This window comes from Ceratotherium simum, chromosome 12 (assembly GCF_057802395.1).
Source record: "Ceratotherium simum simum isolate JZ-2026a chromosome 12, ASM5780239v1, whole genome shotgun sequence".
NCBI classification, from domain to species: domain Eukaryota; kingdom Metazoa; phylum Chordata; class Mammalia; order Perissodactyla; family Rhinocerotidae; genus Ceratotherium; species Ceratotherium simum.
Window position 1 is genome coordinate 60,488,121 of NC_141911.1, and position 72,089 is coordinate 60,560,209.

The window sequence follows — 72,089 nt, forward strand, 5'->3', positions numbered from 1 at the left end:
ACATAAATGTGGAAGCTAAAACTATAATATTCCCAGAAGAAAACAAAAAATCTTCATGACCGTGGTGTAGGCAAATTTTTTAATGCTTTAACACAGTACATAAAGCTCTAATCATAAAAGAAAAAAATGAAGATTTGACTATCAAAATTTAAAACTTTTGCTCATCAAAGTTTCTATTAAGTAAAAAAAAAGCAAGCCACAGATTTGGAGAATAGACTTGCAAGACATATATCTGACAAAGGACTCACATTCAGAATATATAAAGAACTCTTAAAAATCAGTAACATGGCCCAGAAGCTGCTGCATGACCCAATACACAGATTTTGTCTCCAGATGTGGTGGACAGAATTCTAAGATGGTCTTCACATCCCCATTCCCTAGTGTATATGCCCTGTATAATCCTTGGGACTGGGAAAAGGATGGACTTCATTGTCTTACTAGGTTATGTTATATAGCATAGTTGACTTTAAGAAAGGGAGACTATCCTGGGTGGACCTGACTTAATTAGATGAGTCCTTCAAAGGGGCAGAGATTTCCCTGGACATAGGGATTTGAAGCATGAAAGGAATTTAGTGGGAGAGAGGTTCTCCACTGCTGACTTTGAAGATGGAGTGTGCCACATGGCAAGGAATGTGGGCGGCTGCTTAGGAGCTAAGAGACAACCAGCAAAGAAATGGGGATTTCAGTTCTACAACCTCAAGGAATTGAATTCTTTCAATCATCTGAATGAATTTGCAAGAAGATCCCTAGATTCAGATGACAATGCAGCCAGCGACATCTTTCTTTCCACCTTGTGAGAGCCTTAGCAGAGAACCCAGCTATGCAGTACCCAGACCTCTGACCTACAGAACTGTCAGCAAAGAAATTTGTGTTGTTTTATATTCTGTTTGTATGTTTCAATAAAATATTGTAAAATAAAAAGAAGAAGCTCTAATACAAGTTTGGGAAGCATTTGTAATGCAGATTAAGAATGAGATTATGAGACAAGAATATGACTTTTAGATAAATTGCTTGAATTGAGTCTTGCACAGAAGAAATGAATCCTTCTAGTTACCTACATTGTTGCTTCTCTAGTTGATTCAGTCAGCGTCAATGTTAAATTGCAAACTGTGCAGTCCCATAGCCCAGTTGTCTGATCCATGCATTTGCCTCTCTGCTTGGAAGGAAGTCCCAGAAATGAGGAATCAAGACTGGGAAATGTGGATGCTCGTTCTTCTGATGACTGCGTAGGGGTACAATGAATCTACGCAGTCTGCTTCTTGGCTGTGTCTCCCTCCCTTGCTGTCACCACAGAGGGCTGGCCCACCACAGAGCAGGGCGTAGAACAGGGAGTCCACGTTATTAGTACATAAAAGGCACCCAACAGACAAAGTGTCCAGACATTCCTCCTCCAGCCCTCCCCTCCTGTAACACATGGCATAGCCACTTTCTCCCACATCACGTCTTCCTCATAGACAACCGAACTTTTCCACAAACATGCTTTTATTCACAGTGTTTTGTTATGTTTTGTGATTCTCTGGCCCCAGGAACAACACGTGGAAACACACAGATTTGTTTGCAATACATGATGACATCTTAGATGTTTTATAATGTCAGCTAACAATTCAGTGACGGTTTTAGTGAGCCGGCTCTGACAGGTGAGCTTCCCCAGGTTAAGACTGGGAATCTCACGAACACCCTATGGCCTTGCTCACTTGCTTTGAAACACCGGTTTGTTGTAGCTCAAGCAATACTTGCAAGGGATCTAAATCTCTTACAGCCGTGAAACGCTCTCATCATCCACTAGGTCTGCAGGGCTCCCCAGGGCACGGTGAGGCTGTGGACAGCCAGCTGTGAGAGCAAACATACATCTCTTTGGAGACTTATATGCTGTCATATTTTGCTAGGGCTTAGAAGACTGAACGATTTTAATCATTTACCCCCATTTATCAAAATGCTCCAGCCCAACAAACCCCAAACCATTTTCAGCTGTAAACCTGCCTTGCTATAGCAGAAACTTACCATAGAGTATATTGATGTCTTTGTGATAAGCATGTGCATGCATAAAAGACTCTTCTGGCTATAGGAAAGATTTTATTAATTAATGTCCATTGAAACAAACAAATAATCAAAAGCTACTGTGTAGCTGACATTTTAGAGTATATGTGAATTCACTATACACACACACACGTATATGTATAATCTCATATATCACATGAACTGCTTGGCCAAGAAGTCACCAGCATTTCCATTGTAAACCTTATTTTTAGCTACTTACATGAGTGTGAAAATCTGAACCATGGAGGCATAGATGTGTTCCACTATGACTTCCTCCTTTTTTATACTATTTCTAAGTACAGGAAGAAAAACATATTCTAAATTTTTTAAACAATATTTAAAATGAAGTTAAATGATTTTCTATTGTATCTGTCTTAATCATTATAGGAACTCATGAAAATAGGTATTTAATTTTAAAAATGCAAACTTAAAGATAAATATGTCATCCAGATGTGGTTAGGGGTTATTTTGGACAGATTGTCTGTTTATTTGCCACTATAACTAAAGCAACAAGATTTCCACCCAATGAAGAATGCTATTATTCAGAGACAGAGTGGGAGGAGGAACATGGAGCTCCTTCCTTCTGTGTAATCCCCAGTCTGAAGTGGAGAGGAACGTGCTTGTTGATAAGCCTGCCTTGCTTCCTACACCACAGGCTCCAGGCTGGGCGACATGGAGAGACACCCCATCAACTAGGCCCAAGACACCTCCTTCTTCCTTTAAATGTGGCTGAGTCAGAGGTAAAGAGATTGCCATTAGCATGACTCATTTTGTGAGATATCTCATTGATCTTACTAGGAAGAACCACTCATGCATTTGTTTAAAACATAAGATATAAAAATGGTGCTCTGGTGGGTATCATTCATAGCTTTAAACAGGAATATTCTTGTTAAATGTAGCAAAACTGTAAAACTTGATGGGAAGGGCGGGTACATTGTATTGTGTTCTATGAGCAAACTCAAACATTTCATGCATTTGGAAGTAGATATAAGACAGGAAAGGACAGAATAGAAACATTTTTTATTTTTAAAATTTTTTATGGAAGTAAAAAAGTATAAAATAGAAAATGATTCCTTCTCAAAAGCATAGACATTCGCGGCTGATGAAGAATGGTTGTACTGTACAAAATGGACATGAAGAGATAAGAAAAGTTAGGAACAGATGTGCCTGGTGGAAGGATGCAGGCCTCTCTTTGCTAATCCCCATGATAAAGCAGATTAATAGAGTGCTTGTGGCTAGGTCACAGGAAGGCCATCGGATGACCAGAAACTTGCCTGTGAATGCTTTCATTGCCAATTACCTTGAAACCCCAAATCAGGATGGTGTTCCATGGTACACCTTGGAAAAGTTTGACTCAGTTAATAGCAGAACTCAGTGTGAGTTCTTTCCAAAGCACCTTGGAATAAAACCAGAGTTAGATTTTTTTAAAGAGTTAAATATTTGGGATCAGACAAGTATTTGATTATTACTAAATTTTCTAATATTGTGTTTAAATAAAATATGTGTTCAATTCAATTACAAACATTTTAGCAAAATAGCTAACACTGATATTTAAATGCCTGAACATATAGTTCCATTTTCTTTCCAAGAAAAAAGCCTACTTGAAGACCTGTTTTTCATACTTCTATAGTATACCATACATAGAGAAAATCTAATGGTTCTGTCTAGAAGATAAATCAAAGTAAAATGCCTAAAATTATAGGGTCTCTGCCCTTAGATCTGTCTGGGTAGAAGTTTATGATAGGAAATAAATGTACTCATTATTTCAGGTTTTTATAACCCAAACAAATATATTACCATTCACAACCTGGCAGAAAGGTCATGCCCTCTGGAGTCAGACATAGAAGTGACTCCCAGGGTTACCTGTTACTGTGTGAACTAGCACAACGTTCTTAAAATCTCTGGCTTCAATTTTCTCATTTGTAAAATGGGACCAATAGTAATTATTTTATAGAATGTTGTGAGGCTTAGTGATATTGTATTTTAAGTAATTCTTGATAGTGGTCAATAAAAATAATAGTCTACAACAACACTAATATGTTCATTTTTTAAAAACTCACTTCAATTTAGATATAACAAATCACAAACCGTTCATTCATTAACTCATATATTTAACACACATTGTTGAGTATCACTGGGCTTGGAGATAAATATTATGAATGGGACATGGACTCTGACTTCAAAGTTCTTGATAAAGCATGCACCGTTTTATAAGCAAATTTGTGAAATGGTTCTTTAACATGATAGAGCTACTTTTTTTGCACTTTGTTGCTCCAGAGTAGGTACTTGCTGAGGGGATGAAATACAGGGTCACTTCGGCCAAGGATGGAACTTTTCTTTAAATTATTGTTAATCCAACATAAGCAAATTCTGGACATATTTATTATTTAGAAATAAAATGAGGAATATATAAAGCTTCCCCCACACTAAACTCTCTGTGTTGAATTAGGAAGAACATAGATTAATTAACATAAAATGAGTAAGTGTCCACTGAGTTGACAAAAAAGAAAAAACAAATATGATAATATGCTTTGGAAGGTGTGACAGCACATAATACAATCCTATTTGGTAACTTCTGTGAACATCCAAGTTTGAGATTCACTAGGGTTGACCAAAGGAAAATAGATGAAACAAAACAAAAGGTTTCTGGGCATTAAACTATTCTGCCTTGAAGATAACTACTAAATCCCTAGATGATGGAAAATTCTAAAAATTTTCTGTGTTTTTTCTATTTTATTACTAAATGTCTAATCTTAATATTATCAGAGATCAAAAAGTAGTAGAGTCACAGTTTAAGGAAGTAAGACTATAAAGTCAGCTGTCATATATAAATGTGAAAAAAAGGTGTCCAAAGAAAAACACCAAATGACCCCTCCTTCTTTCTAAGGCCGATCCCAGTCTTCCCAGCTGGGCTCCTGACATTATTGATTTTCCTTTCTCTCCTTGACATTAATTTGTTCCTTTCCAACTGGATCTTTACCATAAATATTAAACTTATTCAAGCATCTTTATCTAAAGTCAATACATAAATAATCAAGACCCCGTACAACTCTCCAGATACTGTGTTTTCTTTCTTCTCTTCCCAACTAAATTTCTTCTACTAGTTGCCATTATGCATAATTTTTTTTCCCTCAATTCTCACTTCTTGGCAATACCAATGGGGCTTCTACCCTCATCACTCCTGAAGTGCTAGTCAACAAAGTCATCAGTGATATTCATGACAATAAATTCAATATTTGTTTTTCATCTCTCTATAGTATTTATTGCTCCCATTGGGAACACTTTTTTTCTGGAACACCTCTCTTTCTCCATCTTCTTCCCTGCTTATTCTCCTCTACTCAATCATTAAATGTTGGATGTCCTTAAGACTCAGTCCAAGATTCTCTTCATGCGTCCCTTTATATTAGATCCTTGGGCAATCTCATCAACTACCATAGTTGCAATCACCTTCTATACACTTAACACTCCCATACAAATATATTTCCAGTCCACTTCTCTCCCCTGGGCTTCAGACTCTTCTATATGGTTGCTTACTTAAAGGGAGACATCATCCTATATTCCATAACTGAGTCATTGGTTTAGTAGACATTTAATTCCATAAACCAAAATCTCAGTCATCATCCCTGATATCTCCCTCTTCCTCACCTCGCATATCCAATCTTTCACCATGTTTTGCCTATTCGTTTTCTAAATGTGGATCAGATACATTCACTATGAATTGGTGTCCACATATTCCATTCTAAACTCTCTCCAAAGCAGTCTGCATTGCAGCCAGAGTCAACTTTTTCATTCCTATTTCTTGCATGCCACAAACCTCAGCTTAAAACTCATAATGGACTTCCTATTACTCTTAGAATAAAGAGCAAAACCCTTAACATGGTCCAGAAGCCACTACACGATTTGGTTTCCACCCATCTCTCCAGACTCATATCAACACTCGCTATGCCTCTTTCTGAGCACCTCCCACTCCAGCCCTCTGTAGCTTCTCAAAGGGCATTGTCTCTTCAACCACAGGGCCTTGTCCATGCTGGAATAACATCCCCTATCCCCCATCCCTACCCCTCCCATCAGCCAGTTTTATCTATTTAATCCTGGATATCCTTCATTATTTGCTCTCACAGAACTGTTACTTTCCTTTAGAGTATTTATTTTTTTCGTAGTTACATATTCATTAGTGGGATTATTTGATTAATACCTCCCTCTGCGAATGATAAATTATAAAACTTCTTTAGATCAGGAAGAGTATCTGTTTCTTCTCACTCTTGTTTGCTCACAGGCTTGACCACAGCCTAGAGAGTAACTCACAAATATTGGTTGAACATGGATTTCATTTTCTACTTTATACACTACATTATTTTGTCTTTTACAGTGAATATTGATCACTTTTGTAATTAAAAGTGAATGGAAAAAGAAAACAGTATTAATAGGAAAGAATTAAACAAAGAAGAACATGAGCTTTGGACTTGGGAAGAACCTTCCTTAAAATAGTTACAGCTTCAAACTTATCATCTATAAATATAAGTTAATGATACCTACACAACAGGACTATTGAAAATGCTAAATGAAATCATGTGTAAACAGTTAGGTGCTTTACGTAATAAACTCTCAATAAATGTTAGTTCCTTTCCTTTTTGAGAAGTTGAAAGGCGAAATTGTTTCTGCACAAGAAAATAATGCTGGAATAACCTATTAGTTAATTGAGGGGGCAGATATTTTCAGGGCAGAGTATAGGCTTAGTGAGGTGATAAATGGAATGAAGTGTTAAAATGAGATCCTCTGCGATGAATACTAAGACTGGTCTTAAATTTTCAAAAAGTTATGAAAACGATCTTGTTGAGACTAAGAGAACATATGCTCCAAATTTTCAGTGCCTAAATGGCAAACTGAAAGAAATATACATAAAGTGGTGTGTGTGAGTGAGTCACAAGTTGGCTGGTGACTTTCAATTAGGCTGTATATATGGCAGAGTGTTTCACACCACGTGTAAAGGATGATAGGCTAGAACATTCAGCTAAGACCAAACAAAGACATCAGAACTTTACTGAGGACATCAGTGCAATACATGGACTTAAAAACAACTCAATGACAGAAAGGAAAAGGGCTGATATTCACAACAAAACAAAAACCATTCTGCTACCTGGCAGAGTACATACAGTTCTGTGTTGGCAAAAGTGAGCTTCAAAACACCCAGAATGTAAATCAGTTTAAGCTTCCATGAAGTAAACTTAACAAATATATATGAAAAGCACCCCCCAAAAAAGAAAAAAACAAACCTTTCATCCAGCTATTTCTGATAGTAGTTTATCCTAGTACATAACTAGGCATGTATGTCCTAGGAAATCATTAAGGATTTTTATTGAACTGTTGTTTAAAACATGTAAAAATTAGGGGAAATGTATTCTTCCAATGTACATTCTTTTTAAAATTTTATATATAACTTAAATTTAAAATATATTACCATTACACAAAAATGTGACTATACTCTGCAATTAATTTTGTAACCTGTTTTTAAATAACCTGTTTTAAATATAATGTGAAGACATTGTTATGTGATTAAATATTCTTCATATTATTTTAAATAGCCACCATGAATGACAAAATATGGATATGTCATAATTACTTAATGAAACATTTTCTTCTTCATTCAATAATTCTTTCAAAAAGAATTCACTGTGTACTCATGACAAACCAGTTGCTTAAGGAGTATTACATTTAAGCAAAGGATGATGGCACATAACAGAATATACTTCTCTGGGAGCCATATTTAGTGTTTAGACAGTGTTATTTAAACACTGTCAAATTCTTTCTCTCTCTGACGCTCTCTTTGCTATGCTCTCTGCTGACCTACTAGTCATGGTGTCTTCCTCTGGAAAAGTCCAATGTAAAGCACTGGTTATCAGTTTTCTTAAAAACACTCTTAAGGCATCCAATCTTCTTAATTTAATTTTTTGAGTATCCCCAACTCTCTTCAACCTTTTATTAACAATATTCTTTATTAATTAATAAATGAGAGTGCTGTTACATATCAATTTAATTAATTTGGTCTTCAAAGATAGTAATATTTCTTAGAATTTGGCATTAGAAAGAACTTTTTTTCTTAAATATCTAAAGTGCTACTGACAGGAAAATATTTTGAGACTAAATAGAAACTATGTCTTATGTGGTAGAGAGATTCTTTTTTTTTTTTTTGTGAGGAAGATCAGGCCTGAGCTAACATCCATGCGAATCCTCCTCTTTTTTGCTGAGGAAGACTGGCCCTGAGCTAACATCTATTGCCAATCCTCCTCCTTTTTTCCCCAAAGCCCCAGTAGATAGTTGTATGTCATAGTTGCACATCCTTCTAGTTGCTTTATGTGGGACTCTGCCTCAGCATGGCCCGACGAGTAGTGCATCGATGCGTGCCCAGGATCCGAACTGGGGCCACCAGTAGCGGAGCGTGTGCCCTTAACTGCTAAGCCACGGGGCCGGCCCCGGTGGAGAGATTCTTATGGCTCATAGACCTGGGTCTGGCTGTGGCAGGGAATTACGAATCACTAGGAGACATTTCTTTGCCATTGTATAAGCCTACTGGGGTTAAATCAGTGTCTACACTGGTGCAGAATAGTCAAGAGCATGACCTCTTCCTTATCTCCCTGTTCCCTTCTTCCTTCTCCTCTTTTCCCCCACAATTCCTTTATTAAATGGATTCTAGTTGCCTCTTCTTCTGAGATTTCTTCCTAAGTTTGTTGTAAAATTCCCTTAATCTGTGATATAATAAAATAAAGAGTTTAGCATCATCTAGATTTAAAAAGTGAAAGAAGAGACAAACTTCAAAATATGCTAGAGCAAATAACTAATATCTCTATCTATACACACACATCTTTATTTTTTTCTACAAAATATGTTAGTATATGTGAATAGATGATTCCTTTTAGTACTTCACACTAAAGGGAGTAAAAATGACATTATTGGTAGTAGTAGTATTACTATTTTATATGGAAGCATATTAAAACAAGTGATAGTAATTGAAGCAAAATTTCACGTATAAAAAACAAATACACAGACAAAAGATGATAATTCAATATTGAAGCATCCACCTTATCTAGTACTTGATATTTCTCTTAAGGTTTTCCTGGTTAGCAACCATCAGGTATAGAGACACAAGAAATAGAAAAACAGTGGGAAGAGCTAAGGACAAGACTATCCAGGTGAGAGAAGCAGCAGGGAATCATTAGGAATAGCAGAGAGGAGAGAGAGGAACTGAAATCTAGTTCAAATTTTTAAAACATAGATATATAAGGTATGACATCTAACACATTCCATGAAATTAGAGTGGGTTAAAAAAGAATTTAGATGGAGTTAAGGAATAAGGGATATAAAGAAGTATAAAGATCTGGAGAAATTCACATTTGACATCCTGAATCACCACTGCATTATGTATACATGTTATATTACAGCGTCTACTGTGTATATTATACTCCTCGCATACACAGAAGAATATAGCAGTGTCCTAGCTTCCCAAAGGAGCTTACAATTTTATTGGGAAATAATTCCATTTAATGAATGATCTGTGTGCTAGATACATAATCAAGTAATTGAAGAATAATGCAAATCAGAACATAATGAATGCTAAAAGGCACTGTATATCTGATTCAGTAGCTGTGAACTGGGGCCCCTGAAAAGGCACTTTTGACAAACACCTGAGTTAATGCTGACATGGCTGGTCCATGCACCAGAATCTGAGAAACATCAAACAAGTCAAAATTCCTATGAATGATCAAAAGAGGAGAGACCTATTTACATGAACACTTTTGAAGAAGAATTCATGGCAAAGGAAAAGTTGGAAGGTTTGAGAATGTATTTTTCCTACGTTGGAAATTTTATGTGTTTTAAAAACTCTAATTATAAATATGGTCATCTTTGAAGAATTCATAATCTTTTGAATATTGATCTTCAGAAATATCTACATTATCAAATTTAAGTGGGGTTTACAAATATACTCTGGAAAACCCTTGTTTTATCTATTCTTTTCTTAGTGAACCCTAAGGTAAACTATGGACTTTGGGTAATTATGATGAGTCAATGTAGAGTCATCTTTGGTAATAAATGTAAAAGTAGTTTAGTGGATGATGTAGCTAATGGGGGAGGCTATGCATGTGTGGAGGCCGAGATATATGGGAAATCTCTGTACTTCCCTCTCAATTTTATTGTGAACCTAAAACTGCTCTAAAAACAGAAATTCTTAAAAAACAAGAATGAGAAGATTCGGAAAACAGAAGACATGCTATCCAAAACGAGTGAATATGAAAGTAGCATGAATTTCATGAGATGAATGAATACTTAACAAACAAACACTGAAAGCCTACATGAAAGAGAGAAAATCTAAGGCTAATGGCATGTTTTGAGGATTATGGGTATATGTTGATCACCACCCTCACTATTACTGTATTTCTCAAACCTTTTCCAAGTTAGAGTGCTAAAATCTGTGTGAATGGATTCTGCATTGATATAGCACAAGTACTGTGTATGTTCTATATGGTATTGCAACAGAGTGAATTGTTACTGTATTCATACTTTTAAAAATGTTGCTAACCCACACATCTATGGTCAGCTAATCTTCGACAAAGGAGCCAAGAACATACAATGGAGAAAAGAAAGTCTCTTCAACAAATGGTGTTGGGAAAACTGGGTAGCCACATGCAAAAAAATGAAAGTAGACCCTTACCTTACACCATACACAAAAATTAACTCAAAATGGATTAAAGACTTGAATGTAAGACCTGAAACTATGAAACTTCTAGAAGAAAACATAGGCAGTACGCTCTTCGACATCAGTCTTAGCAACATATTTTCAAGCACCATGTCTGGGCAAGAGAAACAATAGAAAAAATAAACAAATGGGACTACATCAAACTAGAAAGCTTCTGCACAGCAAAGGAAACCATCAACAAAACGAAAAGACAACCTAACAATTGGGAGAAGATATTTGCAAACCATACTTCTGATAAGGGCTTAATCTCCAAAATGTATAAAGAACTGATGCATCTCAACAACAGAAAAACTACCAACCCAATTAAAAAATGGGCAAAAGATCTGAACAGACATGTCTCCAAAGAAGATATACAGATGGCCAACAGGCACATGAAAAGATGTTCAACATCATTAACTATCAGGGAAATGAAAATTAAAACTACAATGAGATATCACCTCACGCCTGCCAGAATGGCTATAATTAACAAGACAGGAAACAACATGTGTTAAAGAGGATGTGGAGAGAAGGGAAGTCTCATACACTGCCGGTGGGAGTGCAAACTGGTGCAGCCACTATGGAAAACAGTATGGAGATTCCTCAAAAAATTAAGGATAGAACTACCATATGATCCAGTTGTTCCACAGCTGGGTATTTCAAGTGAAAGAACTTGAAAACACCAATGTGTAAAGATACATGCACCCCTGTGTTCATTGCAGCATTATTCACAATAGCCAAGACTTGGAAGCAACATAAATGCCCCTCAAGAGATGAATGGGTAAAGAAGATGTGGTATATATACACAATGCAATACTACTCAGCTGTAAGAAATGATGAAATCCAGTCATTTGTGACAACATGGATGGACATTGAGGGTATCATGCAAAGTGAAATAAGTCAGAGGGAGAAGGCCAAATACCGTATGATCTCCCTCATTAAGTAGTAGATAATAACAACAACAAACAAACATAGAGACAGAGATTGGATTTGTGGTTACCAGAGGGGAAGGGGGAAGGGAGGAGGGTGAAAGGGATAATTTGGCACATGTGTGTGGTGATGGGTTGTAATTAGTATTTGGGTGGTGAACATGATGTAATCTATGTAGAAATAGAAGTAGAATGATGTACACCTGAAATTTATACAATGTTATAAACCAATGTTACTGCAATAAACAAACAAAATAATAATAAAAAAAATGTTGCTAATAAAAAATGATGACAAATTGATTAAATTCCTTAATCATTAATAGATTAATAATTACACTTAACATTTCAATGGAGATTTGAAGGTTCTTTTATGATAACACAAAGATTTTACAGTTGCTTTAATTTTTTAACTGGACTAAGGTTCTTAAAAATGTTTTAAAATTCCACTAGCAATTATTGATCCCATTTATCCGCCAGGTATTTTGTGCAGCAGAGTTTCTGTATACTTCTTATATGTGACTGCTTCAGAAACACAAAAGGTAGTTATTAAAAATTCAGACATGGGGGCCTGATACACAGACAACTAACTCAGCACCTCTGGGACTGGGGTCCAGCATCTGCTTCGTAAGAAACTGGTTAGGTTGGTCTTTGGACTCAGGGGTTTGAGAACCAATGATGTAATTTTTGTGTAGGCGCGTGCAGAAGATGCAAAGGTGAATGGCCTAACCCTGCTCGCTAGAGTCTTTTGAATAATTTGGTGTCTTGACAAAATTTGGCATAATAATTACTCTTAATAAAAGGGGCTGGCATTTCTTATGTGTTAATATCATGTCTTTAAATGGTGTTTAAATAATAATTTTTTTTTTTGTGAGCAAGATCAGCCCTGAGCTAACATTCATGCCAATCCTCCTCTTTTTGCTGAGGAAGACCGGCCCTGAGCTAACATCTATTGCCAATCTTCCTCTTTTTTTTCCCCCAAAGCCCCAGTAGATAGTTGTATGTCATAGTTGCACATCCTTCTAGTTGCTGTATGTGGGACGCGGCCTCAGCATGGCCGGACAAGCGGTGCGTCTGTGCGTGCCCGGGATCCGAACCCAGGCCACCAGTAGCGGAGAGTGTGAACTCAACCGCCAAGCCACAGGGCTGGCCCCTATATAATCATTTTTAAGTGGTTCTAGATTTCTCCTATGAACTACTGGCATAAAGAAGATTCAAAACCTGTTTCTCTCGGGATGCACCACAGTGCACAAATTTCTCTGGGTTATGAGACTTATAATTATGCCCGAGACATGTTAATGTCTTAAAATTTCCTCATCAGTTATACTGGTCATTTGTACCTATAATAGAGCAATCCAAATGACTATTTTTTGCTTCCTTCTATCTATGTGAAAATTGATATTAAAGAACACACATTATGTCATTTGATTGACAAATCAGTCAGGCAGCATTTTAGTTTAAAGCAACACTTAAGAGTAGACTGATGGGTAACATGGCTTTGCATTCCAGTTTCATGTTGATTTTCTTTTTCTTCACAGATTTTCAATGTTTTTAAACACTGTTTTTCTAAAGACAATGTCAATCCAATCTTTTATGCTCAGGTTAATATCAAATGCTTTAAAATATGCTAAATATTTCAACTTTATTTTCATTTCCCAAAGGAAAACCATCTTTCTTTCCAAGTCTGTAACTGTAAAGAGACAATACTCTGGGCAGGCCCCGTGGCTTAGCGGTTAAGTGCATGTGCTCCGCTGCTGGTGCCAGGGTTCGGATCTGGGTGCGCCCCAACGCACCACTTCTCCGGCCATGCTGAGGCCGCGTCCCACATACAGCAACTAGAAGGATGTGCAGCTATGACATACAACTATCTACTTGGGCTCTGGGGGAGAAAAAAAAGGAGGAGGATTGGCAATAGATGTTAGCTCAGAGCCAGTCTTCCTCAGCAAAAAGAGGAGGATCAGCATGGATGTTATCTCAGGGCTGATCTTCCTCACAAAAAAAAAAAAAAAGAGAGACAATACTCTAACATTTCAAAGACAGCAATAGTAACATTTAGTAATAGTTTAAGGGAAAGAAGATATGTTGCTAGGTGAGACCCTTAAGAGAGACTGGGTGGGAGTGCATCTTCTCTAAACAGCAGCTCCTTGCGTGAAGCTGTTGAGGATTGAGAAAAGACTAGAGTCAAATGAGGGAGAGAAATAAGCTTATGAATCCCGGGCCATCACGCAAGGTCAGAAAGACAACTGGAGTCCACACTGTGTTGTGCTTCAGAGGAATCGGCTAACAGTAAAGACACCTTCACGTGTCAGAGGATTGGCTAAAGGTGGGGTGAGGAGTTTATTTCGGAGAAGAGCAGTGCTTGACATAGAGTAGGCATGAAATAAATATCTGCTGAATGAAGGAACAGCCAAATGAAAGCCGAAGCCCTGCCCAGTTTCTGGATGGCAGCTGGCTTCCAATGTCACACTGATCAGGGCAATGCCGACTGCAAGTTCTCCCAAGTATTCTCTGGTGTATTTGGGGCCAGAAAAGGAAGCCGTGAAACTGTGAGAAGGGGAATGCCAAGATTTGGCAGAAATTTGTCCGAAATGGTCTTTGAACTTTGGATAAAGGAAGCTTAAAGAAACAGAGGCAAGTGGGGTGGAGAGCCTGGGTGAATACGTTTAGAGTTGAATCACTAGGGATTAGAACAAGGCTGGCACAGAGGAGTCACTCAGTAAATGTGTATTGATCATTCTCAAGGCCAGGGACATCTGTGGCATATGATTATATCCTATGCTAGGCGATGGAGAATCAGAAATGAATAAGACACAGTCCTTTGCCATAAGTGTAAGACACAGTCCTTGTCAGCATCAGAGCAGGAGTGGGGGACAAGCGCGAGCTTAGAGGGACCCATGACCTGCCACCACAACTCACTTCTTTCTCTAAGTTTGGATATGATTCCCCCCCATCCTCGATGTCCCCATGTAGAGTAAAGATAGGATCAATGCCACTGCCTGTGGGATTGTGCAGATTATCCAACCAGTGGAGCCTCCTAGCATGCGACTGCCCACAGGAAGCGCACGCTTTCCTAGTCCTTACGATAGGTCGTTCTACTTGCGGAGATTTTTCCCTAGGGGGTCGAATCACCAAGAGGAGCTGCCTTGTTGAAAAAGTTCACCCAGAGAAGATGGCTTTTTCTACTTCATATGAACGTGTTATTGTGCTAGAGGCAGTCCTGGGTGGTCTGGATTGGCAGAATCTTGAAGGAACATGAGCTCCCCTGGAATCGCAGGTGCAGAGGGTTCCTCCGTGTAAGAGATGGAAGATGTACTTGCTCTCATGGAGCTCACATTGTAATCGTGGAGACAAGATGACTTCAGGGAGTACTGACTACCATGAAGAAAACAAAAAGGAGTAATGGAATAGAACTGACTGGGGCAGAGGTGCTGCTTGAGATGTTCCAAGATAGTTTCTAAGCTGTGGATAATGAAAAGAAGTGAGCAAAGCAAAGATCCAAAGCAGCATTCAGTGCAGAAGAAAATCCTCAAATTACAAAATAAAAGTTTATTATTCTATTTATTGGGAAACAGTGATGAGTCACAAATTCATCAAGATAAATAGAAAAACAAAGGTAACCTAAGATTGCTGCATTTTGAAAGGACCTAACACTATCACCTCAAATCCTTTCAATCTCTCACTTTCCCCTAAAATCAGTACTCATGGGTACCTAGATAAAGTATTAAACCTAAGGAAGATTCCAGTGTATTTTGCGTTAAATCTCACATGTTGTGATATAATTACATTGCATTTACATGACAAAAAAAGTAGACAAGTTAAGGAGTTTTAGCCAGGAGACAATCAGGCGAGCACAGCAGACTGTGGAGTGGGTGGAGGGAGGGGATGGAGAACAGACATAGTCAAATCATTTTGCCTCTTTTTTTTTTTTTAACATAACTGACCACTCTATCCCACATGAAAAATATCTTGGGTAACAACAAAAAATGCTAACATCATCTTTTCTTGTTTTGGAAGCTATCTGATAGATGTAGCCTAAAAATATCTACAAAACTGAAATTTTATATTTATCTTTGACAGTTTTTTGCTGGCCTTAATGAGAGTGCTGATGACAGATAATAATTAGATATATTTCTCGTGAATGTCACATCATTTAAGAAAAGGGGGAAATGAATTCAAAGATATTCCTATATCTAGGTATGTTATAGAAATATTCAGGGGAGTGAGTTATCTAATGTGTGAGTTCAGCAAGCTATAGGAAGTGAGGAATATGATTCTGAGTGACACCATCATTGGGAATAATATTAGAAAGAAATTTGCTTAGCCAGAAGTCAATAGAAACTCTGATTTTCCAAAATCCATCCAACATACAAACTTATTTATTGCCCAACTTCTGTAGCACTCTTGGGAGACTGTTGCAAGCATGCACTGGTGATCACACACCAAGGCAAATAATATGGTTGTGAGTTGAGTAATGTAATACACACAAATACGTATTTGTCCTTGAGTTGAGTAATGTAATACACACAAATACATATTTGTCCTTGAGTTGAGTAATGTAATACACACAAATACATATTTGTCCTTGAGTTGAGTAATGTAATACACACAAATACATATTTGTCCTTCCTTGGTAAACAAATAGGCTGGATAGTAAACACATCATATTTCTTATTTATTTAGTATAATTCTGTATTTTCAATACACCCTGACATTTCATCTCTCTTTTGTTTGAAATTTTATATATTTCATTTATTGATCAACCACGGGAAAAGCAAATATGTGTCTACCTTTACTTTGAAAAATGGCAAAGGCAAATATACAACATAAGACAGCTTTGAAATTAATTCACCTTTTAATAAAGTAGCCATGTCTTGACTACATTCTAAACATAGAAATAATTATTGATATTTGAATTACTAGGATTTCCTCCATTATGTGCAAAGTGGTCCAGTTTTACAATTAGATATAATTATTGAGAATATCAACGCCATCATTAGGCTGGTATAAAAAAAAGAGCTTGTGGTATCCATTCAGGATATGCAAGACACAACTGGGTAACAAGTGTCAAAAAACACAATACACTGTGGACTAAGCAAATAGCGGAGTCATAGGCTCTCTTATCTCTTCTGTCTTATCTGGAAAGTCCCAGGGTAGGATGGTTTCAGCTTTGGTTAATCCAGAGGCTCAACAATAAAATACAGTGTTTTCCATTAATATAAATTACAGAATTTGAAATAAACAGTAAGCCATAGTTAAGGTTCAATAGACTTTTCCCCATAATATCAATCTTGTCTCCTTTCTTTTTACCTACTTAGGTTTTTATGATTTCATGGATACCCGGCTTCTGGCTTTGTGTTTGAACATACTAAAGGATCTTTTCTGACCTTTAAATTAATCAACCCAAAACAGTAGAAAAAATTTGAAATGGCAACTCAACAAATATTAAATGTCAATCATCTTTCCGGAACTTTTAATAAATATTTAAATATCATAGACTTTACTGAAATTAGAAGCACTTTAAAAATTTCTCTTATTTTTACTTTCTTTTGTTCCCTTTCAAGTATTTGTTTTCTCAATATATACCCCTCCAACCCGTTGCACCTGCAGGACTCATGCTCACATGGGGCAATAATGACATCACTCCATCTGCTTAGTCTGCAATGTTGCTGACAAACTTAGAGACAAACATAAACGCATACACCATTACACATGCACCAAAGTGATGGTAAGTCGCTCATGGAAATAAGCGTTAAAAAAGACTTTGGTAAAATGTACACAAAAGAATAGACTCATTTATTAATAAAAAATAAACTATGATGTAATTCTGATTCAATTAATACTAATACTAAGCTATTAAATTTTTACTGGTCTCACTCCATTCACACCCTATTTGAGTTCACCTAGCACACCATCACTGATTAGTGTTATTAAAACTATAATTGTTATCTGATGTAATGTGTAAGGGCTTCCAAGAAATATTCCCTCATTGGCTGGGATAAATTTCAAATTATTTAGCCCAATTAAAATCCCTGTATATTTAAATCATACAATGTAATACTTGGCACCAAGTAGATATTTAGGAAACATTTATTTCAATTATTCTTCGTTTCTTTCATAATATAGCTCTAATAAGTGTTCTTCTTCCCTTCCTTCATTTCATCCTCTTTTTCTCTCTCTCTCTTTTTCTAATTCCTTCCATAGCTAATGCCTTACAGCAGTGCCCTACACTTGATTCTCTTTAGTGGCAGTTTTCAACCTTGGCTGCACATAAGAATCACTAGCAAACCTTTTAAAACATTCCACCTCTGGAGACTCTGATTTCATTGGTGTGGAATGAAGACTGATCATTGGTATTTCTTAAAAATTTGCAGGAGATTATAATGGTTTCTAAATTAGAAGATAGACAAGTAAATAATTGTGACACAGTGATAGGCGATCTAGAACAGAAAAACTCAGTAGATGTTAAGGTGAATATGCCTACTCCCCCCTCAAGATGTGGAGTAAGGATAACTCTTCCCAGGAGAAATGATTCTCGAGCTGGACAGGAAGGAAGGACACACTGACAGTTGGAAGAGGCAAGGGAAAAGGAAGAAGAGCTTTTATATAAAGAAGAAAGGGTAAATGAAAACATGAAAAGTTTGGAATTGCCCTAGCTAGGTAAACACATCAGCAAATAATGAGATAAGAGGCCAAAAAAATAAGCAGGGGCTGAGCTTGGTGTGCCAAACAAAGTGGTGGATTCTATCCTAGAGACTTAATAGGAGATTAGTAAGATCAGATATAGCTTTTGGAAATACGACCCTGAGAAAATTATGATGGATGAATTGAAGGGCATCTAGAATGACATCAAGGAGGCCAGTCAGGATGTCTTGCAGTAATCCGGGGGAAAAATGAAGGAAGAGGGATGAGGGGAAGGATGAGACAAATGGTTAAAAAAAAGTGAAAGATTGAGAGGAGGCAAATACATCCTCAAGGTTTCCAGCTTGAGCAATTAGTAGAAAAGTACAGTCATTCTTCAGGATAGAAAATATGGCAAGAGAACAAACTTTAGAAAGAAGCTGTGATTTCCATTTGTACAAGTTGTATTTTAGATGTCTGAAGAATAACCAAGTAGAAAGATAGGTTTAGCAAGCAGATTTATAGATCTTGATCTCCAGAAAATTCTGAGCTAAAAATAAAACATAGAAGTCATCTAGGAGGGGAATGGATCTCTTTGTGGAGGAAATTCCTTAGGGAAGAGCATGTAGATTGAAATGAGAAGAGAAGCAGAGACAGAGAGCAACAGAACACCACCATTTTGTTGCTTGTACCCACTCACGTGCGCTTCTCTTTCTGTGTCACTGGAAAGTGGGTGTCTAGCCAGAGATTGCATTTCCCATGCACTTAGGAGTGGCTGAGTGACTGGTTTTCATCCAGGGAACATGAGCAGAAGTTACATGTGTCATGTCGATGTCAAGGCTTTCAAGAAGAGTGTATGCTTTTTTTGCAGGTGTTTTTTTCCTTCCTCTACCTTATTTCAAACAATGATAGGATCCTAAAGCATAGAGCCAGAAAATGAAAGGTCTCTTAGTCTCTGAATAACCACAGAGTGAAAAGCCACCAAGAACACCAGCTTTGCACCGTTACATGGACAAGAAATAAACCTCTCTTGTGCTAAGTCACTGAAATGACCACAACAAATACAATGCTTCTTTGTACCATATTGCTCATCAGATCTAGTCTCCCCTTTCTACCCTATACATATAAGTCCTATTTCTCCTTCAAAGCTCAGTTCAATTTCCTCCCTTTCATGAATTTTTTTAACCATGGCAACCCTCAGTGATGATTTTCTCTTCTGAAATCTTAGCATGATTTTTGGTCATTCATTTGGCAAATAATCATGCTTTTTGACATGTGTTATAATTTTAATTAACTTTTCACCTATTTTTGATTCATCTCTCTCTCTGGGATAGGCAAGCAGGCTTGCATTCAGTATATTTTTCATTAATTATTTTCAAAGGCTGCAAAATGTTTTTCTTTCTCCATCAAAAAAAAAAAAAAGACACGTTCTAAACTAAACTCCCAAATAAAGAAGAAAATGGGGGATTTTTGAATTTTATTGTTGATTGAACAATTATGTGAAAGCTATGTGCTTGGAAAGGGAACTAAGCTTGTCTGTGTTTGTGCTTTGAATAATAAGGATTATATTCTAGGAGAACTATTGTTCTATGGAACCAACTAGATTTCTGTGTTCCTTAATCAGCCATCTTGAGCCTTTACCTTACCTTTATTTTTGAAATAATCATAGAACTCATCAGATGTATTACAAGTATGGCATTCAGTTTTTGATTTTGTAAACATTAACTAAAATTGGTAGTAAATAATTTACATTGTTTTGTATTATGTATATTTTTCTTAGGCTTGCTGTCATTATACATTTAGACCAACTAGTTTTATTCTCTCATAAGATTATGATGAAATTTGATATTATATACAACATTAACTTTATCTTTCAAAACCTATCAAAAATATGCTTCGTGGTATAATGCAAAGTGTTAGATTTCTCCAGTTCTAGGTTAATGGTTGGAATTAGTGGTGGATGACAGAGCATTCTGTTCCCTTTGGATATAGAAGTGGACATTTCTATGCCAGGTCTCACACATCCTATAAGCCATCATCTCTGAAAGGACTTTGGCCTGTAGCCCAACAAAGTTTTATTCCCAAGTTTGCAGCTAAAATAAATGACTCTCCGTCTTTATTTCCCATCTATCAGCTGCATGGTAGACTATAGGGCTAATTTGTTACCCTACCCTTTTGGAAAAAGAAAAGGTGATAAATGGTTTAATTAGATTTCCTTTTTAGAAGAAATCATTTCTGCAAATGGGAGGCTGTGGAAATCATGCCTAAGGGACAGAATTAGGAAAGGAAAATATTTTTCTAGAAAAATCATCAAAGTGTCATGACCATAGCCCAAGAATGATGAGACAGAAAGAGTGTGTGTTGTTTATGACCACACTGCCGCAAAGGCCCTTATTCCATGACAACCATTTCAGTGAACAAGAATAACGGGCCAGAAGATACTTTTAGAATATTTCACTGCTTCTATTGCAATGTTAAATCTTTATTTGACTTTGTTATTTGTCACACAGAAGTCTGTACTTCAAAAGAAAAATGGCAGAACTTTCAAATGGATCTTCCAGCACATATATTCTCCCTAGCAGGGTGCCAATGTGTTTGTAATCAGGGTGCAGCATTGTTCGGCCTCCTTAGGTTAAGACCCCAGTGGGGGAAGGGAAAGTCGGATGTGAAGCAGAGTCGGCTACAGCATTTCCAGCTTTTCTATCCACAGCATCTGAAATCTAGTGTTACCTTGGCTAGAAGGGTAGCTAAGTATTTTAAAACTGACAAAAAAGCATTGACAGATAAACGTTTTTATTTATAGTTCCTGAATCATTATAACTTAAAATGATTTGAACACGCCAGTACCTAAAAGCACCATCTAGAGGATGGTGTTAATATTTTAACGTTCGTGAATTCTGAGCCACAATTGTCCCATTTGGTTTACGGGAAATTAGTAGCTTACCTTCCAAGTGTAAATAGAGAATAAGGTTTCCCTGATCACAAGCATATGGATCTTTCTTATAGGATGAGTTCCATGCTTAGATTTGAATAAAATTCATAGGTTTATAGTAATAGAAATTTTCATATTAATTTTTTCTAGTAGAAATGAAGAAGCATTGGAAATAATAAGTTGTCAAAATGAATTCTAAAGAAACCTCACGTCTGGTAATTGAATATCACATAAAACCACATTGTAAGTGACGGATTCATAATTCCAGCCCTTTTCCCTCTAGCCACCAGGAAAAATTAATACCCTTTAACCATCCAGTAGGAAAATATATTCTTAACTTCTATCAGTGTTTTTGAAACTTTCAGAATCTGTAGACCACTCTGTTGATGATGATGTATACACAGATGACAGATTTTAGATAAAAAATAACTCAACAGGTTCATCATAACTTTTAATATGAAAATTAAATATATTTCAAAAGTAAAATTAACAATAGCCTTTTAAAATCATGGATGGATAATGTTATAGGAACCTTTCACCGAGGTATTTGTTTCAGGCTCAGTAATGAGTACTTTGGACCAAAAATCAAGTTCTATATATTATGTAAGGATCATCAGAGTGTTTTTTCTTCCTATTTATTTCTGCTGAATTAGAAAATTCAAGGTCAAGATGACAGAGCAGGAATGGGAACCAGCATTGGGGGAGAGGGTGTGAGCATAAGGGTGTGAGCATAATGGTGTGAGCATAATGGTTTGCAGTGTGAGCAAACCGGAGACTGGTTTTGCCATTTATGAGCTGTGCGTCCTTGAGCCAGTTTTTTGATCTCTCTGTGCTTTTTTCTTTAGCTGTTCAGTGAAGATAATAATAGCGCCTACATCCTAGGGTTTTGGTGAAAAATTAAAGCAATTAATATAGATAAAGTTATCAGAAGAGTGCCTGGCGCATAGCAAGTGTTCAGGAAAAAATAGCTCTTGTTATTTGTTGATTCTGTTAGATCAGAACCAAAGTTAAGCCTGTGCATGACAGGGTGGCCACTCCAGTGGTTTGTAACCCATGTCCATTCTAATTGGTGAGGCATGTGTCATAATAGTTGTTGAATAGTATATTCACATGGAACATGTGTATATTCCCCTGTATATTCACATGGAACATGGATATAAGTATTACAGAGAGATTTCTCATTGAGCACTGCTCTCTAGCACTCCAGTGACAAGAGATGTATAAGCACTTAAAAGCTGGATGCTTGTCAGTTTCAAAATAGAAAAGTCCACTGGCTTTGCAGAGCAACAGTTAGAAAGCCATAGGATGAGAAAGGCCCAGCCACCGAAAGAAGCTCCAGAGGTGAGGCAGTGATGGGGCACAGCGGAAAGGACAGCTGCGGCCACTCCCACCTCACAGCAGGTGCAATAGATCGGAGGTGGTCAGAACGCTGTGGGCAGAACGTGATTGGCGGAGAACAGTGCAGGGGCCACAGTACTCCACAAAAGCACATCTTATTGGGGAACTATGGGTATCCCAGAGGCATAACTCACCCTTTGTCTGATGGAATCAGTATGTCAGCACCATTCTAGTGGCCCAGTCTCACACAATCCTATGACAGGAATATCATGCAGGTCAGTAGAAGCTCTCCTAGAACCGGCCTGATTACAAAAGATCATACTCAATTCTTTGTTTCTGAAATTGAAGAGCCTTGAAGAAGTAATGAACTTATTAATAATGATTTCTTCCTCTGCTAATTTAAGAGAATTCCACTACGTTATAATACAATGATGAACTTTGAACACCTTAACACGGACGTTTCTTGAATGCACGAGTAGCTATATTGATAGCTTTTCTCTTAGATTGACATAATAAGAGTAACAATGAGAGAAAACACTTGAAATGAGATGATATTAATCAAAACCACATCTTTCCAATGGCTTGGCATAATTGCCATGCTCTTTGAGACAGCCAGGAAATTACTAACAAGAAACAAAGACAAGATTTTGGCTGTGCCCAATCATCAACTCCTTGACCTTTCAAAAGCTGAAATCCTGGCTAAAGGATTTGAAAGTGGTCTTCTTTAGGTGACTGCCTATGGTTTCCAAGGCAGTATAAGAATAACTGTAATAATGAGGCAGGAAGATGCATACTGCATGTACACATTGCTCTTCCCTGATTGGCTCTAACGGGATGGCTTGGAGATTGGAAATCCAGTCTCTCCATTTAGAGTAAATTAACAAAAAAATTCACGTTTCAGTCAAGCAGATCATTGTATGAAACTAATTGGTAACAGATGCCATTAGCTGCAAAAAAAAAAAAAATAGTATAACAAATCAATGAGAAGCTAACCATGCAAATTATGGTCCAATTAGATTCAGACTCTAATAGGTGCATGTGGAAAATGTTTTTGTGCATCTGATGCACCTCCACCCAGCATCTTCTTCTGCCTCCTGACGCTGATACCCCAACCTCTGTGTCCTCAGGGTGAATACTGGGAACTGAGAATGCTCAGGTCAGAGTGATTACTGGGAACAGAGTTAACAAATTTCTTCTATCTTAACGAGAACTTTTGTGGAACTTACTCTACCTCAAAAAGGCTTTTAGTAAAAGGTCATTCACTTAGCGCACTCAATTTGGATTTACGGAGAATTTCAATAGTTTCCAGGTATATCAGAGACACTTAAATGTCATCATCCCAGGTTCCATAAAACATTTGAAGGAGATCAAGTCTTCTTAGCTAAGGATTTTATTCCATCAATGAAATTATGGGAAATAGGAAACCAGTACTTTCGGCCAGAAGGAAATAAACATGTAGTCCACGTCCTAGTTTAAGAAAGCAGTAAATGCCTAAAACAAGTTGTATTAGCTCCTAATGCCACCTTAAAGAGATGTCCAGAATACACAGGTAATGCCATTTTACTCTCCCACAAATTATGTATGAGAGTCCTAGTTGTTCTACACCCTTGCTAATATTTGATGTTGTCAGTTTTTAAAATTTTAGCCTTTCTAGTAGGCATGAGGTGGTATATCATTGTGCTTCTAATTTGCATACCCTTAACGTGTAATGATATAGGATACTGTTTTCATGTGCTATTTTCTTTCTGTAATTTTTAAATTCCGTGTTGCCCCTCCCTGCTACTACATTATGAGTTGCTAGAGGGAAGGAACTTAACGATTGCTGACTTATTTTGTGAAAAAAATATTTCATCTTCATATATAACCTTCTATCCTGTTCTCCTCATATGCCACACCTTTCTTAGCTATTCTTTTTACACCTCAGCCTTCTCCTTCCAGGAGTCTTTGGTAGGAGCCCAGAGAACTGTCTAGCTTGGGTGCTAAGTTACTATCTGCGACAGCCACAATATTCTCTCATCCACTTCTACTTCCAGATTTTATGTAACAAATAAAACGATTTAATTACCAGTTGGAGCAATAAAATGCATTTGTATGCCTTGTGTTGTTTAGGTTATTTATTTAAATAATATAAAAATATTTATGATTCATTTTTATAAATTTTAAGAAAATATTTTATCTAAAAGTCAGAATAATCTTTATGGTGCTCTTCTGCTTCTGTTTTCCCATTTTCCATTGTAGTAGATATTAATATTGTAATTTATTTCAATATGTTCATGTTTAATATAAAGACATCTGTAATATAATTATACCTTTAAAAGCCTCGATTTCTTTATGACATAACAGGCAAGAAATACAGATGATGTAATCTTATTTGCAAAAAAGCAAGTTATTTTAAAATGTTGCTTCTGGGCCGGCCCCATGGCTTAGCGGTTAAGCGCGCGTTCTCCGCTGCTGGCAGCCCAGGTTCGGATCCCAGGCGTGCACCGACGCACCGCTTCTCCGGCCATGCTGAGGCCGCGTCCCACATACAGCAACTAGAAGGATGTGCAGCTATGACATACAACTATCTACTGGGGCTTTGGGGGAAAAAAAATAAATAAATAAAATTATAAAAAAAAATGTTGCTTCTGCATTAGGACATTCAAATGAAAATATTTTCTAAATAATCTATATAAAATAACTGGTATTTTTATCCTAAAATATTATCAGTCATTTTTATGTTGGGCCTTTGTATACACCAAATGAACTGCCGGGCATTTAAAGAGGTGCTATTTGTCCTAAGTGTTGTGAGGGTTAGGGCTGGTGAAGAGCTTTGAGCTCCAAAAGCAAACACAGAAATGCTCACCAGTGCTGGTAAGTCACCCAGGCCAGGAAGCTGAACAGTCACATCCCAAATATCCTTTTAGAGTGTTGCCAATGCCACCTCACATTTCATCTGCTGCCCTTGAACTCCCTTGTTTTTGCTTAAAAATTCTGCGTTATTGCAATGCTTCCAAACATAAACCACAGTATCGTTTGTTTTTTTTTTTTAATTTTATTTGTTTATTTTTTCCCCCAAAGTCCCAGTTGATAGTTGTATGTCATAGCTCCACATCCTTCTAGTTGCTGTATGTGGGACGCAGCCTCAGCATGGCCGGAGAAGCGGTGCGAAGGTGCGTGCCTGGGATCCGAACCAGGGCCCGCCAGCAGCGGAGCGCGTGCACCTAACCGCTAAACCATGGGGCCGGCCCAGTATTGTATGTTAATACAGTCCTAATCTTTAGTCATTTATTTCCTAATTGTCCCTTCATTCCACAAAGCTGTAAAAATTCTATCATCTTTGATAGTAGGTGAAATTAGTATGATGGTTCAGCAGTAGTCTATCTGCCAGGGAGGCGAAAGCAGCAGCCAGCGCCTATGGCTCAGAACCACTGTTAAGGGTTTTACTTTTTACCACATTAATCCCTGCAGAAATCCGGAGGTCATGATTATCCTAGTTTTTGCTAAGAACTCACTACAGTTTAGAAAGATTTAAGAAATTGCTTGAGACTGGAGGCCTCAGTAAGTGTTGGAGCAAGGATTCAAAACCCAGTTATGCTGCCCCAGAACCACTGGACTTGTCGCTGTATAACATTATCTGCCAACGAGTAATCAACTTTTCCTCAGTTACCTCAACGGACTGATTTCATGGCGTTGAATTCTTTTCTCCCCATAATCCCACCAAAGGGAAGTTCAACTCCAAAACAGTTTAGAGCTATTTTTTATGCTATAACACACACCAAGGCAATAGGTTTACCAAAGAATTTACTCCATCGTGATTAAAAAAGCAATCTGTTCTGTAAGTTGTCTTTAGTCGTGTGGATCAGGTAATAAGTGGACAAACTAGATGAAAATTCAACAGTGCTCTGATCCTGGCAAAATTTATTTTTGTTTACTCTTCTTCCCTCTCCTAGACAATAAGTTTTCAAACAAATTGAAATCATAAAAATCTTTACTTACATGTTTTCCTTTCCTCTCACCCCACAAACAATAGTAGATATTGTTGACAAACCATGTTTTAAAAATACATCATCTCTTCAATGGATTTTTTTCAAATATTTATTTTGTGCAATATACAATACTAATATTAATCATAGAAAGTTGATAAAATTTCTGGTATTAAAAATACACATGAGGGGCTGGCCCGGTGGCGCAAACGGTTAAGTGCACGCGCTCCGCTGTGGCGGCTCAGGGTTCGCCGGTTCGGACCTGGGGCGCACACCAACACACTGCTTGGCAAGCCATGCTGTGGCGGCGTCCCACATAAAATAGAGGAAGATGAGCATGGATGTTAGCCCAGGGCCAGTCTTCCTCAGCAAAAAAAGAGGAGGATTGGCAGATGTTAGCTCAGGGCCAATCTTCCTCACCAAAAAATAAATAAATAACTAACTAAATAAATAAATAAATAAACACACACATGAAAAGATTAAAAGTTCAGAACAAAATAAGGAATATTATAAATTACAGATTCTTCATGCAATCACAAATCTTTAGATGATGTTTCATTTCATCAATGAAGAGACAAAATGACTAAGCCAACTTTAACCAGTTTTAGAAAAAAAATATATGACTTTTTAATAAACTTTGTTATAGACTGAATGTTTATGCTTCCCCAAAATTTATGTTGAAGCTATAACCCCAAATGTGACTGTATTTGGAGATAGGGCCTTTATGGAAATAATTAAGGTTAAATGAAGTCATAAGGGTGGGGCCCTGATCTGACAGCATTAGTGTCCTCATAAGAAGTGACACCAGAGAGCTTGCCCTCTCTCTGCCTCCGCATGCATGCACCAAGGAAGGGCCACATGAGGATGCAGAGGGAAAGTGGTTGATGCTGCTGCCCAAGGGGAGGTGTCTCACCAGATACCAGGCACCCTGCTGGCACCCTGATCTTGGATTTCCAGCCTCTAGAAATGTGAGAAAATAAATGTCTATTTTTTAAGCCACCCAGTCTATGGTATTTTGCTATGACAGCCCTAGCAGACTAATACAAACTACTTATAAAAGGTTTTTACAAACATCTTTCAGTCGTAATTAATTTTAAATCATAGAAAAATTGCAGAGCTGATGGAAATTTCATTGACCTAGGGGCAGACACTGAAAGGAGTCCCTCAGGATACATTTCCCCTTCTTCCTTTGCTAATAGAACTCCTCAACTTAAATGGCTGCCTGCCTATCCTGAAAAAAAATCTATAATTTCTAAATGTTTTTACAGCTACGTGAGGCCCTAATGTTCTGCCAGTGGGCTCTAAGTGGAGATGAAATGTCCAATTTCTGGATCCTGTCCTTAAGGAAAGGAGACATGCTCTCTACTGCTCCTTCCACCTCTGTGCTGGTGGGATGCAGAAGTGATGGCAGGAACTAGAGAAGCCATGTTGTACATAAAATGAAGAGGGTGTTGAAGAAGGCAGAAAGAACATGTTAGAAGGTCCTAGATGATTATGGGAGTTATCACCTATGCCCTGGACTATACATCCAAACCTTTGGAAGAGACAGAAATAGACTTTCACCTTGTTTAAGCAACTATTTCACTAGTGGTTCTATCCTGACTGATATGACCCTTACATTCCTCTCTTTATGTGGTGTCTTTCTTCACACCCTAAAATGACCCCCATGAAACACTGATTGAACACTAATCATTTTTTTTCTGAAAAAGATTGGTAAACTCTTCAGCTCCCCAAATAATTGGCAGATTATTTAACCTTGTTGACAAATAAGAGTCAAACATTCAGAAGTATATGTCAGAGGCTGGAAAAAAAAAAAAAAACAACCAACAGTAAAACCTTCTGGTCTTAGTCTCATAGTTTTTCTGGTTCTATTGAGCTTTCAAAATGAAAAATTAAAGGATGGTTATTAAAATATTTCAATATATTTCTAATGACAAGTGCTTTTACTTAACCAAACTTTAAGCTAATAAAATGTATTTTTATTCCCAATTCTGATATCCAAGTAATATAGCTAAATGTAGAAGAAAAAAATAAAAGGCAAGTTTTCTTTGTTCTTTATTAAAAGAACCGGCATGCATTTCATTTTTTATAAAATTAAATGCCTTTCAAAATCAATGTCTATTGGGAATACATTTTAAATCAATGCCAGGTTTGCCCTTTGCCTACCAAAAAGACTACAGCAACAATGACATCACTTCCCTGATGCTGAAAAACGGCTTCAAATTCAGTAGTAACTGTTGCAAACTCATTTGTTATCCTTTGTTCACAGAAGCAGAAGTGACAGAATTATCCTTGCCAATTGCTTTGATAAATATTATTCCTTTGGGATTAAACATTCCTGAACTCTTTTCTGCTTTACTGGTCTCTTTCAGGCTATCCTTTTGACAAAGCCTAGATTCACAACTGTGTGTTTGGTTTCTTTCCACTGTTTGGAGATTCTGGTTAAATTTTCTGGTTACTTTCTAAACATGCTCTACTGCTTAGAGCTTTTTCTCTCATTCTTTAAAGGATAATAACTATTACTATAGATGAATACACAGCATTATTGTAAAATGACATGGACAGCACGCAATGAATGTGTCTGAGAATTTTATTAGTGTTGTAATCCCGTCACTTGTATAAGTAATCTTTGCTTTTCAGATGGATTTCCTTTAAATAAGAAAAAATTGATCATTGCTATATTTTAAAAGGAGCTTAATAGTTTACCATTTTTAATTCTGGATTTGGGTTGAATTTGTTAATACATAATAAATTACATTCTTCCTTCTGGTTTCTGGTGAATTGGGCAAGACACAAACCAACATATTGAGACGATTCTGGATGTGATTCTGCAGTCCCCAGCATTAGTAGTGACTGTGTATTCCTCTGTGTCTTAGCCCTGTCTTTGCTCAACTAGTTCGTAACTTATTTTTTAATAAATGCTTCATTTTAAGCTATTAGACAAAAACCTCCAATATATTTCAATTTGAATTTAAAAATATTCTATTCATATTTCTGAGGTTCCTTGGAATAAGTTGACTGTTCGTAATAATCTTTAGCATTTTGATCATTTCAACTTATTGAAACTTTATTGATCAGGACTAATGTATAAATTTCACTGCCCTGACCAAGCAAGTTGGATGATTTGAGCAAAGCTTCAAAAAAAGACACCCATGGCAAATTGGTATAGTAGATGAGCTACAATGACACAATATTCTTTCAATTTAGTCTGTTCTCGCTGGTTCTCTGAATTAAGAAATAAAATCCACATAGACAAAATATACCAGAACTAAAGTAAAAAGGCAGGAGGAAGAAACACTATTTTTTCCAAATTACTGAATAGTAGAATTTGCATTATGTTTGGAGATCAATAAAACTGGACCTTATTTGTACATGGATTAAAGATGTTCCAGGAATATTTTGGAATAAAAATAAACATTGTGATTAGACCCCCCAGGCTTAAGATTAGACAAGCTCAAAGCAAATTAAAGACACAGATAGCACATCCCAGGTGGGTTGGAACAAACACTTATTTTTCTGAATGCTCATAATTCAAAGTTTTTCCACCTACTGTGTTCTCACAGTTTGAACTGCATGAAACCAACATTTATACTGATCCATCTCTTCCAACACTCACCCTCAAACCTCCCCATTTTCATCTACAATAAACAACCTACACCTAATTATGTGTAATTATTTTCAGAGGGCATTTGTAAACGTGTTTTGGTTAGACACGCCTGCTTCGTATTAGTGATGGGAAAAGTTTTTTCATATCTTTGTCATATTATAAAGTCCAGATGAATGTGTGTTCTTTGCCTCAAGGTATCATCCTTTGAAGGCCATTTTGAGGATTTTTACTAGTACCTTAAATGTAATGGATTGTGTACATTATGCTTTGATGTATAGGACTCATGGAAAATGGGTATAATGATGGATAGGCTCACACTTCCCCCAAATAATGGATAAAACAGTTTTTGAAGAGGGAAAAAGTATTTGTTTTTTATTCAATTAGTTCTTTAAGTCACATTTTAATATGTAAAAAGGTACTATTCATAATTTTATGTCTACATCACTAATATAGTCAGATGTTGGAGAAAATTTTATAGTTTTGCTGTGTGCATGTAATAAAGTACTATTAATTTATCGTACAACCCCCTTCCTCCCTCCTTTTTACCCTTCTTTCCTTTCTTCCTCCTGATATATAATTCTTGAATATCCACTGTATGCAAAGCATTGCTCTATATTGCTTAATTAAAAGGATATGATTTGTTAAAGAGATGTTTAACTTCAATCCAGGACTCTTTCGTCTTCTAGTTCCCACAGAGGGATTTTCTCAGAGATTCTCTTACCAGACATTTGGCCCCAGGGCCATGTGGTTTCATGTAGAACATGGGGCTCTCAAGCTCTGAAAAAATTGTTTATTAATGCCTGTGGAATGACTTTTTAACAATGTAACTGTCCTTCCCCCAACCCATCACTGTTACCTCTTCCTTTCCCTTTAGTCATTACTGTTTCTGTTCTCTTGATTCTTCCCAATAACTATGATGACTTTTCATCCTTGCAGGGGAAAGCAAAGGTATGTTTAGTCTGCACCCAAAATTTGCCTTGCCTTTTTCCACATTTGCAAATGGCTTTAATCCTTCCTAATCAAATCATCCTCCCTATCACTCTCCATATCACTAAACTTCAAAGTACTTGTGACAACTCTGAAGCAAAGAGACTGGAATTATCCTACCTGGATAGAACCCTTCTACTTTAATGTGTCTAACATTGAACATTTTAATTTTTGTACCACGAGCAATCCTCCCCTACTTCTAAACCTTGGTCAGTGCTCTCATCATTTCTCTAGTCTTCAAGGTTCAATTTCTTGGCATTTTCTTTGATTCTCCCTATCCTTATGTCTCCACCTGTCCAAATATTCACAGCTCTGGCCAATGATTCTTTCTTTCTTTGGCTTCAGGTCTTCAGCATTCAGATTTTATTCCTGCTTCTGTTCCTTGCGTCTAGAGTGGCATTGTCGGTATGGTAGCCACCAACCATATGTGACCATTGGTCACTTGAAATGAGGGTAGGAAAGCAATAAATAAAATTTAATTAAATTAATTAATTTACTTTAAATAGCCACTTGTAGTGAGTGGCTATTGTATTGGACAGCATAGTTTTACAGAATAAAATCCTAGGTTTAAAAAATAAAATTATTAAAATAAACGAGTTTTTTATGGAAACAAAGAAGACTTTTTAAAAATGGGGTGATAGAAAATTGAAAATCGTGGGGTCTTTGTCCTGGAATATGTTTGGGAAGAAAATGAACAACCCCCAGTCTTCAATGATTTAAAACTGTACTGTCCAATATAGTAGCCTCTATCATATGTGGTTATTTAAATGTAAATTAATTAAAGTTAAATAACATTATAAATACTGTTCCTCAATTATACTAGCTATGTGTGAAGCTCAATAGCCACAGGTGGCTACTGGCTACATATTGGAGAGTGTAGAATGTTTCCATCAGCCTGGAATGTTTGTTTGCTCATCACTTATCTAGAGTCTATTAGACCATCAGGTACAGATTGTTATCACAGCCTTCTTATTTATTGTCTTGCCTGCAAGATCTCTCCTTTAAATAAATTATAGAGTCAGATTAATTTTACCCAAGTATTGCTTGGTATATACCTGGACCAAAAAATCTTACAAAGTATTCCGCTGACTAGGAGTTAATGTCATAACTTTGGACACCCAAGCATTAAAGCTCCTTTTGTATCCATGGGCTCTCCAGGACCAGTTCAGTGACCCCATCATATCAACAGAGTAATTAAGAGTGGATTTTCATGAACTGAGACCCCTTGTCCAGTTGAGGCTGGTTGAGATCACCAGCCCATCAACTGGGCCTGCATGAATACCCAATAAGTGACCTTTTAGATATCAAAGGGCTGAAAACTCCACCCTCAGATCACACTAACCACCAGTTTGTGAACATGCATCCTATGAAGAGGCATGAAGCTTGACTACGCTTGTGCAGATCATCAATTACCTCACTTCTCCCTTCCTGCAATCATCTATTCCTACAGTTCAGACCACCCTGCCCTTGATCCACTCTCAGACAGATCTGAGAGCTGAGGCCTCTTGTCTCCTTGCAGGTCAATCTAGCAATAAAGTTTTCTTTTCCCAAAAGCTGATGCTGTAATAATTGACTTTTTTTATGCACAGCAGGCAAGAGAACCTCAAGTTTGTGCAATAACATTTTCAAAGAACCCTTGTAAACCTCTCTAAATTTACCACCCTGTGTTTCCCAAAATGAATATGCTAATCAAGAAAGAACTGATGCATCTGAGGTTACCTTGAGACCCCAGATTCCTTCTAAACTCCAGTCCTTTTCCCACATCATAGCAAGAATTATCCTCATCCTTCCTCACATGGTTTACCTAAATCCTGGGCCCTGTTTAAGCCCCACCTTTCCCTGAATTATCTGTGACTCTCCTGCCTTCAGCAATCCCCATCTTTTCTTCCACTCTGAACTCCTGCAACATGTCTGGGATAGAGAGAAGGCTTCCTAATTTTTGTCATGGCAAAAATTGTTGATAATGTCTGCGTGGAGTGCAGCGTTGAGAGAAATTGTGAGAGGGCATGTGGGAGAGAGTGATGAGATCAATTGTCAATCAAAGCAATCAGTAAGATAGGAGTATGGCAAACAAGCCATGTGTTTCTCAGCCTTCCTGAGTAGATGTTGGAATCCCCAGGTAGTCATTCAGATAGTTTATGGGTTATGCTCTCCTCTCTCCTTCTGGCATATCCAGATGTGACTCTCGTTTTTCAAGGCTCACCTCATATTCAGCCGAAACCCCAGAGAGATCTTGGACATCCTGTATTTTTTGAGTATGCTTAATCACCTTAAATAGATCATAAATTCCCTGAAAGCAATGAATTCATCTTTCTTCTCCTCATTGGACCTAGAACCTGGCAATATTCAGAGAAAATACTCATCAAACTTTTTGGTAAGTGAAAGAACACAATCGTTACAGTTGCCGTGATAAATTATTTTTGTTCAGATGACTTCGCTCTGAGGAGAAAAAAATTAAATTTGAAGTAATTTGAATTTTCTTTACCTTGAAGTTTTATTCGTATTTAATCCCCTTCTCTTTTATTTCATGAATATGTGTTTTAAAAACTGTGGGGAAATCTGGGTTGGAAATTTTCTCTTGCTGATCTAAAATGAGAAATTCTGAACTTAGAGGTTGATATCAAAGAGTATATCACCAAAATCCAGATAGCATTTGGATAAATATCTAGATTCCTGATGACTTAAAGTAAAAGAATCTATACTCAGCAATCAAGTTCAGTTTATCCACACACTAATTTATAGAAATGGTATTTGGCTGACATCAAAAACCAACCAATTGCTCCCATTTGTGATTAATTCCTAGATTTTAAATCTAAAAGATTTCCAATTGCTCATACTCAAATGCAAAAAAAACATGGCACTAATAATTTAAGCATTCACTATAGGATCATATTGGTGGTTCATTTCACTTATTTTTTAGTTCACTAGAAATGCCCAGCACTGAGCTTTGCCTCAACAAGTATTCAATATTTATTTGAGGAATTGGCTGCAGATCTGCTGCCTTATTTTCCTAACCAAAAAAATGACAAATTGTAGGTTTAAATACCGTAATGTTCATTGCTCACAAAAGGTTGCTTAGCTATTTTACTCAGAATGCATCTCTATTCATTACTCAGAGCAGCAGTGTGTAGAGAGGAAAAAAGAAAAAACAGGTCTCATGGAGACCATCTAAAATGAGGTTAATGTTAAAAGAAATAAAAACCCCTAAATTAAATGTTATAGTTGACTTTATAATGGTCCTTAAAACCCATTGATATCCTTGTACTGTTGATCCAAAGCCTTATTTCTAGAGACTGAACCCAGAAAGAATTGATTAAAACTGGAAAGCTTGTTCTCCCCTGGGTCCAATGCTATTGGACATCTATAATGTCCAATATAGACTGTTCATCAGATTGTACGTAGTAATGACATATATAAAGCTGTGTGTATTTAATTTTCTAAAGGTTGTTCACCTGTGGAGTACTTAAAAAATATATATACATATATACAAAGTATACAAAGGTGTGGCAGTATAATTGTGGAATAATGTTTTTTGCGACAGTAGTTGAAAGTTGATTGTTTTAGAAACATGCTGCAACATGCTTCCACTGGCAGCAGTAAGGCTTTCAAAATTAGTCATTCTCTTTTTTTCTCTAGCAACTGAAAATAATTGAAGACTTGTATTAGTATAAAAATAAATCATAATTTATCCTGAACAATTAATATCACTTTCCTGTGATGGTATAAAATCATGGTGATTGACAGATTAAATATGACTTATAGTTATGAGGTAATTTCATGAACAAAAACTTTTTGAAAAGCATAAAAAAGTAAGGAAGATATATGTGTTGATTACGAACAGTAATCTAATAACCCAATGAGCATAGGAAAATGGAAAGTGTGACAATGGTAACTTATGTGTAATATGTAGACTCAAAAACCTCACTCTAAAAGAGTATTTGAACTTGGAGATATTTTCTATGAAGATTATCCCAAACATTATGAATGATAAATAGGAACAGCAAGGACTTGACATTTCTGGTAATCAATCAAGAGAAACTGGTCAAGGCAACATAATTTAAACACAATCATAACTAGTGACGAGACATGGTACTTTCTCTTTAATTTAGAAACCAAAGAGCAAAGCACATTGGAAATCCCCAAACACATTGAGACAAATAAGGCACAAATAAAAGTCAGAAAGGAAGGCAATGGCGATTTGTTAGTTTGACATCAATGGCATGGCTCCCGCAGAATTCAGCCTACAATATTCAAGTCAAGCATTCATAGTAAGTAGAAATTGTGAGCACATCAAGGATTGGGTATGATGCAAAAGAGGTAGACTAGTGATTGCCTGCATCTCATTGGTACTGCTTTGCTCACAGTGAACCATTTATAAAATAAATATTCATTGAGAACTAGGCGCTAGGCAAATCTTAGCTCTTATGAACTTTAGATTCTAGTGGGGTAGACGGATTATGGAAGAATCAGCAAACAAATAATATAATTTTAGGTGGTAACAAGAGCCATAATGAACAATAAAAGATAAAACAACAGAGTGAGGGTGTGGAGAAAGTGACTATTTTGGACAGGCTGATCACTCTAGTGCCTAGAGTCTAGGCTGTGGAGGAGGTGACTCAGCAGAAACATGGCTGAGGTGGTGGGCAAGATAGGAGAGGATGTGGGAGGAAGAGCATCCTAGGCAGAGAAAGGGCAAAAGTAAAGACTCAAATCAAGAACAAGCTCTGTGTGTTCCTTAACTAGCAAGGGGGCCAGCGTGAGCAAAGGAGAGAGGAGAAGGACATGAGACACAGATGGACGCAGAGTCAGATTGTGCAAAGCATTGTAGGAGGTGCAAATGGGTTTGCCTTTTATTCTAAGTGTGATGACAACCATTTGTGTGTTCTGTAACATGATTTACAATTTTAAAACTTAATTCTGGCTGATCATATAAGAATACACTGTAGAGGGACAGTAAGGGGGACAGGGAAACTAGTTAGAACTCTTTCAGAATAGTCCAGAGGGGAGAGGGTGGTGTCTTGGGCAAGGATGGACGTGGTGGAGGTGATAAGAAGTACTCGCATTTAGGTCATGTTTAAAAGTAAAATGAGCATGTCTTAACAAGGGATTAGTTTTGAGGCTTGCAGCAGAGGAGGCAAGAAGGACTTTATATGCAAAAACCTGTATCCAAATAAATCTTCCTAGATTGGAGGATTTGAAAATTATGCGGGCTCTGAGAGGTAATGATCACAGAGGGATCGCAGAGAGGTTTTGAGGAGTTGCTGCAGATAAGTTCTTTGAAAGTCTTCTAGCATTTACTTGAATGTACAGGTTCAGTAACTCTTGATAAAAATAACCACACCTAATTTTAAGTTCAGCACTGTCACTGATATGTGACATGTCACTGTCAAATACAAATGTTGCCACATGGATTCACACCAGCATTTGTGGCCCACGGGCTCCTCCCAAACCAGATAATGAATGAGTAAACATAGCAGTTTAGTTACTGGTCTACACCTCCAGGTCTTCAAAAACAATTACCATTGGATCCGTAGACCATCTAAAGAGCAGATAGATAATTTTCATGTTTAGGGCAGCGGTATACTGTAGATCCCTGCGGTCACATATAGCTTTTTGGAAGAGAACCATGAATCCATATATGTACCAAGTATTATCTGTAGATTGAACAAATTAATAATTATTGTACAAATTTGTACTATTTGAAAATATCTGGAAATCCATTGTGATTAATTGAAGACATTTATTTAAACGTGTTACTTAATAATTAGTAGCTTTCTGCCATGTGTTACTCGAAGATAAAACACACAAATACCAACACCAGGACTTTTTGTGGTCAACCAAAAATATTGACTCTTTTTTTTTAACTGGAGAGAGGAAATAGGCACTGGTAGAGAGGAGCCTGAGATGTCTAAGTTCTCAGCAGAAGGGAAATATAGTGAGCAAAATCAGGGAGGCCAAGGAAAATACACTCAACTAGTTGGAGCGGCAGCTGGTAATCCCACAGTCCAGTGTGGTCCATGGAAGTGAGTCCTCTGAGTGGAATGAATCAGTCTATAAATGCATCTGATACCTGCTCTGTGCCAACCACTGGGCTCTTCACTCCCTGTTGTACAGCAGGCTCTGGAATCCTACACGGGCCTGGAGACCTAAAGGCTTACATTGTTTGTATTTTATGATTTAATACAGAAATAGCTGCCTCATTCCAGCAATACTTGCCGAATAGTAGATAAATTGATTTAATAGTAATTTAGTATTTAGAAATTTCCATATCACCTTATTTTTTTCTTATCTTAATGATCACTACTCATTAGCACAGTTATGTTTTGGATTTACAATCTTGTCCACGAGTTTTTAAGCTTCATAAGGGCACATTCTCTGTATAGTTCATTGCTGTATTCTCATGGCTGAGCACAGTACTGAGACCTGCGTAATGGTGCAATGGATGTACAATAAAGGTTTCACTCATTTAACAGATATTGCTAAGAACCTACTATGTGCCAGATATTGAACTAAGCACTGGGGTAAAGCATAAATATATAAAAGTACTCCCCTTATGGTGTTCATATTCCAGTGAATAATTGATGAATGATGAATGAAAAGTTTTTGCTTAATTCATATTGTCGTACCTACTTCCTAGGTGAGGCGTTAGGATGTTTAAGAGTCCCCCAGTTTTTTATTAAGATTATACCTGAGGAAACATGTCAAAGACTCTTCTCTTTTTCTGTTTTCATCAGGTGGCAGATAGCTATTGGCTTACCCAATAGCTAATTTCCTCTTATCCCATGATAACCAAAACCTAGGCAATGTGCCCCTGGGAAATTCTAATGCCCACACTCACTGATGGTTGGGCATGGGCATCTAATAAAGACCTGGCCAATGAAAGTCAACTAAAAGTTGTTGGTGGACATCTGGGGAAACTCCCCACAAGGGTGTGGCCTTTTGCAAGTTCCCCTTGCTCCACATTCTTTTGCTAAATGTTTACCACATTATGACAAACAGGAAATGCTTTCAAAATACAGAAATGGATATGATAATATGATAGAAAAGAAAAAACATTTGATATATTCAAGCTAAAAGGCAAGTTTTAAAAATTGATGAAATGTAAAAACTAAGCTAAAAATAAGGGAATAAGCAGGTAATATACAAATATAAAATAGGCTACGAGGATGTATATACAGTATCACATATTGAGATAAAAAACACAGGTTCTGAATGTAGTCAGACCTACACATGAATAGCAATTACTAACCGTGTGAAATTTGGAAAATGATTTAAGCTCTCTGTGAGTTCATTTCTTTATCTTAAAATGATGACAATAATAATTTTACTGTCATGTTTCAAGGACTAAATTAGATAAGTACATGAAATTTTTAACCCAGAGATCAAGGATCTGTGGAATTTTTAATTAAAAAGATGGTATTAAAAAGGCAACATATTAGGAATAATAATATACAACAAAATTGATGTTTAGAAAAATAAAGTTTAAAGGATGAAGTGAGAAGTTGTAATACATATATACTATATATTATGTTATACATGAATACAAATAGACTTGATAATTTAACAAAAAAGAGAGTCAAAAGAAAAATTCTAAGAAGGCAGCAGTATATGTTTCAAGACAATCAATTTTTGCTAAAACAAATAAGACAATTTGCGTAGTGTTTATCAAAAAACCTCTTGGGGTGTGGTGGAAATGGGGAGATGTTGGTCAAAGGGTACAAACTTCCACTTATAAGATGAACAAGTTCTGGGGATCTAATGTACAGCATGGTGACTACAGATAGTACTGTATTATATACTTGAAAGTTGCTGAGAGAGTAAATCTTAGATGTTTTCATTACACACACAAAAACATTGGAAATACTATATGAGATGAAGTCTGTGCTAACCAACCTTATGGTGGTAGTAATTTTGCAATATATGTGTACTAAATTATCACATTGTACACCTTAAACTTACACAATGTTATATGTCAATTACATCTCGATGAAACTGGAAAACAAATCTGTAGGCCTCCAATTCAGTAGCCTTCCCAGTATTCCAGGATCTCTGGCCAGATGTCTGCAAGGAGACCTGAGGGCGTGGAGCAAAACCCTTGGCCTCTTACTTTTTGCCTCACACTCTCGATTCCCTGTGTGTCTAAATAATGAGGGCAAGGCCTAAATCCAACACCTGCCATGTGGTCTTTAGTCTCCACCAAGGTATCCCACACCCTCCCACCTGCTAACAACCAACAATCCTTTTATGAAGCCACCACTCATGTAATGTCAAACACAATATTGTGTTTGCTGCTGAGTCTCATTATTTTTCTGGTTTGATCTTCCCTGCTTTGTTTTCTACGTCAATTTGCAAATCATCTTGCCAGATTTAGAGCATTTGATATACCGTAAGTTGGATTCCTCCATTTCTAAAACATTGGAAACACATTTAAGAGAAACTTCACATCCAATTTCAACTTTCACATTTAAAATGGTTTTAAACTTCGGAGTGGTTTTTTACTTCAGAGACCACTAACCCTTGCACTCCTATCTACTTATATTTTAATCTGAGTATGGGGAATGATAACGGAATAGAAACTACCCAAACTTTGGTCTGAATTTAACCAGGGCACAGGGTTGGACATAAGGCAATTTTTAGGTTAAATACACAAACACACGCACACACACAAATGCATCCCACTGAATTTCCTAGCACCAAGGATTCTCTTCTTTTTTTAAAACTTTGATTTCAGTTGGTCTTCTAACGTCCCAGATCTGCAGACACTTTAAACCCTAGGTAGGGAAGGGGTCAAGCGGTCAGTGAAAGAAAGAACAGCCTCACTGTGGTTTTTCTCAAAATGTAAACCTCCCCAGTTCTGCAAGAAAAATATCCTCTGTTGACCATGGAAAGATAAAATGTCGAGTTTCTTGTCAAAGGGCAGATCCATGTGATATGAACTGGAAGAGAGAGAAACATTAGCTAAACTGTAAACCTCCTGAGACAAAAGAATTGAATAAAACCCAAATAGACTTTGAAGTTTATTCATTATTTAAGGTTTTTTTTTTTTTTTTGCATTAACTTGTCTCTTTCTATATGTTATCCAAAATATCCATATATTTCCCCATAGAGATAAGAAAAAATGCACATGTGACTTTTTGAAAGTATTGGTTTCTGAGTCTCACACTGATATAGATAAGGTACCTCTCTAAGATCTTGCCTGTTACAAAATACTGGCCACATGGCTGGACTGGAAGCTTCGGGGGTTGACTACACATTGCCAGAGGCTACTACAATTACTTTCAACTGTCAAGTGCATCATTCTAAGAAATTAGAAGAATGTCTAATGTCTCTTTCGCCACTGCAGTAACTTTCTCCAAAAGAGCATTTTCCCATATATGTTACTTAAAATGCATATTCTCACTGGATGATTGTAGAACAATGATCAAATTTAAACAGGTTTCGTTATTGCAAACTTTCTCAGAACCTTTGTTAAGCTAATGTCCATGGGGATTGAGAGAAAGATATGTAATATATAATATGTCAGTTTTCCAGGCTTGTTTGCCCATAGAAGATGTTTCTCTTTTCCAGAACCAAGTGTCATTCTGAACATTGAGCTCAGCTAGTATCACACCTCACTCAGGGCAGGGAAGGGTCAATTTATGTGAAGCAAAGCCACGGTTAAAAAACAGGTTGAAGGGGAAAGAACTAATGAAGGGAACAGAGGCTGGAAAAGAAAGCAGAGTTCCCCCAGATATAAAATTAGGGCCCCAGGAAATCAGGCCCATTTCTTTATTAGATTTATGAAGCTTGTAGTGTGAGGAAATACCTGTTTTCTGAGCTGAGAATATTCCTGTTACTGTTGACTAGATTCATCCTGTTACAATCTGTAGCAGGATGACATTTTTAGGTACTAACTGATGATAATTTTGGTGCCTGCCACGTCCTTTTTTGACTCTGTGGGGCTTCCTCATTCAAATTGGAGTCAAGAATCTCCATCATCTCAGTTGAGGGTTGTTATGCCAGAATTAGGGGCAAAAAAGATGAAAAGACCTGATTTTCTAGTTTCAAAAAAATGTTTCAGGCCAGCCCTGATGGCCTAGTGGTTAAAGTTTCTTGTGCTCTGCTCTGGCGGCCTGGGATCGGTTCCCAGGCACGGAACCACACCACTTGTCTGTCAGTAGCCATGCTGTGGTGGTGGCTCACATAGAAGAACTGAAACTAGAAATTACAACTAGAACACACAACTACGTTCTGGGGCTTTGGGGAGGGAAAAAAAAGAGAGGAAACAGATGTTAGCTCAGGGAAAATCTTTCCCAGCAAAAAAACAACAAAAAAAACATATTTGGAAGGATTCTGACCAGTCTGAGGCAGTGTCCCTTTCTTAGGGAGAATGGGTAGGTTGGATATGGAGGGGAGAATTAGAAAGGAAGTGAGAGGTTTAAATGCTGGAGAGTCCTTCAAAAGAACTGGGTGTTCCACTCCCCTCTAGCTTCCAAGTCCACAGGAACATCTTATAGATTCGGACATGTAAAAGCAGAAAGGTTCCAGGTGCCTTCCCTTTCCTGGAGAGGACTTAGGAAAAGTTCCCCCAAAGTGTCTCAAGTGTAGGAGGATGTGTGTGAAACAGTCGAGAAGGAAGCACCTGCCAGCATCAAAACTAGAGCTCAGCTGTGACATGTGGCTGGAGGATCACAGCGAAGTCCAAGAGGGAATGTCCTTTCCCCTCCCTCACCCTTGGGATTTAGTATTATTTTGCTTATTTGCAGAAAAGAGAACCGAGTAATAGAGATTGTGTGTCCTGGGAAAGTTCACATAGCTAATAAATGGCCGAGCTGGAACTTGAACCCAAGTCTTCTGAATTCAGATCTGATGCTCCTTCCACTACTTCACAGCAAATGGGAACACAGTTGGCTTGGGGAGAAAATGATGCCTTGAATTTAAAAATTGTTTTGTTTGAAATCTCATCCAGAAATTGCACAGTTGGAAATTAAAGACCTGATATCAGAGATGAAGGTTTAAAGAGAGAGGTCATGGTTTTGGCCATGAGAGGAGAAGAATGTGTGAAGGAGACTAGGGGTGATGGTGAAGAGAAGAGGAGTGAGGACAGGACTTGTGGAAAGTCCGCAAATCGGCAGCTATGGGCCAAAGAGCCAAACTAGAACAGGAGGGAGGAGATGTCCCTACAGTCAAAGAAAGTTTCAAGAAGAATGTGTCTCCTACTTTCAGTTACAAAGGTAATTAAGAGTGAATTACAACCATTCTCAAGGCCTAATGTCAGAAAGACAAGCATTAAATCTTGAACAATTAACCCACAAGAAAACATCATTTTCTCCCTAAGAATTTCTTTACTAATACTATATATACAATTCCTACAAGCTTGGTTATGGATTTTCCTAATAATCCACAGATGACTTGGAGTAGTAAATCAAGAGGAGTAGGAAATGTTCTAGAATTGAAATAAAACATAGGAATAAGTAACATGTAACATATTTACAGTAAAGAATGCAGAAAACTATCCAAAGAGGAGATAAAAACCTAAAAAAAATAGCAGTGTTTGATAATGGTACATAAACAGCTTTACATACTCCCATAGCTCTGAATCCATTACCTAGAAATCAAAGTTAAAAAATCAAAGATATTTCTAGTGTCGTTCCAGAATCTCCAGCAAAAATTTCTAGTTAATGAACTCTAGCCAACAAGTCAGGAAAGTATTCAATTCTTTTTAGAATAAATATTCATCAGAAGTATTGGCTACCGAAAGGAATGTGTTAAAGTAGTGAGAACATTTATGTATGTGGAATAGTTTGATGCCAAAGTAATTCTTCATTTTCCCAGCACTTTAGGCAATAAAGGTTCTTCTTTAAGCGATAATAATGCAAAAGAAACATATTTGACAGTGTATCAGCATGGGTGGGTGTCTCAGAGGTTGGCCTCCAGAGCCAGACTGTTGGGTTAGAATCCCAGGTCTGATGCTCACTGACTGTGTGACTTTGTACAAATCTCCTCACATCTCTCTGCCTCAGTTTACTCATCACTAATACAGGAATCATAAATACATTATTTAATGGGGCTTCAAGTAAAGCACTTAAAATAGTGCCTGGGACACCGCAAGCCAACATACTGCATGCCTTTGCTATCATAGCACATACCATATGTTTTTATTAATTATAGATTTTGTGAGGTTATCACGAAATGTAGAGTGGAATCCCCTTGCATCAATTTAATGAAAATATCCAGAAATCATTTCTCTTTACTGTATTTGTTTTGTAGATTATCTTTCTGTATATTTTAGTATTACTACTTTTAGTTAAACCTAAGAAAAATAATCCTGAATATTATAATTATTGAGGAAAAGAAAAAGGAAAGACTAGAGTATTCTAAATATCATCTGTGGTGATTTTAGATAAATATCTCTTAAACTTCCCTTTCAAATCTGAATTTCTCCCCTAGGAAAACCAAATGAACATAGACATTTAAAAATTATTTGCACATTTGCCATGTTACTGTGTGAGCTCCTGGACATAGGTAGAAAACCTTACAACATAAATTTGAGCTGTCCTATACGTAGGTGAAATAATCCTATTGTGGCCTGAGGTGGAGACGGATAGAAAGAACAGCTAATGCAGGTAGGTAGGAATGACCACACTCCCATCTGAGGATCCACCAGGCTTTCAGAAAATGAATCCAATAGTCATTTTTAACATCATAAATCTTTCCTTCTGGAAGCAATACACAAATCTGCAAATAATCTTATATTCTTTTTCAGTTTTTAGAATTTAAACGACTTTAGTTTTCTGACTCTGACAAGGGTCGCTTCCCTATGGAACTGGTTATTGGAAGTTTTTGACTTTCTTTCCTTCAGGTTCTCGTTCCTGAAAATTCACACCTGTTTTATATATAGATAGATACAGCTGTGGACATAAATATAGGTATATAGATTAACAAATCGATTCTTTTTTATTTTGCTAGCACTATCCTTTAATTTCATTCTAGCTTAAATAAAATTCTTGAAAATATTCCCTTTATGGTTTCAGAATGGAAATGGCCCTGTAAACAACAGGTGAAAAAGTACCAATTAATAGTTTAGTCTAGAAGATAACTTCTGAAATTTAGTGTACTGTTCTTCCAACTTTTCTGAAATTAAGCATCAGTAGTTTTTTCCCCTTGAATTTCATTTGTTTGCCTTTATGATGTGAAAACTTGAAATCTAAAAGGTAACCGATGATTTCCTATCCCTTCCTGTTTATTGGGTCTCTGAGCCGACATAACTTCCAGGTAATCAGAGATCCACTATTTTTTCCAGTGTTTCTTCTGTACTAAGGACATTCCCGAAGGAGACACGTGAGCTACGCAGACTAGTGACCCCTGGAACCACCACTTCTCTTGAGATAGTACAGCTTACTGGTTAAGAGCATGGGTTTCGGAATAAGAATAACCTGGTTTTGAATTCCAGCTCTGCCGCATATTTATCCAGTGGTCATTGGAAAGATATTGGAGCTTTAAGAATTTCAGTAAGATTCAAAATGTTAATAAAATTAAGGAGAATGATGCCTTCTTTAAATATCTCTCACATGGATTAAATGAGATTCATTCATTCATTATCAAACATCTATTGAGTACCTAATTATGTGTTAAGCCCTGTTCTAAGGGATAGGGCTCATATCCTGGGTGAGGGGAATGAGGAGAAATAACCATATTAACAAATAAAAATAAGAAAATATTAGTTAGTGATAAGTGTCAAAAAGCAAATGGAACTGTTTAACCTGATAGTAATTGGACTGCTTTAAACGGGGTGGTTAGGGAGGCCTTGAGACGAGGTGATGTCAGAGTTGAGACTAAGGGGCAGAAAGAGCAGGTCACAAGAAGAATTTTCTGGTAGGAACTTTCTGGGCAGAAGGAATAGTAAATGCAAAGATCTTGAGATGAGCAGATCAGTATTTTCAGGGAACAGAATGAAGGCCAGGATAGCAGGCGTTTCGTGACCAAGAGTGGGTAGGAGCATCGAGGTCGGAGAGACTGGAGGTGGAGATACACACCTTGCTCTGAGTCCAACAAACTTGAGCTAAAACCCTATCTTTACAACGTGCCGGGTCTGAGACTACGAGCAAAGTATTTAAACGATTTAACCCTCAAGTTCCTCATCTATAAACTTATGTACTATTGAAGTATTATTATAATTTTCCTTAAAGCACAGAGTACGTAAAAATCTCCAATAAACGGCAGCAGCCATCATTATTATTATTGTTTTATTACCTTTCATAAGGTGAACCAGTGCATTTACACCCAAAGGCATAGACGTATAATCCAAGTACATTCTATGTGAAGAATCTATTTCAGTCTGTAGCTGAGTAGCACAATATTTCAAATCCATTTAGGATGAAAGGTTTTCTAAAAAATCCTTTTTCCAGCCTTTCCACAGTTCCCAGAGCTTTGTGCCTTAAAGCATTATTTTTTACCACACAAGCATAGCAAGGTTAGATGCTGATTGGTGAAGGGCGAAGTGATTTATAAAGTCGCTTTCATTTTTCAATGGTTTTTCTTTCCAATGATAAGTGAGGAAATGTCATTGGGAATGTCAGCTGGGAATTAACAAAAATATTTCAGTTGCTTGTGGGTTCACTTACTTATTGTCTGTATCCTGTACTTTGACATTTGATCAAAAGCCACATAAATTTTGGGTTGTTTCCTCCAAACCAAGTTTATTTCTTCTGTATCCTGAATTTGATCCTCCTCTCCCATATTGTATTTCTTTATCACCCCAGTCATTGCTGTCTCTTCTAATGATCCATGTGCCTCTGCAGCTGTATTTCCACTGGAATCAGTCTCTCTTCCAAAACTCTTCCGAATCCCCTCATTAGTCTCTCACCATTTGGGCCCCCCAATATACATATATACACAGTGAGGAAATTTTATTAAAAGCTAATAGTGGCCACATTTTTAAAAGAATACAAGTTATCATTATTAGCAGATTTGGAATATGAGAAAGAACCATCAAAAACACAATTGAGCAAGCAACAGAGCTTATGTTCAAATCACAACTATTCTAATTATGTTTGAAGAAGTCAAATATATGGCTATTTCTAAATATATGGAATACTGTCAATTAGATAAAGCATATGAATGCTTCACTTAACTTTCCATTTCTTATTATGACATGTTTTATTATACATATTGTTGAATGGCATTTTATGATTTGTTAAACAAAAGCACTTTTGTGTGACATAAGAAAACATTAGCTGAACTTAAACTTTTTAAACTTAGGGGTCATTTTTTGTTTTAAAGATACTTTTTTAAAAAATATAATAAAATATATTTGAATTATAGAAAAATTTGTCCATAATGAAGAAAAGTGGAAAGAAGAAAATGCAAATCATTCCTAAACTAGGCTACATTTCCGTGCGTACACAGTCATACTCTACATAATGATGTTTTGGTCAATGATGGATAGCACGTATGACAGTGGTCCCGTAAGATTACTACCACATAGCCTAGGTGTGTAGTAGGCTAGGTTGGTGCAAGTACATTCTATGATGTTCGCACAACATTGAAATCGCCTAACGATGCACTTCTCAGAAGGTATCCCATTGATGGGCTATGCATGACTACATCCTCAGGAAGTGGCCAAGCATGTGCAAGTGGATGGAGTGTGTGAGGGAACAATTAAGCAAGTGGCTGGCTGACTCTAACTGCATTAGTTTGTTAGTGCTGCCATAACAAAATACTGCCAACTAGGTGGCTTAAACAACAGAAATTTATTTTCTCACGATTCTAGAGGCTAGAAGTCCAAGGTCAAGGTGACAGCAAGTTTAGTTTCTCGTGAGATCTCTCTCCTTGGCTTGCAGAAGGCCACCTTCTCCCTGTATCCCCACAAGGTCTTTCCTCTGTGTATGCATATCTCTGGTGTTTCTCTGTAGGCCCAACTTTCCTCTTCTTATAAAGACACCAGATTGGATCAGGGCTCAACCTAATGTCCTCATTTTAACCCAATCACCTCTTTAAAGGTCCTGTCTCTAAATATGGTCACTGTCTGAGGTACTAGGGGTCAGGGCTTCAATATGTGAATTTCGAGGGGATATAATTCATCCTGTAACACCATCCATTTCTAAGCCCTCTCTCTCTTTTGTGCCTGCAGCAATCAGGGCCTTAGGGATGGGCTACTAGAAAAACAAACAAACAAACAAAAAATCAAATCTGAGGAAGACACCAGAATGCCCATTATTTATTTATGATAAATATTTGATATTTATCATAAATTATGATAAATAAATGAATGTTATTTGTTATGTTTTATTTAGTGATAACTAGGAATGTCACTCAGACTAGAAATTCTATTATTGGCATCACAGTCAGGTCGTGGTCCATGTGCTCGAGCCACATGGGACTTAGAAGGTTGCCTGATACACTACGTGATTTCCAACACCACCAAACAATTAACTTAATTCTGACACTATGTACCCAGAGATAGCATCAGATCCCACAGGTAAGGGCTCAGTCTCACAAGACTGCACCCACTTCAAATGCCAATTGCAAGTCCAGCTTGTTACCTGTGCTTCTGACCCACTGCCTATATACTAAAGGTTCCCATGCCCTCCTCCTCTGGTGATTTGCTAGAGTGGTTCACAGAACTCAGAGAAAGGTTTACTTAAGTTTACCAGTTTATTACAAAGATACACATGAAGAGGTACATAGAGTGAGGTCAACAAGGGCCCGGAGTGCGGGGGCTTCTGTCCCCGTGGAACTGGGGTGCGCCACCTTCCCGGCATGTGGATGCATCCGCCCACCCAGAAGCTTTCTAAACCGGTCCTTCTGGGTTTTTATGGAAGCTCCATTTCATAGGCATGATTGATTAAATCATTGGCCACTGGTGACTGAACTCAAATCTCCAGCCCCTCGCTCCTCCCAGAAGTTCGGGCAGAGGTGGGGATGGGGCCAAACATTTGAATCCTCTAATCACGTGATTGTTTCCCCTGGCAACCAGCTCTCATCCTTAGGGGTTTTCTGAATGTCTCCTCATTAACATAAATGCAGGCATTGGTCAATAAAGGTACTTGTTATGAACAGCAAAAGACATCTTTATCACTCTTATTATTTAGGAAATTTTGGGGATTTTAGGAGCTCTGTGCCAGGAACAGAATGAAGAGCAAATATACATTTATTATTATAGATCACAATATCACATCTTGTTACCTTGGACTCAGAAACACCCTCAACTAATACTGGTCAGACCTACCTTTTGATTCATACTTTTCCCTTTACATTTGTTATCCTGACATATATATATATAAAAATTTACAAATATTATGAAGTCTTATTGGCATACGAGTCACTTGTCTCCTAAGCTGATTTTACACACTGACGCTCCAAAAACAGTCAATTGCTCATTGTTTTGTTGAGAGCTACCACACTATGGCCCCAAAGCACAGGATTTATAAAGACCACTCATTAGCATTCGGTATCTCGCTTCTTCATACATGCAAATAAATGATGGATACTTCCCATGACATGAACTATTCCACTTTCTAACTATTCCACTTTCTTAGAACAGTGACTTTCACTTTTACAGGTGCGCATTTGCTGAACATTAATATTGTTTGCATTTTATTAGTGAACATGCCACTTAATTATTATAGAATAGTTAATGGTTGAATCAGATTCCATTATTCATTTACAGTTAGACGTGGAATTTACGTCAATTTTTTCATGGTAAATAACATTGCAAAGTGCATTCTTTTAATATATCTTATGCTATTTTTTATCATTTATTAATTTATTAGTAAAAATTGCCCCTCAAAATTTACTATATCAAAGGATATGGTGCATTTTTAAGGCTGTTGATACTCACTGTAAAACCTGCCCTCTACAAAGGTGGTACTAAATTACACTCCCACTAACAATGTCAGAAAGCTGTTTCCCCATAGTTACCATTTACAAGTAATTTGGTGGAATATATTATTTTAAAAACTATTTTCCACTTTGGTATGTAAAAAACTGGCATCTCATTATTTTAATATGCATTTTTAGTAACTATTTAGGTAACTTGGTTTTACATATGTTTACTGCAGTTCTTTCTGAATTGCCTATCCATGTCTTCTGCTCATTTTCACTGATTTATATGAGCTCTTTGTATATTCATTATAGTAATTATTTGTCTTAAGTTCTTAAAAATTTATCGATTTTTTTGTAACTGATATTTTTGATCACCTGAAATTTTTATTTCTGTGTACTCAAAAATCAGTATTTTTCTTTTTAAAAAATACTCAGGTTTTTCCTTTCTCACCCAAAAGTCAGATTAATCTTTGTATATGGTGTGCACTGTCTTTTCAAATGAAACTCCCTGTGTTTTTCCAATTAATTGTATATGCTACCCAATGTCTATAATTTCTCCAAGTCAAACACCTGCAAAACACAGCAATTGGATGATCATTTGTTATCAGAGGCTGTGCGGTGTGTTGTAAGAACTACTAGCTAGGGGCCAGCCCCGTGGATTAGCGGTTAAGTGCGCGCGCTCCACTACTGGCGGCCCTGGGTTCAGATCCTGGTGCGCACCGATGCACCTTTTGTCCGGCCATGTTGAGGTGGTGTCCCACATACAGCAACTAGAAGGATGTGCAACTATGACATACAACTATCTACTGGGGCTTTGGGGAGAAAAAGAGAAAAAAAGGAGGAGGATTGGCAATAGATGTTAGCTCAGGGCCGGTCTTCCTCAGCAAAAAGAGGAGGATTGGCAGGGATGTTAGCTCAGGGCTGATCTTCCTCACAAAAAAAAAAAAAAAAAAAGAGAGAGCTACTAGTTATATGACCTTGGGAAAAAATTACTTGTCCTCAAGAAACTTAATTTCTGCAGAATGAGGATAGTAATGTCTACCTCTCAGGGTTAATGTGAGGATAGGACAATATCACACACCTGAAAACACCTCTGAGAGGCATTCAATAAATATTAGTGACTTTCATTTTCACAGATGTGTTTTAGTTGAACATCAATACTGTTTTCCTTTCATTGGTGAACTTATCACTTAGTTTACCTTGATCTTCAACATAATGCAGCCCACTCTCTGAAGCATCTTGAAAATTTTTATGTACTAATATGCTAACGTACTAATACCATTGTTCATATACTCATATATACCTTTAATACTTAGAATGCCTTGCTATCATTACTTACCATGACTTTTTCTGCCAGCTATGTATTTATAGGATATCTCCATAGCGCCAAGGAAATTGAACACTAAATCCTACAGATTACTTCAGCAACATGGGAAATATTATCAGATGCCAAAATAAATATTCTATTTCTAGTTCTGTAGCAAATCAATTTTTTTTATTAATCAGAGTGCTTTCAATAATTGGTGATATTATTCAGTTAAATGTAATGTTAATACAATCTAAATGAGCTTAAATAATAAAAAAGAATTGATTAGTTTTTGAAGTCTGGATGTCTAAGGATGTGGTTAGCCTCAGGGATTCCAAGCACTCAGTGGTTTAGTCGGAAAGAATCATCTCACTCTCCTCTCCATGGCCCTGCTCCCTTGCTTGTTTCTATCCATGTTACAGGGAATACAACTCCACCGACTTTAGGCCACCATTGTTCGTTACTGATTCCTCTGCCAAGAACACTATTTCACCATCTATAACTCAGAAACATACTGGAGAGGAACCTAACTGGCCTCAATCACGTGTGGGCCATATGCTTCTCTATCTTCAATCACCATGTCCACAGTGACTCAGCTGTATGATTGGCCAACTGGGGGGACAGATGATCAATCTCATGACCAATCCTTTGGTGGCCTTTTGGCCAAGATCAAGTGCAATCTCATGACCAGCTGGAAGGGTACTGCAACGAGGAGCCTTACCAGGGCCGCAAAAACAAGGCAAACACACTTCCCCAAAAACGTTATAGTGTGCTATTATGGAGAATGGGAATGGGAAAACCTGCTTGGTAGCATCAAAACAACTACTACCTCAATGGAGTGTGTATGTTATCAAATCAAATCCCTTTTGTTAGACAATAACAGAAGTTGTTACAAGGAAGATTTCCCTAATCTCCCCAAATTTATTCAAGTGCCCAGCAATGCTGACTTCCTACTATTTTTCATTCATATAACATTGGGCTTGATCTATAGGATTATCATTCAAAGTATTCTTATATCCAGATTTGATGGTCCTTCACAAAGGCATAAGAAAGGGCAATTATCTTAATTGAAATATATTTGGAACAAAAATTAATGTCAGGAGTATATAACTTAACTCTGTCTCAAATCAAGTACACTTTAGCTCCTGGAATGTTTTTCAGTGTTTATAACGACCTTGCAAATTTCTGAGCCAACGATTCATTTGTATGTTATGTTGACGGCATAAATGACTAATAATTGCATTCATAATTATCTTTACTTTAGCATGGCATTCTGAGCCTCATGAATTCAAAAACATCCAACCATGTAAAGAGACCTTTAGTGGCATCTGATAGAATCTAATTTCTTCCCACCCAAAGGGCAATTTAGCAATATTGACCATTTAAAGGGCCAAATCAAACAAGATAATGAGGGATAATTCACTTTTCTCTTTCTGGCTTACCACTCCAGATTTGGACAATACAGAGAACAGAACAATGCCACCATAATTATTATTTGGCTTTCGGAGCTACACAAACGAGTAATCTTTTTCAATGCTGCTTCCAAAAAAAGTTCTAACATTGTTATATAACTACGTTTTCCCCCTGCCTTGGCTATTTTGGTCTTGTTAAAATGTTGTTTTTGATCAAATAGCCTATACACGATTAGCTGCAGTATTATAAAATAAATGAATCACAGCTGCACTGATAAATACATGAGCAGGAACAGAGAATGATAAACGCAGAAACAATTCCATCTCTGGTTGGAAGTATCCTGACAGCAATAATTATAGAATGCAATAGAGCTAGTTTGCCTATCATACATTAATTTGACTACACTCAAAAATGCTGACAGAAATTTAAGGAATAATTTAAAATATATCTTCAGTTATATTGATCTGATGTATCTGCTTCTGGAAAACTTAAACACAAGGAAGTATCTAATAGAAAGAGAGGTTATGGCATTTGAACATGATTATAGGTGGTAGAGTTCTTAAGTACAATTGTTTGTGTGTGTGTGCATGTGTGTGCTTTGTTGATTTTGTATTATGTCCCCCCATACACACTTTTTTTAAGGCCATGTTGCTTTCTGACATTCGGAGAGAGATTCCTAGTTATTCTAACAGGAATATACTCAATTCACCCCCAGATATACCATATATAACTAAGTACAACTTGCTACATCATAACGAAGCCTGATTATGAGATTAAAGGGAATAAAATGAAATTAAAGGTGAGAGAGGTAAGATAAGATAAATCTTCAATAAGAACAAAAATAATAGTAGATTTTAAATCCACTCCAGAGGCAACAAGCAGAATTGATACTTTGAAAAGCTCAATTAACAGTGTGAACGATAAGTTCATCTATCCCCTCTGAACTCGAAGAGAAAAAGATACCCTCCACTATCCCGTAAAAAAGCAAGTAAGAGAAGAGATGAAAATTTTGGAGGATAGAAAGTAGAGGCCACACATGCAGTCTTCCTGAGAAGGTACAAGAGCTCATGCAGCAACTACAAAGAAGTTCTCAAGTCAATGCTTAATTGCAGAGTGCACTCAAATTAAATCACCCAGGTTCAAACCCTGGCTCTGCCTCTTCCAAACTTCCACCTGGAGCAAGTTACTGAACCTCTCTGTGCCTCAACTTTCTGATCTGTAAAACGCGGATACTTATAATACCTGCTTCAAATGTTCCCTGTGAGGACATAATGAGTTTTGCTTACAACGACCTGGCATGTAGGGAGCCCTCCAGCAATGTTAGCAATGATTACAATAAAATCCTAAAGCAAATTTGTGTCATTCATTTCCTGCTTTCTCACTACGCACCACGCTCTGTTGAATAAGTGAAAAATCAAAGACAGAATAGAAGAAAACATTCCTAAGCTGAAAAAAAGACCTGCATATGCAGAATGAAGGACCTCATTGCTTTCTTGGCAAAAATCAAGAAAAGAGACACAAAATTAAACATATATTCTGGCTAGATTTTGGAACGGCATATGTAAAGAAAAACCTTTAAAGTTAAAAAAGCATAAAAGGCAGAATATTTAAAACCCACGCATTTTGACCTTTCTTTCACATTAGACAATTCATAATAATATAATTATTCTCTGACTTGCTTTGTCAGCCTACTATATCCCGGAAGTCTTTTCATGTCACTCCACGCTTACCTATCTCATTTTTAAAAACCCCTGTAACAGAGTCTGTCCTTGTTTTTTAAACATTCCTATTCGTTGCCTTTACAAGGGTGGGGAGGACATTTTATTATTTTAAATGAGGACTTGATTTAAATGTGTGTTCTTAGACTACAATATAAAAATGTACCTCTTACCTTCTTCCTTTATTACACATTAACTGTGTGTACTTGTTATTGATCAATTTTGGAGAAATGGTTTGGAATTTGGACATAGCATTCTTAGTCATTAAAAAAGGATTAGTTTAATTGCTCCAGGATGTATGCCATTTTGTTTGCAAATTGCATTGCACTTCTCAATGTCATCCAAAAACTGGAAGGCCATATGGTCCTCACTTCAACAGTATAACAACTTTTTAAGGAAAGGGCACCTCTTGTAAACATACACACACATGAATGCATAGAAGATTTGATCAAACTCTAGCAGAGAAACTTCAGTCTCTTGAGTAAGAAAGAGTAGTGATCAGAATGTGCACGCACCAAGGAAAAAATTGCACTTACAAACAGAGCTAACATCTCAGCATCAGCTGTCAGTCCGTATCTCGACATTTTCCTTCAATTGCTCTTTTCTGCTAAAATATGGGAATTTTAGAATTTGTTCCAGGGGAAAATATTCACCTCTCATAGAACCATCTACAAATTGCTGTCTAGATTTGTAATAGGAAACCAATTTCTCATCTCACCTTTTTTTTTTTTGGTTTATCTTGGCATATACACAACATTTTGAAATGCCAGAAGATTTTAGCATATACAAAGGATTAAAATTTTCAAAAATAACTATATTAATAATAGCATATATTTACTAAGCGCACACTATGTGCCAGGAGCTGTGCTAAGTCTTTTACCTGTGCTAATTTTTTAAATCCTTACCACAAACAGACGAGGAAGGTATTATTATGCCCATTTTATAGCTGAGGAAACTGAAACTCACTAAGGTCAAATGACTTGCTCTAGATCACATAGGCAGCAAGAATTATCACCAGGACCCATATCCACATGGATTTGATTTGAAAGTCAGATATCTCTTATTTATTATTGTTTGTTAGTTTTTGAAGTATTTTTAAAAATTAAAGCTTATATGACATTTAAAAATCAAACACTGTAGAATTATATTAAGTGAAATTTCTCATCCTCTACAGTAATCTGCCACTCATTCTCCATCCTCAAGAAATAACCAATGTGAAGAGTATGGTGTGTTTCCAGACAGATTTTTTCAATGCGTACACAAGCTATTTGATACATATATTATGCCATTTTTCCCCAGAGATAGAAACACACAATACATAATAAAGCTTAAATCACACATTTTATTTAGCAATATATTATATCTTCTTTCTATGGTAGTAAATAAAAATTTACAACACTTTTTTTGTGAGGAAGATTAGCCTTGAGCTAACATCCTTGCCCATCTTTCTCTACTTTATATGTGGGACGCCTGCCACAGCATGGCTTGAAAAGCAGTGTGTAAGTCCATGCCCGGGATCCAAACCTGTGAACCCCAGGCCACCAAAGCAGAGTGCGCAAACTCAACCACTACACCACCAGGCCAGCCCCTAAAAATTTACAGTACTTTTTAATGGCTGCATATTATTTCATTGAATAGAGATATCAAAATTTTTATTGTCAGTCCACCATTAATGGACACCTAGGTTATTTCCAGTTTTTCTAATTTAAAGCACATTCCTGTCAAGAATTGTGAAGGGTTTGTGTCACAGGTGAGGCACTCTAAGCTTAGGAGGCTTCTATTTTTATAATTGCTGCAAGCAAACCTGCCCAAACCATGCCCTGGAGGTGTATGTCATCTTTATTATACTGTTCACCCAACAAACCTCCTCTCTGCTGCTGAAGCAAATACTATATCTTCCCAGGCTGTTCGCTATACAAACAGGCTTTAACAGAGAGTCCAGAACAAAAGGCTGTTAGTGTCTCTCCTCTCAACATGCGCAGAAATATAAGAAAATCACATAAAATTGTTTCCCAACAGTTTCAAAGAGTATCATCCAAAATCTTAATCGCTATATCCATGGTCATAATGATTTTTGCACTCCCAAAACATTGCTATGTATATAGTATATATACTTCTCCTTCAACATTACACTTTAAGGCATTGCGGTGTATTGGAAAGAGCATGGGAATTGGTGTAAGACAGAGGTGAGTTCTAATCTCTGTCTATTACTATGTTTAGAGAGATGTATAAATTGGTATTCACAGATTGCTAATAATGGCTATATTCCATTGTAGAATTTGGGGTGAATTTTAATTTTCTTATTTTACTTTTATCCATCATTTGCACGTTTAAATAGTAAGCATGAATTATTCTAGCAAAGTAATGTCATTATCTTATAACACATGAGTACAATTTTGAGATAGTCATTTATCTGCCTTTCTAAAATCTCTTTCATGCTGCAGTAACTCATCCAGCAGTTTGATAATCATTAGTTTGGTCAGGAACTGAGATGTAACCCAGCATGGCTTCAAATGAACAAAATGACTTCTGAATAACATCAAATTAATTTCATTGGAATATTGTGGTGACAAAATTCTATTATCGTTCCTTGCCAAAACCATTTTATGACTGGTAAAAAACATGCTGATACTCTTTTCAAATGAGAATCAACAGCTATGTGAAACAGTATATTAGTCACAAATAAAATGTTCGGTTTCTTTATTTCAAAAGTTGATTTTTAAATTAAAGCTTTACTACCTTCTCCATGCTTTTGTACTGGTTTGAGTTTTTTTTTTTTGAAGCCATTTAAAGATGAGTTTCCATCTCTAACCACCATGGTCATAATTTTCTTGAAATTTCAGAGTAGAACGTGCTTAGACCATGTTGCTTGTAGGTGAAATTGTTGAAAACATGAATTTCAAAGACCTGGAAAACTCCTGACCTCTTAGACATAAAATGGTACTAGAATACATTGGCTGGAGAGTTGCCTTATGGCACAAGAGTCAACAGGATGCTGTAGCACAAGAGATTGTACGCACTGATAAATGAGACCAGAATTGCCAGGATACCCTGCAGATATATTTTGATTTGTTAGAATAAACTAGGTAAGTGTAGTGACCACAGCATTCCTCACAAAACACTGCAGTCGTCTCAAGAAATACTGCTCTACCACAATGGAGGCTTGCTGTCCACAGTATCTTCCGGAAAATATGTTTTCTTTGGTGAAGTACACTATGATATAAATCAAACAGCACATATAATTTGCCGCAGAAGCAGAATGAATATGAAACACCAAGAATTTAAACTATTTTCTAAAATGTGACAGTCTGTATAATTCATTCATTCAACAAATAGCTGCCAAGGGCCATAAATTGGTCAAGAATTTCTTAGACACTAGGAATTCAAGCGGGAAAACAATGAACAGAGTCTCTGCCGTTATGAAGTGCATAGTCTGTACTTTATTGTGGGAAAAGCATATAAAACGAGGGATACATAATTTCTGTTTTACTATAACACTGGAAATGATGGTGAAATATTATTTGATGCTATACTGAAAAATAATTTTATTGATGTGTCCCATTATTGAGAAAAAAACCAAATAGGTAGAAGTTGGCAAACAGCTAAGGGAATTCTTGTTCTCAGTTTCACAACCTTCAATGATTTCTTTATACTTTCAAAATAGCAATTCAGATGACTAAGATGAAAGTGGTGTAGGGGAAGAATAGTCTTCATGTTTCAAAATACTGAAAAGTCTAACTAAATTACTCTATTTTAGCCCTCCTTTTTAACATTATGACTCACGAATGGACACAATCTTGAATAGAACAGAATCATTTTGCTAATATCAGTTTTCTACGCTGTCTTTACGATAGGAAGAAAGTACAAGGAATTTATGTAACTTCTGGAATCCTTCTAATGGTTTGAAGACAATATGAAATACACTTAATAATATACATCAATATGAGTAAAATGAAACTTTGCTTGGCTTTTGGGAACCTCCAGACTGGTATGGAATGTGGAGTATAATTATTGTCCCAGAAAAGTTATTTTCCAAGTAACCCTCCAGGGCGAAGGAGAATTCTCATGTAAATTAGAGGAATATTGTGCATAACTTACAAATAGTCCGGTCTAAAAGTAAAATGAGCAAATGACTATATACAAGGAATTCATGGGCTTAGCTCTTCTTTATAGCTTGACTTCTCCGAAAATCTGGCCTTGAACGAACATACTCTAACCTAGTGAGTATGCTATGCTGAGGAGAGTCCCATGAACTGAGATTCCCGTTCCCTTCAGTTTCGGTGGAAGGATCCTTCTGAGGCGGAGTGTCTGTGGGGAGAGAAGATCTCTCGCACTGCACCTTCGCTTCACTCCCTTCCACACACACACTTTTTGTTTTGGCCAGAATACTTTAAAAAATTACATTCCTGGTTCAGATGAGTCACAGAGTGGATGTCAGGCTTTGGATGGGGCCAGCAACACATACTGAACATCACGACTTTAGGAAATCAAGTTAGTTTCCTTTTTCACTAAGTCATAATGTTTATAAAATTTAGGATCACAATAAATGTAAGGTTAGGAGGTATTTTGGGAAATGATTTCCTTTACACCTTAAGTACAAGGTGTGCATGAATTTATATGATGAACTTAATTTGAATGTGCGTTACAAAGCAAAATAGGTTCTACAAGCAAACTAAGGCAAATTTCCTTAGAGCTTAAACATCCCTAAATATGCACACATCCTGAGCAATGAAATGAAATAATATTGCTTGCTGGATTTTGCAGTCTTTTTGTGAATATTTGATATTGTTGACTTTATTGGTTTTGTCAACATGGAGTCCTCTGTCAGTGAGCCATCATCCCAGCAGGCTCGGTTCTCAGGGCACCATTAACTTTGCTAACGCTGCGAAGATTCTCGAACATTAGTATTCTAATGAGACTCTCCTATGTCTCCTTCTATATTAACAGCATCTCTATACTAAACCTGCTGCTTCTACGTCTAAACCAAAGTCACAGATCATGGATTAAAGAAAAATTGACCTGAAAACAGAAGTTAATTTTTCGTAATGCTTTTTACAACTTGCCATTTATAATACCCGAAGTCACTTATAAAGTAGTTTAGCCAATTAGTCATCAGTGAGGGACCACAAAACAGTTTGACACTGTTTACAAACTGAAGTAAATTTTGATATAATATCTGCCTATTTTCTCTGCTTGTTTGAAGAGCAAGAAGATACAGAGCTTTCCTTGATCCCAGGACTTTTGAACCAGGAGGGTTTTAATGGTAAAATAATGAAACATTCCTGACTTTTTCCCAGCTCAGTAAAAGGTAAGCCAAGCTGTGCTGTGAATACCAAAGCCATAGGCAGATTTCCACCAAGAGGGCAAAATTGTTTTTCTTTCTTTGAAGGAGTACATGTGGCTCATGAAGAACCATGAAACCAAAGGGGAAATGAAGAGGAAACGTTAAATCTGTGGGAGAAAAAAAAGACGTGGTATAATATATACATTACAAATCACTTCAAAAATTTGGTCCAAGGATCTAAAACAATTAAAAGCCTTTGAAAAAATAGGCATAATTTTCCTGCCAAAAAGTTACTTGACATACCTTCCCTATAGCATATACCACTTTTTTCCCCTGGTTTGCTGAAAATCGATATCCTCATAGATGTCTTTGTAGAAATTGATTTGGCATTTATAAGTAGGACTATTCCTTATATTCCTTACACATGCACATATTTAAATTTCTAGTTCCCCTTATTATTATAAAACTCTTGTAAAATTGACCTATAACTATATACAGAACAGTGTTAAACAATCCATGTGCTTTAAAATCTAATATTTGTAGCATGAGTCTCCTATCTGCTTGGAGGTTTTTAAAATCCTTTCCTATAAGAAATAAAGCTGGAATCCATCTAGCATGCCTCTTTAGTTCTTATTCCAAGCTTCCAGACTGCACTTAGAAACTCTAATTTTAACTCTAATTTTGGGGTTCCCCTATCTAGATCCTCAGTTGATTAGGAACATAATATGGAGAAATGCCCTTTGGCTGAAACACAAGTCCTCTTGCTACTGTCACAATGGTTGACATCATGGAGAAGAGTTAACTGTGCAAAGGGTATATAACTTTCTGAGGCTGCTGCTTCACCATCTTTGAGTACTCTAGAACAAACTCTGTTACACAAATTTTAATAACTTCATCGAATTTGACAAAAGGAGAAACATCCGATTAACACTTATCCTTAGGCGTTTCAAAAATATCCACATCAATTTATATAGATATTCCTGCATTGATCAAACACTGACTAAACATCCACCATATTCACGTGCAGCCCCTTAGAAACTGGGAATAAAAGGCACGCTGCCTGCCCTTGAAAACCTGCTGGCCTCATATCAGGAGATAGCCATGTACAAAATAAGCACCACAATGTGGTACATGAAGCAGAATTCTGATAGTGTGTGTGTAGGTTTATGCAGCTGAGGAATCCCTCAATTAAAGAAAAGTTCAAAAAACAAATTCCTTTGATAAATTTAGAAAATCCGAATTATAGATTCAAATAAGTTTTCTGTAGTAACCACAATATACCAGTAATATCTATGACAGTTGAGTCTAAGCCAACAAAGCTCAACTTTTATATATAAAAAAAGCTATTTAAAACGTACATTATTTGGTTTTCAAAATCTTTCTTTATTAAACAAATAATCTTAAAGGTCTTACCATCAACCTCAAAATTTAATAATAGTCACAAGTATATACTGAGAAAAGAAAGAATTTTAGTTTGGCAAGAAAATGTAGAGACAAGAAGACAACAATTTGGAATACATGTAATATAATATAATACACAATTTGAATAGCACACTACAATATAACTTCAGTAATACTTCAAATATTCGTGTACAAGAATGGCAATTTTTAATTAAAGGGCTATAGATATTTTAAAGCTGTAATACATGGCCTTTGAAATGAAATATTAAATGATTAAAATAGATTTCTCCTATTTCACGCAGCAACTGTGATTATATGTAAATTTCTCTCCAATTAGAGAAAATGAGTGAAAAGCTCTAAAGATGGCTCTAGTCTAGTTTATCAAATGAGTCCGGATTTTATCCGGTGCAGACCATTTGATTATGTATGCAGACACTTTTCTTTCCACGTTTGAATAATGCATGGGAATGATAAGATGTTTATTTTGAGATAGCAAATGAATAGTGACTGTGCTCTGGAAACAAAGCATTTTGTTTGTGTATTTATTTATTTTAAATGTTTCTGTCTCCTGAGCCCCCAGTGGGAGGGCTTTGGACCTCCAAAGAGTCTCCTGATCTATATCTGCTATCATATTTCAACTCCTTTGACACTGAATGACCACTTCAAAGTAAATTGCTTCAAAAATAACTCAATTTAGATCAATTAGAGACTTTTGGATACCTAAAATTTTAAAACTTTCAAAACTTAAAATTAAAATGAAGAAAAATAACCAAAACCAAGAGGTAAGCTGTAACCTGAGGATATAGTTAAAGAAAGTATGATCAAAAAAATGACACTCATAATATACAAAAAGAATATGCTAGAAAATATAATGTGCTATTATTTTAATGACAGGTATATGAAGAATGGAAATGAGCAGACATTAGAAATAGCAATAATAATAAAGATGGTTAATAAACGTATGGAAAATTTTTCAACTTCATTAGAAATAGAAGAGAATTTTATAGGAATTGTATAATATTTCTATACATCATATATAAACATATATATACACACTCACTTTTATATATATATATACACACACACATATATATGTGTATATATATATATAACCTATATATATAACTGTATACCTGTACCTCTCCCTCTCTCTGTCATATATATATGGAGTAAGGCCCTGGACTCAACTGAGCAAGGCCAAAGATATGAGCATACTTAGTTTACAGTGAGTGTTTATACATATTAAAAACAACAGAAATTAGATGAAGAATCATTCTCATGTCCTCCTCTTGTGAGTATTTATCTCTTGGCGTGACAAAGCATTTAAACAATTTTGGTTGAGCTTATCAAAGCATTATTTTTTGGTACCAAAATATAATCTCTCTACCATTTGCACCACTAGTTAGATATTTACACTTCATGATAGAGTTCTACACCTTTCAAGGTGCCTAATAGGTTTTTGCACCAGACAGTGATTTGCAGGAGCCAACATTCGGATGACAGGGGAACAAAGAGTCTATTAAGTTACCTGCTTAGATCTTCACAGACAGGCAGGGATGAAGTTAGGTTGAGCTTACCTCCTCTGACTGCCAGTGCGTGTGAGGTGTGGGCAGGAGGGGGAGTTGGGCTGGGGGTTCGTTCCAAAATTCCTGAGCACATGGTCTTTAGAATAATTTTCACGTGAAAATGCACTGAAATAGTTCCTCCTCCTCCTAAAGTATTTATCTTAAGCATCTTAGTGCCAGAGCTGGCACACAGCAAGTACTCAGAGATGGCAGTATCCATTTCTCATCTCAGAAAAATAAACATTTAAATGAAATCATCTCTTTTACTGAAAAAAGGATAGACTTTAAAAAATCATTTGTGTAGAGCAAAATTGTCATGCAGATGCTTCAATATCCCCCACTGTTGAAATGTAAAAATAAAGCTTTCTTTCTAAATAGCTGAATATTTTTTTCTAAATAACTATTTTAAAATAGTTCATTACAAAATAAAAAAGAGATAGATTTAGTCTAAGCTGTCATTGAGACATCTAGTTTTCAGTTTGTTTATTTATAGAGTAAACTTAAAGCTTCACTCTGGTAGAGAATCAAAGTTAAATAAAAAACAATTCAGATATTCCACTTGATGAAAGAATTTACTGAAAGCTGATGCTTTGTTTAACTCTTCAACTCTTTAACTTCTTCTGGCAGATTGCAAGCAATATTTGTCTCAGGAAAGAGCTGCCGAGGGAATCAAATGTGCTATTTGAACAATTTATGCACATTAAGTAGGTAGGTTTGTTGGCACTGACCCTAAATAATCTTTGCTTCCAAGCTGTCTTTCCTAACTTTCCTGTATGGAACACCCCACCTCTCCATTTCCCAGGGTTGTTTGTGCCCCCCATGGACATGGTCCCCATGGTTATGCTTCATGGTTCAGATTTATCCCTTCCCCAGACGCGAATTTTTGATTCTAATTTCCCTGGGTCCTCTTCATGATTATTTAAAAACACACAGACACAAACCACCACAGGTCTTTCCTTATGTGTAAATGGGATAATGCATTACTTATTTCAGGAAATACACTAATATTTTAACCTCTGCTCACGCTTAATACAAAGACATGCTTCTAAGAGTTAGAATTCAAGTTTTGGGTGAAGTCGCTGGTGGAAATAAAGACACAGAGGTTTTCGATGGAAGGAATTCTATCAGTTAATAAGGCTGAGCCTGAAAGTACTATGGAAAGTAAAAACTCAGAATCACCATAGTGTTCTGAAATAAGATGGTCAATTTTTACCTCCTCACTTTCACTCCATCCCCACTTTCAGACACTGCGTCAGTGCTTCTCAAACATTAGCTTACCTGGGATCTTGGTAGAATGAGGTTCTGATTCCGTAGGCCTGGGGTGTGGGTGGACTGCATTTTGAGTGGTAAGGTACCATGAGACCTCAGAATGTTTTATGTTTGGGGCGTAGACTCCTGGGGCTTATCTAAATTAATGTATCAGGCTGTAAAGGGTGCTTTACCCCCAAAGTATTAGGAAAATTTATGTCATATGAAAGATACAAATATATATATATTTAGTTTTCTTTATTTTTCCCTTATCCTTCCCCACAATATCTCATCATGACAAGATGATTTCCTCACTTGGAATAGAAGGTTCTTCACGGCTTGGCCAAACAATCACAACTCTTGCAACTTCAGTCTAACTATGTAAAACTGTGCCCATTTGCTCAACATTTAGTATTTTTTTATATATTTTTGTGCATTCAGAGTCCCTCTGTCTGGGCTTTATTATTCTGACTTGCCTTTCCTGCTTCCTCTGGAAACTTCCTTCAAGAATCAAATCATATGCAGCCAGCTTATGCCCCATGACCTAGTGTAGCATAAATTAATCACCTAACATTAAGGGAGTTCTCTTCTCATAATTCCCAAAATTCAGCAGAAATTTTTAGAGAAAAAATATACGTCATTGCAAGAAGTAAAACCTGTTAATATCTTGTTCATCAACAGTTTCAGAGCAGCTGGAATTCTGATTGTCAATTAGGCTTTCTCTTTGCCCATTGAAAAGTATCTTCTCAAGATAATGTATAGAATTGAGGTTAAGATGAACTGATTCAGCAACCATCTCCCACAGCCTTTAGCAACTTCCCCAGAAATTCTTATGCAATCTCAAAAAGAGATGTAAACCTGCAACAGTGCTAGAGACTAGGATGATCGATAAAAGATATGTCAGGTCTCAGGAGGACTTTTCACTACAAAGTACAAATGAAGCCCTGAGTCAGAGCAGCAGGGCAGGAGATAATGAGAAAATGTCAGTCTCTGTCCTGAACACCGCCCCACACGTGTGGACATGGCACCAAGCTGATGGCGGAAGCCATCACCCAATTCAGGAAAGCAGAATTTTTTCCACAGCCAGAGACAAATATTTTTCCACTCAAGACCTAACTTCCAATAGTTCTCTTGCAACGGCAAGCAATATCAGTTGCCTACCCCAACAGCAATTCCCTTCCTCCTTCTTCCTTGGTGCAGAACCTCCTTGCCTCCCATGATAAATGTTAAAAATGTGAGCCATTCATTTCCCAGGCTCCCTTGCGGTTAGGGTAATCATGTGACCGAGTTCTGGCCCATGAGATAGAAGGTGTCCTCCAAGGAAAGTTTTTTTACCTGAGAAGAGAAGAACCATTATCTCGTACCACTCCTTTCTTCCTGCGTTTGTAAACAGCTTATTTGCAAGGCTGAGAGTAACTTGCTGAGGATGCTGAGCAGAAGAAAAAGAAGGAAAAGAGACTGAGCTGCTAATCAACCTTGGGCTCCTCTCTCTCTAAGTGTGCCCTAGATATTGTGTTAATTACAGCTGAAAGAGGTCATACTGTACATAAAATACTCTCTAAGAGTGAGAGAGGGTGCAATCTGTGATTTATGCGTATTTGATCTACTGTTGCTTATAGAGAAAAGGATTCCAGCGATATAGTTCACGGAAAATCATTTCCCTTTTTTCGTCTTTCAATCAATCTATCCTGAGTTATAGTTTTGGGGCCTCTAGGCAGTGGTAAGCAAGCGTGATGCTGGACTCTGTGGAACTCCAAGTAGAAGTAGAGAGAACTGACTTTATTTTGGCTCTCTCGGAGTGGAGAAACCTAGGGCCAGCATCGGGAGCCCCAGGTGAAAGGCAGAGAGTGGCAAATCCTGAAAGATTTCTGGATACCTGAAGAAGGCAGCTTTCAGTTCTGCATGAGTGTTCCTCTTTGCCCTGGCCTGCCAGGGGCCAACAGGACCTGTGCCTCAGCTACCTATCAAGAATCAAGAGACCACTTAAAGGAGCCCAAGGTAGGCTGTTAACCAGAGAAATGAAGCAGGCAATGAAATAAAAATGCACAGCTAGTAAAAGAGCTACTGAAGGAGACAGATGACATTCTGATTACAAAAATAGTAATAAACAAAACATTTATCCATATTCTAGTGAAGCACTAAAGAGATATCCTATGATAAAAATGATAATTTCCTGGATAAATAATTCAGTAGATAAAGTGAAGAAAAATCAGCTACTGAATTAGTAGACTTAGAGATCAAGCATAAACATATGTATGTGGGTATGTATATATACATACATACATATATATATATATATATACATATTGTTTTTAAGACTTTATAGTTTACATCAGTTTTAGGTTCACAGCAACATTGAGCAGAAGGTTCAAAGATTCCCATGTAATCCCTGACTCCACTCATGGATATTCTCCCTTATTATCAACATCCCCACCAGAGTGGTACATTTGTTATAATTGATTAACTTACATTGACACATACAATTCTACAAAGTCCACGGTTTACATTAGAGTTCACTCTTGGTTGTACATGCTATGGGTTTGGACAAATGTATAATGACATGTATCCATCATTATGGTAACATACAGAGTACTTTCATTGCCCTAAAAATCTTCTGTTTTCCACCTATTTATCCCTCCCTCCCACCCAAACCCTGCAACCACTGATCTTTTTACTGTCTCCATAGTTTGCCTTTTCTAGAATATCATATAGTTGGAATCATACAGTATATATAGCCTTTTAAGGTTGGTTTCTCTCACTTAGTAATATGCGTTCAAAGTTCCTTCATGTCTTTTCATGACTAAATAGCGAATTTGTTTTTAGTTTCTTTCTGCTTGTATTTCTTTTTAGATGTTAGCAGCAGGGTTTTTGGTAGATATGCTCTATCAAGTTGAGGAAGTTCCCCTCTATTCCTAGTTTACTGAGAGTTTTTATCATGAATGGTTGTTGGATTTTGTTGAATACTTTTTCTGCATCAATTGATATGATCATGTGATTTTTCTTTTTTAGTCTGTTGGTGTGATGGATTACATTAATTGATATTTGAGTGTTGAACCAGCCTTGTATAACTGGCATAAATCCCTCTTGGTCATGGTATATAATTCTTTTTATACATTGTTGAATTTGATTTTGTTGAGGACTTTTGCATCTATGTTCATGGGAGATATTGGTATGTAGTTTTCTTTTCTTGTTATGTCTTTGGTTGGTTTTGGTATTAAGGTAATGCTGGCCTCATAGAATAAGTTAGGAAGTGTTCCCTCTGTTTCTATCCTCTGAAAGAGATTGTAGAGAACTGGTATAATTTCTTCCTGAAATGTTTGGAAGAATTTACTAGTGAACCCATCTGGATCTGGTGCTTTCTGTTTATTAATTATTATTATTAATGTTATTAATTATTGGTTCAGTTTCTTTAATAGAAGTAGGCCTATTCATATTATCTATTACTTCTTGTGCGAATTTGGCAGATTATGTCTTTCAAGGAAGTGGTCCAATTTCTTTAGTTTATCACATTTTTGGGCATAGAGTTGTCCATAACATTCCTTTATTACCCTTTTAATGTCCATGGGATGTATAGTGATATCCTCTCTTTCAGTTTTGATATTAGTAATTTTTGTTCCCCCTCTTTCCTCTTAGTTAGCCTGGATAGAGGTTTATCAATTTCATTGATGTTTTCAAAGAACCAGGTTTTGGTTTCATTGATTTTCTCAAGTGATTTCCTGTTTTCAATTTCATTTATTTTTGCTCTAATTTTAATTATTTCTTTTCTTCTGTTTGCTTTGGATTTAATTTACTCTTCTTTTTATAATTTCCTAAGGTGAAAGTTTAGATTATTGATTATAGATCTTTCTTCTTTTCTAAGCGTTAAATGCTATAAATTTCCTTCTAAGCAATGCTTTTGCTGCATCCCACAGATTTTGATGTTATCTTTTCATATAGTTCAAAATATTTTTAAATTTATCCTGAGATTTCTTCTTTGATTTATGTTATTTAGAAGTGCATTGTTTAATCTTCATGTATTTTGGTATTTTCCAACTCATTTTCTGTTATTGATTTCTAGTTTAATTCCATTGTGGTCTGAGAGCAGACATTGTATGATTTCTACCCTTTCAAGTTTGTTAAGGTGTGTTTTGTAGCTCAGAATGTGGTCTGTCTTGATAAATATTCCATGTAAGCTTCAGAAGAATGTGTAAGCTGCTGTTGTTGGGTGAAGCGGTCTGTGGAGATCCAGTGGATTATATCCAGTGGATTGATGGTGTTGTTGAGTTCAACTATGTCTTCATGGTTTTCTGCCTGCTGGATCTGTCTATTTCTGATAAAAAGGTGTTGAAGTCTCCAACTATAATAGTGAATTCATCTATTTCTCCTTACATTTCTATCAGTTTTTGCCTCATGTAGTTTGATGCTCTGTTGTTAAGCACACACATGTTAAGGATTATTATGTTTTCTTGGAGTGTTGACCCCTTTTTCTTTATATAATGCCCTTCTTTATTCCTGATAACTTTTCTTGCTTTGAAGTCTGCTCTGTCCAAAATTAATACAGTTACTCCTACTTTCTTTTGATTAGTGTTAACATGGTATATTTTTCTCCATCCCTTTATTTTTAATCTATACATGTCTTTATATTTAAAGTGGGTTTCTTGTAGACAACATATAGTTAGGAGTCATTTTTTGATCCATTCTGACAATCTCTGCCTTTCAATAGGTACATTTATACCACTGATATTCAAAGTTATTATTGATATAGTTGGATTCATATCTACCATATTTGTTACTGTTTTCAAATTATTGCCCTTGTTCTTTGTTTCTATTTTTGTCTTCCCTTATTTTTCTGCCTTTTGTGGTTCTGAGCATTTTATATGATTCCATTTTATCTCCTTTCTTATCATATCAGTTATACTTCATTTTTTACTGTTTTTAGAGGTTCGCAATATACATTTACAATTAATCCAAGTCTACTTTCAAATAACACTATACTGCTTCACATCACAGATAATACGAGTACCTTATAATAACAAGTAACCCTAACTCATCTCTCCTGTCCCTTGTATCATTGCTGTCGTTCATTTCACATACATACAAGCATACGTAGCATCTATAAATATATATGATATACACATAAGTAAACAATTGAGTCCATTGTTGTTACTATTATTTTGAACAAGTTTTTGTCTCTTGGATCAATTAAGAATAAGAAAAATATAAGCTTTTATTTTACTTTCACTTATTCCTTCTCTGATGCTCTTCCTTTCTTTATATAGGTCTGAGTTTCTGACATATATTATTTTTCTTCTCTCTAAGTAACTTGGAACATTTCTTGCAAGGTAAGTTTACTGCCAACAAATTCCCTCAATTTTTGTTTGTCTGAGAGAGTCTTTATTTCTCCTTCACTTTTGAAGGACAATTTTGCAACGTACAAGAATTCTAGGTTGGTGGGTTTTTTGCTCTCAACACATTAAATATTTCATTCCACTCTCTTCTTACCTGCATGGTTTCTAAAGAGAAGTTATATGTAATTCTTATCTTTGTTGCTTTATGGTCAGATGTTTTTATCCTCTGACTTTTTTCAGGATTTTTTTTAATCTTTGATTTTATGTAGTTTGAAATGATACGCCTAGGTATTGTTTTTTGTTTGTTTGTTTTGCATTTATTCTATTTGGTGTTCTCTGAGCTTCCTAAATCTATAATTTAGTGTCTAACAATAATTTGGAGAAATTTTCAGTCACTATCGTTTCAAATATTTCTTCTATGCTTTTTCTCCTTCTTCTCCTCCGGTATTCCCATTACATGTATGTTGCACCTTTTTAGTTGTCCCACAGTCCTTGGCTATTCTGTTGTTTTTTTCAGTCTTTGTTCTCTTTGCTTTTCAGTTTGGGAAGTTTCTATTGAAGTATCCTCTAGCTCAGAGATTCTTTCCTCAGCTACATCTGGAAGCCCATCAAATGTATTCTTCATTTCTGTTACAGTGTTGTTGACCTCTAACATTTCTTTTTGGCTCTTTTTTAGGATTTCCATTCTCTGGTTACCTTGCCCATCTGTTCTTTCATGCTGTCTACTTTATCCATTAGAGCTCTTTGCATATTAATCCTGATATGCTAATAAATCACAGCTATTTTAAGTTCCCAGTCTGATAATTCCAATATCCCTGCCATGTCTTGTTCTGATGCTTGCTCTATCACTTCAAATTGCATTTTTTGCTTTTTAGTATGCCTTGTAATTTTGTCTTGATAGCCAGATATTATATACCAGATAAAAGGAACTGCTCTAAATGTGCCTTAGTAATAGTAAGGTGTTGGAGGAGAGGAAGCATTCTAGTTCTATGATTAGGTCTCAGTCTTTATGTGAGCCTCTGCAACTGGACTGTGAACTTCATAAGTGTTTCCCAGTCCCCTTTCTTTTTCCCTTAGGTGAGACAGGATGGCTACCGGGGGCCAGCGTGGGTATTCCCTACACCCACATGGAAGGCTAGAGCTGGCCGGAGTTGCAGATTTCCTGTCTCCCAGGTCAGTTAGGTTCTGATAAAACCCAAGCAGGTTAGGCTCTAGTTAACTAGTTTCTCCTGAGGGCAGACCTATTGAGAAGAGCAGAATGCTCTGGAGTATTTCAAAATAGTTTCTTTTCCTCTCCCCCCGCCAGAAGCACAAGATGATTTTCCTCCTATATATACTGTGAGAACCTGGTTGAAATCCTGGAGGTAAAACCCACAAAAGTGTGGGGACCCTCCAATGACTGGGTCCCCCTGGAATTTTTAACTCTCAGACTTATCCACTCAGAGCCTCCAGCAATTCTATGAAAACAAGCAAAGACTTACTCAGAGCTTGCTATTGCAAGGGAGGCAGTTGCTATCACTTGTGTTTGGCATAGACTCAAAAGCAGGCAGAATGGGAGAACTTTATAGCAGAAAAAAGGAAAGCCTTCAGGTATTCCCTGACTGGAAGCTGTTGGCATGGGGAAGCTGTAGGCAGGCCAACTAGAAATGGGACATACTATGTAATTATTTTGGAGAGCATATTTGGCTTTCTTTGGTTGGTCCTAAGTTGGAAGTGGGGGGGGGAAACTTAGAAAATCTGTTAGTTATTGATAAATCTTGGCCATTTTGGACCAATTGCTACAGAGGCTGTTGTTCAGCTTTCTGGATCGGTTGCTGGTAATAGTAGTGCAGATAGCACATTACACTCAGTGGAAGAAGCCAGACACAAAAGGTCACACGTTGTATGATGCCATTTACATGAAATATCCAGAAGGTAAATCCATAGAGACAGAATGCAAATTAGTGGTTTCCAGGAGCTGGAAGGTGGGAGTGTGGAGGGAGGGGGAAATGGAGAGCATTGATAATGGGTATGGGAATTCCTTTGGGGGTAATGAAAATATTTTGGAACTGGATAGAAGTGGTGGTTGCACAATATTGTCAATGTACTGAATGCCATTGAATTTTCACTTTAAAATGATTAATTTTATTTTATGTGAATTTTACCTTAGTAAAAAAAAGAAATTAACCTCATAAATAATATTCTAATTACTTAGAAATTGAGGAATGTTCTCCTAACACTCAAATCTAAAGAAAAACTACAACCTATCTAAATGCAATAAAAATTAAATTCTTTCATCATTAGAGGAAAAAAAAGGACACATTAAGAAATCTAGTACTCACCTAAAGAACTTATAAAAAGAATATAAACCAAAAGAAGCTAAGAAACTGGTAATTAATAAAGATAAAGGCTGGGCTGGCCCCGTGGCTTAGTGGTTAAGTGGGCGCGCTCTGCTACTGGCAGGCCGGGTTGGGATCCCGGGCGCACACCGACGCATCGCTTCTCTGGCCATGCTGAGGCCGCGTCCCACATACAGCAACTAGAAGGATGTGCAACTATGACGTACAACTATCTACTGGGGCTTTGGGGAAAAAAATAAAAGGAGGAGGATTGGCAATAGATGTTAGCTCAGAGCCGGTCGTCCTTGGCAAAAAGAGGAGGATTAGCATGGATCTTAGCTCAGGGCTGATCTTCCTCACAAAAAAAATAAAAATAATGATAAATAAATAAAACTGTAAAAAAAAAAATTTAAAAATAAAGATAAAGTCTGAAATTAGTTAAGCAGAAGATGAAAGTTGGTTTGATGGAAAGACAAAACAGATCAACTTTTTGAGATCCTATTAAAGAAAGACAGCAAAAAGATACACGATTAAACAATAAATGAGATGTGTCACATATTCAGAAGAGTTTTTAAAAAATTAAAAGAGAACACCTCATGAAACTTGATGCAAGCATATTTGAAAATATAGTGAAAATGGATTGTTGCCTAGAGATGATTATTTCTTAGCATGATAACCCAAGAAAAACTAGAAAACACCGATAGACCTGTTACACAGAAAAGAAAGATTCGTTGGTTTGCCCATTTAACATATATTTACTTAACACCTATCCTATGATAGGCATTGTTATAGAGAACAAAACAGACAAAAATTAGAAATATGACAAAAGATCTACCATTGAAAAAATCCCAGGACTAATCAGGTCAACTTTAAGGGAATGATGTTAATAATATTTAAGTTAGTTTAGGCCCTAGAAAAATTATCTCTGATTTAGTTAACAAAGCAAATGTAGTTAAATAATCAATAAAGGTATGACAAAATAATAAGTAGATTTAGTTCAAAAATACACTATATACCAATCTCTCTTGTGAATACACATGCAAAAAATTCTACATAAAATATTAACTTAAAAAATTTTGTTCTGTGGAAAAGAATAACGTATTTTCCTTCCTAAATAAATGCAAACTAATTTAGATTATCTAAGAATCTTTCCAATAGTAATTATGTTCAAGGATGAGTGAGACATGGTATAAAATAGCTGGTGAAAGCACAAATTATTTCACACAGAAATAAAAGGGAAGAATTTTTATAGATATGGGTATACAATTGAGTATAAATCTTAACATCACTGTTAAAGAGCCATTTTAAAAAGGGCTGGTATGAAAGATATGAAAGAGAAGTAAAAATATTCTAATTTTTTCATCCTATTTAGGAAAATCAAAATATTTTCATTAATTGAAATTAATATATTGATATTTAGAGAATTTAAGTTCACCTTTGATAGTAAAACATTCCAAAGTAAGCACCTGTGAAATTAAAAATAGAATTTATATTTCTATATTGCTAAGGAAGAAAAGGGAAAGAAAATATAACAATTTTCCCCGCTGGTGACGGAACTTTTGGTCCGGG